General features: G+C 45.1%; 6 protein-coding genes across 7 annotated transcripts in view; 5 read left to right on the top strand and 1 right to left on the bottom strand.

Moving 5' to 3' along the window:
• The first annotated feature begins 27,643 nt into the window (after window positions 1-27,643).
• LOC147985902 (uncharacterized) lies at window positions 27,644-28,597 on the top strand. Its single transcript, XM_087541786.1, has 2 exons — window positions 27,644-28,047; window positions 28,264-28,597. Exons 1-2 carry the CDS (start codon window positions 27,644-27,646, stop codon window positions 28,595-28,597), a joined length of 738 nt encoding a protein of 245 aa, XP_087397912.1.
• An 18-nt stretch (window positions 28,598-28,615) lies between these two features.
• Window positions 28,616-29,461, top strand: LOC147985901 (uncharacterized). Its single transcript, XM_087541785.1, has one exon. The coding sequence runs from the start codon at window positions 28,616-28,618 to the stop codon at window positions 29,459-29,461; it is 846 nt and encodes a 281-aa protein (XP_087397911.1).
• A 4,212-nt stretch (window positions 29,462-33,673) lies between these two features.
• Window positions 33,674-45,053, top strand: LOC147985900 (uncharacterized). 2 transcript variants are annotated; one of them, XM_087544367.1, is made up of 3 exons: window positions 33,674-35,359; window positions 35,454-39,653; window positions 41,051-45,053. In XM_087544367.1, the coding sequence occupies exon 3, from the start codon at window positions 41,074-41,076 to the stop codon at window positions 43,138-43,140; it is 2,067 nt and encodes a 688-aa protein (XP_087400493.1). In that variant the 5' UTR covers window positions 33,674-35,359; window positions 35,454-39,653; window positions 41,051-41,073; the 3' UTR covers window positions 43,141-45,053. The 2 variants fall into 2 exon arrangements, with proteins under 2 accessions (XP_087400493.1, XP_087400492.1); XM_087544366.1 differs by having other exon boundaries at window positions 35,454-45,053.
• Window positions 45,054-65,074: 20,021 nt separating this feature from the next.
• LOC125528473 (peptide methionine sulfoxide reductase A2-1) lies at window positions 65,075-66,654 on the top strand. Its single transcript, XM_048692941.2, has 2 exons — window positions 65,075-65,558; window positions 66,230-66,654. Exons 1-2 carry the CDS (start codon window positions 65,250-65,252, stop codon window positions 66,464-66,466), a joined length of 546 nt encoding a protein of 181 aa, XP_048548898.1. The 5' UTR covers window positions 65,075-65,249; the 3' UTR covers window positions 66,467-66,654.
• Window positions 66,655-66,804: 150 nt separating this feature from the next.
• Window positions 66,805-68,556, top strand: LOC125538742 (putative long-chain-alcohol O-fatty-acyltransferase 5). The gene has a single exon (XM_048702018.2). It carries the CDS (start codon window positions 67,368-67,370, stop codon window positions 68,400-68,402), a length of 1,035 nt encoding a protein of 344 aa, XP_048557975.1. The 5' UTR covers window positions 66,805-67,367; the 3' UTR covers window positions 68,403-68,556.
• Window positions 68,557-68,800: 244 nt separating this feature from the next.
• LOC125538741 (cyclin-T1-3) overlaps window positions 68,801-71,248 on the bottom strand; it is a 7,303-nt gene continuing 4,855 nt past the window's right edge. Inside the window, exons 5-7 of the mRNA XM_048702017.2 lie at window positions 71,187-71,248; window positions 70,953-71,104; window positions 68,801-69,828 (exon numbers count right to left, since the gene is read on the bottom strand). The exon at window positions 71,187-71,248 is cut by the window's right edge and continues 114 nt beyond it. Coding sequence (XP_048557974.2) covers window positions 69,149-69,828; window positions 70,953-71,104; window positions 71,187-71,248 — 894 coding nt within the window. The 3' untranslated portion in view covers window positions 68,801-69,148. The remainder of the gene's footprint in view (window positions 69,829-70,952; window positions 71,105-71,186) is intronic.

Raw genomic sequence — 71,248 nt, 5'->3', positions numbered from 1 at the left:
ATCAAAATAACATAGCCAAAGAAAGCTTATCCCTACAAAATCATATAGTTTGGCCATGCTTCATTTTCGTCACACAAAATGCTCCCATCATGCACAACCCCGATGACAAGCCAAGCAATTGTTTCATACTTTAGCCTTTTCAAACTCTTTCAACTTTCACGTAATATATGAGCGCGAGCCATGGATATAGCACTATGGGTGGAATAGAATATGATGATGGAGATTGTGTGAGAAGCAAAAAGGGAGAAAGTCTCACATTGACGCGGCTAATCAACGGGCTATGGAGATGCCCATCAATTGATGTCAATGCAAGGAGTAGGGATTGCCATGCAACGGATGCACTAGAGCTATAAATATATGAAATCTCAACAAAAGAAACTAAGTGGATGTGCATCCAACTTGCTTGCTCACGAAGACCTAGGGCATTTTGAGGGAGCCCATGATTGGAATATACAAGACAAGTTCTATGATGAAAAATTCCCACTAGTATATGAAAGTGACAACATAAGAGACTCTCTATCATGAAGATCATGGTGCTACTTTGAAGCACAAGTGTGGAAAAAGGATAGTAACATTGCCCCTTCTCTCTTTTTATCTCGTTTTTTTTCTTTGGTCTCTCCTTTTTTATGGCCTTTCTCTTTTTTCGAAGAACTTTCCTCACATGGGACAATGCTCTAATAATGAAAATCATCACACTTTTATTTACTTACAACTCAAGAATTACAAGTCGATACTTAGAACAAAATATGACTCTATGTGAATACCTCCGGCGGTGTACCGGGATATGCAATGAATCAAGAGTGACATGTATGGAAGAATTATGAAGGTGGCTTTGCCCCAAATACGATGCCAACTACATGATCATGCAAGGCAATATGACAATGATAAAGCGTGTCATAATAAACGAAACGGTGGAAATTTGCATGGCAATATATCTCAGAATGGCTATGGAAATGTCATAATAGACAGGTATGGTGGCTGTTTTGAGGAAGATATAAGGAGGCTTATGTGTGATAGAGCATATCATATCACAGGGTTTGGATGCACCGGCGAAGTTTGCACCAACTCTCGAGGTGAGAAAGGGCAATGCACGGTACCAAAGAGGCTAGCAATGATGAAAAGGTGAGAGTGCGTATAATCCATGGACTCAACATTAGTCATAAAGAACTCACATACTTATTGCAAAAATCTACAAGTCATCAAAACCAAGCACTACGCGCATGCTCCTAGGGGGATAGATTGGTAGGAAAAGACCATTGCTCGTCCCCGACGGCCACTCATAAGGAAAGAAATCAAAGAACACCTCATGCTTCAAATTTGTCACACAACTTTTACCATACGTGCATGCTACGGGACTTGACAACTTCAACACAAGTATTTCTCAATTCCACAATTACTCAACTAGCACAACTCTAGTATTACCATCTTTATATCTCAAAACAACTATCAAGTATCAATCTTCTCATAACATTTAATGCACTCTATATGAAAGTTTTTATTATACCCATCTTGGATACCTATCATATTAGGACTAATTTCATAACCAAAGCAAATTACCATGCTATTATAAAAGACTCTCAAAATAATATAAGTTAAGCATGAGATATCAATAATTTTTATAAAATAAAACCACCACCGTGCTCTAAAAAGTTATAAGTGAAGCACTAGAGCAAAATTATCTAGCTCAAAAGATATAAGTGAAGCACATAGAGTATTCTAATAAATTACTATTCATGTGTGTCTCTCCCAAAAGGTGTGTATAGCAGGGATGATTGTGGTAAACTAAAAACAAAGACTCAAATCATACAAGACGCTCCAAGCAAAACACATATCATGTGGTGAATAAAAATATAGCCTAGAGTAAAGTTACCGATAGATGAAGACGAAAGAGGGGATGCCTTCCAGGGCATCCCCAAGATTAGGCTTTTGGTTGTCCTTGAATTTTACCTTGGGGTGCCTTGGGCATCCCCAATCTTAGTCTCTTGCCACTCCTTTTTCCGAAATCCATCAAATCTTTATCCAAAAACTTGAAAACTTCACAACACAGAACTCAACAGAAAATCTCATGAGTTCCGTTAGTATAGGAAAACTAATCACCACCTTAAGGAACTGTAATAAACTCATTCTTTATTTATTATTTTGGTGTTAAACCTACTGTATTCCAACTTCTCTATGGTTCATACCCCCTGATAGTAGCCATAGATTTATCAAAATAAGCAAACAACACACAAAAAACAGAATCTGTCAAAAACAGAACTGTCTGTAGTAATCTGTAGGTTTCAAATACTTCTGTAACTCGAAAAATCCTGAGAAATTAGGACGTCCTAAATAAATTGTATAATGATCTACCGCAGTTGAAGTCAATATTTTATCGCTCTCTGGTTAAAAATGAAAATTATTCTTGTGAGAGCAAACTTTCTGGTTTTTTCAGCAAGATCAAATAACAATCATCCAAGAAGATCCTAAAGGCTTTACTCGGCACAAACACTAATTAAAACATAAAAAACACAATCATAACAGAGGATAGATGGTTTATTTATTACTAAACAGGAACAAAAAGCAAGGAACAAAAATAAAATTGGGTTTATTTTATTTTTGTTCCTTGCTTTTTGTTCCTGTTTCGTAATAAATAAACCATCTAGGAACAAATAGATGGTTTATTTACTTGGCATTTTTAGATCTTCATCATTATTATCATGAAAACTAGAAGAACATGCCTTCACAAAGCAATCTTTTTAGCACGCATCCTAGCGGTTCTTTCTTTGCACTCATCAATGGAAATTCTCATGGCTTTGAGAGACTCATTGATATCATGCTTAGGTGGAATAGATCTAAGTTTCAAAGAATCAACATCAAGAGAAATTCTATCCACGTTCCTAGCCAACTCATCAATCTTAAGCAATTTTTCTTCTAGCAAAGCATTGAAATTCTTTTGTGAATTCATAAATTCTTTAACACTAGTCTCAAAATCAGAGGGCATCTTATTAAAATTTCCATAAGAGTTGTTGTAGGAATTACCATAATTATTAGAGGAATTACTAGGAAATGGCCTAGAATTAAAATTTCCTCTATACGCGTTGTTGCCAAAATTGTTCATACCAACAAAATTCACATCCATAGATTCATTATTATTCTCAATCAAAGTGGACAAAGGCCTATCATTAGGATCAGAAGAAGCACTCTTATTAGCAAACAATTTCATAAGTTCATCCATCTTTCCACTCAAAACATTAATCTCTTCAATCGCATGAACTTTTTTATTAGTAGATCTTTCGGTGTGCCATTGAGAATAATTAACCATAATATTATCTATGAGTTTAGTAGCTTCTCCTAAAGTAATTTCCATAAAAGTGCCTCCCGCGACCGAATCTAAAAGATTTCTAGAAGCAAAATTCAATCCAGCATAAATTTTTATATAATCATCCATAAATTCAAACCATGTGTAGGGCAATTACGTATCATTAATTTCATCCTCTCCCAAGCTTGTGCAACATGCTCATGATCAAGTTGCTTAAAGTTCATAATATCGTTTCTAAGAGAGATGATCTTAGCGGCAGGAAAATACTTAGAGATAAAAGCATCTTTGCACTTATTCCATGAATCAATACTATTTTTAGGCAAAGAAGAGAACCAAGTTTTAGTACGATCTCTAAGTGAAAATGGAAATAGCTTCAATTTTAAAATATCATTATCCACATATTTCTTGTTTTGCATATCACATAAATCAACAAAGTTGTTTAGATGGGTAGCGGCATCTTCACTAGGAAGGCCAGCAAATTGATGTTTCATGACAAGATTCAGCAAAGCAGTATTAATTTCACAAGATTCAGCATCGGTAAGAGGAGCAATCAGAGTGCTAATAAAATCATTATTGTTGGTATTGGAAAGGTCACATAATTTAGTATTATCTTGAGCCATTGTGACAAACAATCAATCCAACAAACAATCACACAAGAGGCAAGCGAAAGAAGGCAAACGGAAAAAGGGCGAACAGAAAAGAGGCGAATAAAACGGCAAGGGTGAAGTGGGGGAGAGGAAAATGATAGGCAAATGGCAAATAATGTAATGCGGGGGATAAGAGTTTGTGATCGGTACTTGGTATGTCTTGACTTAGCGTAGATCTCCTCGGCAAAGGCGCCAGAAATTGCTGGTTGAAGGGATATCAAATCTTGACTTGACTTGGTGCAAATCTCCCCGGCAACGGCGCCAGAAATCCTTCTTGCTACCTCTTGAGCATGCGTTGGTTTTCCCTTGAAGAGGAAAGGGTGATGCGGCAAAGTAGCGTAAGTATTTCCCTTAGTTTTTGAGAACCAATGTATCAATCCAGTAGGAGACTACATGCAAGTCGCCAAGTACCTGCACAAACAAACAAGAATCTCGCAACCAACGCGATGAAGGGGTTGTCAATCCCTTCACGGTCACTTACGAAAGTGAGATCTGATAGAGATAATAAGATAAATATGTTTGGTATTTTTGTTGCATAGATTGAAAATTAAAGATTGAAAAATAAATAGTAACAGAAATAGCTAGTTAACGGTAAAATAATATGATGTAAGGTAGACCCGGGGGCCATAGGTTTCACTAGTGGCTTCTCTTAAGATAACATATATTACGGTGGGTGAACAAATTACTGCCGAGCAATTGATAGAAAAGCACATAGTTATGATGATATCTAGACATGATCATGAACATAGGCATCACGCCCGTGTCAAGTAGACCGAAACGATTCTGATCTACTACTATTACTCCACACATAGACCGTTATCCAGCATGCATCTAGAGTATTAAGTTCAGAAGAACAGAGTAACGCATTAGGCAAGATGACATGATGTAGAGGGATAAACTCAAGCAATATGATATAAACCCCATCTTTTTATCCTCGATGGCAACAATACAATACGTGCCTTACTGCCCCTGCTGTCACTGGGAAAGAACACCGCAAGATTGAACCCAAAGTTAAGCACTTCTCTCATGGCAAGAAAGATCAATCTAATAGGCCAAACCAAACTGATAATTCAAAGAGACTTGCAAAGATATCAAATCATGCATATAAGAATTCAGAGAAGAATCAAATATTGTTCATAGATAATCTTAATCATAAACCCACAATTCATCGGATCTCAGCAAACACACAGCAAAAAGAATTACATCGAATAGATCTCCAAGAACATCGAGGAGAACTTTATATTGAGATCCAAAGAGAGAGAAGAGGCCATCTAGCTAATAACTATGGACCCGAAGGTCTGTGGTAAACTACTCACACATCACCGGAGAGGCTATGGTGTTCATGTAGAAGCCCTCCGTGATCGAATCCCCCTCCCGCAGATCGCCAGAAAAGGTCCCCAGATGGGATCTCACAGGTACAGAAGGTTGCGGTGGTGGAAAAGTGGTTTCGTGGCTACCCTGGATGTTTTCAGGATATAAGAGTATATATAGGCGAAAGAAGTAGGTCGGTGGAGCTGCGAGGGGCCCACGTGGGTGGGGGCGTGCCTGGCCCCCCTGGGCGCGTCGCCCTACCTCGTGGCCGCGTCGCTGCTTCCTTGGCGTCCACTCCAAGTCTCCTGGATTGCGTTTGTTCCAAAAAAATATCCCCGCGAAGGTTTCATTCCGTTTGATATTCCTTTTCTACGAAACACTGAAATAGGCAAAAAAAACAACAATTTGCACTGGGCCTTCGGTTAATAGGTTAGTCCCAAAAATAATATTAAAGTGCATAATAAAGCCCATTAAACATCCAAATAGATAATATAATAGCATGGAACAATCAAAAATTATATATACGTTGGAGACGTATCACCCCCCTCTCCTGGCGCGCCCAGGTGGGCTGTACCCACCTGGTGGCCCCGTTGACGACCCCCTGATACTATAAATTCACATTATTCAAGAAAAAATCAGGGATAAAGAATTATTGCGATCCACGATACTGAGCCGCCACCAGGCCTTGTTCTTCCTCGGGAGGACAAATCTGGAGTCCGTTTGGGGCTCCGGAGAGGGGGATCTTCGTTCTTCGTCATCACCAACCCTTCTCCATCGCCAATTCCATGATGCTCCCCATCAGGAGTGAGTAATTCCTTCGTAGGATCGCTGGTCGGTGAGGAGTTGGATGAGATTCATCATGTAATCGAGTTAGTTTTGTTAGGGCCTGATCCCTAGTATCCACTATGTTCTTAGATTGATGTTGCTATGACTTTGCTATGCTTAATGCTTGTCACTTTGGGCCCGGGTGCCATGATTTCAGATCTGAACCGTTTATGAATTCATCATTATATCCATGTTTTAGATCTGATCTTGCAAGTTATAGTCACCTACTACGGTTATGATCCGGCAAGCCCGGAGTGACAACAACCAGGCCCACTCCCGGTGATGACCGTAGTTTGAGGAGTTCATGTATTCACTATGTGTTAATGCTTTGTTTCGGTTCTCTATTAAAATGAGGCCTTAATATCCCTTAGTTTTCAATATGGACCCCGCTGCCACAGGAGGGTAGGACAAAAGATGTCATGCAAGTTCTTTTAATAAAGCACTTATGACTATTTACGGAATACATGCCTATATTATATCGATGAATTGGAGCTAGTGCCGTATCGCCCTAGGTGATAACTATCACATGATGAATATCATCCAACAAGTCACCGATCCAATGCCTACGAATTTATCCATATTGTTTCTGCTAAGTTACTATTGCTATCATCACCGTTACACTTGCTACAAATTACTGTTGTCACTACTATCAAAACTATCAAACTACTTTGATACTGATCATATTGCGGTAGATAATTAATCTCCAAGTGCGGTTGAATTGACAACTCAGCTGCTAATACCTTCAAATATTCTTTGGCTCCCCTTGTGTCGAATCTATAAATTTGGGTTGAATACTCTACCCTCGAAAACTGTTGTGATCTCCTATACTTGTGGGTTATCAATATTGCACACACCTTGATCTGGCTGACCATTTCTTTTGTGTTGCCTAATCACAAGCAGTTCATCTGAGTCAATCGTATGTTGTATATCGCACACACCTCCACCTAGATGCTCGTTTCTTTTGTTCCTCCTCATCGCAAATAGTTAATTGAACTGAACCGTATGGCATGCATCGCACATGCAACTAAAATCCGAACCGTGTTTGATGCATCCGTCATCGCAAACATTTTGCACCTTTTTGACGGTTTTTTACACCACCGTTTGCGATTATTGCAACGCACACAGTTTCGTCGAAGAGTCTCTGATCGTAGTGTCGCCTTAGCAGCAACCTGCTGTAGTGTTGTCTAGTGAACTTAGAAAAATTAAGTTCATGAGATACGTCGCCAAACCTAATCTTAACTTTCTCTTTAACACAATCAAATTTCAGCATTAACAATATTCAAGTTGTGATCTAAGTACTAGAAAATCAGTAGGGTATTTAATATTGCCACACAAGACTTCAACATCTCTAACAATACCAAGCGGTGAAATGGTATCCCTATTTGCAAGCTTAATAGTAACATCAATCTATTCTATCTCAGCAGGTGAAATATCATGCATGCCATCTTGATAGAGGGAAAACGGAATAGCACTTATACTAGCACCCATACCATATAAACCATGATAACAATGATCTCCAATCTTAATAGAAACAACATGCATTCCAACAACTTTCTTATTCTTATCTAACTTATCATGTTCATTTATAACGGGTTTAGCAATTCTAGCAGCTTCACCATAGAAATAAATAACATGCCCATCAATATTATAAACCAAGAGATTGTTAACCATTGCAATAGGAGGTTCTATTTTAATTTTTTTCAAAGGGTTTAGGTGCTTTAATATTACTTTTATGAACCACAATTGTAGCCTTAGCATGTCCTTGATCCTAACAGGGAAAGGAGGTTTATCGATATAAGTAGTAGGCACAACAAGATTTGTAAGTATTAGCAATAATTGGTTCTTCACAAATATATTTGATGGGTGGATGAAATTTAAACCAGTTCTCTTTAGGAAGATCAACATGAGCAGCAAAAGATTCACAAAATGTAGCTACTATCTCAGAATAAAGTCCATATTTTGCACTAAGTCTATGAAAAAGATATGTTTCTACAAAAGACTTAACACATTCATATTCAATATTTATACCTGAGTCGTTACCTTTGTTGACCTCCCAATCTTCGGAGTTGCATTTAGTTCTTTCAATAAGATCCCATTTGAATTCAATACATTTTTTTAGAAAGAACCAACATAAGAAGAATCAAGCATTGTTCTATCATTATGAGAAAATCGAGCATAAAAAATCTCTCGAGAGCTCATGATTGGGGCATTTGAGCATCATGTCTTTAAGGCTCCCCTAAGCTTGACCAATACTTTCTCCTTCACGAGGCCAAAAATTATAAATATAATTCCTGTCATGATGAACCAAGTGCATAGGATATTTTTTGATGGAATTCTAGTTTCAGTTGGTTCCAGCCCCTTGTTTCAGGATCATTCAATAGCCTATACCATGCCAATGCTTTTTCCCTCCAACGATAAAGGGAATAATTTCTTCTTAACTCCATCCCTCAACAAACCTGCAAGCTTGAACAACCCACAAAGTTCATCCATATAGATTAAGTGGATATCAGGATGTATTGCTCCATCTCGTACTAGGGATTAGCATGCATTTTTCCAATATACCAAAAGGAGTTTCGTAATAAATATTTTCAGTGGGTGGAGGATCAACTCTTACCACTTTCGCTCGAGGTAGAGATAACCTGAACAATCCTCTCAAAGGATTAACTTCCATAGTAACAACTGAAGATAAAAATCAGCATGTATTATAAATGTTTCCTTACCAAGAGCACTTCACTCCCCGGCAATGGCGCCAGAAAAAAATCTTGATGGACCACAAGTATAGGGGTTGAATCATAGTACTTTCGATAAGTAAGATTGTCGAACCCAACGAGGAGCAGAAGGAATCAATAAGCGGTTTTCAACAAGGTATTCTCTACAAGTGATGTATGGTGATTGTAATAGATAGTTTGATAGTAGGATAATTGGTAACAAGTAAGAAGTAAGAAAAGTAACAAGGTGCAGCAAGGTGGCCCAATCTTTTTATTGCAAAGGACAAACCGCAATTACTTCTTACAGTGATTAAAGCGTTCTCGAGGACACGCCGGAATTTTGTCTAGTTACTTTCTTCACGATTCATTGACTCTTGTTCGCTGCTTTGATAAGTTGTTATGTGGATGGACTGGAGATAAGGTGATATTCTTACTTGAAAAAACAACCTACTTATGATTACCCCCTCTCGCAAGGATCCGCAAATACAAGAGAAGAATTAATATAAATCTAACCGTAGCATGAAACATATGGATCCAAAATGGCCCCTTACAAAACAACTCATAAACTGGGGTTTAGGCTTGTCACTCCCACAACCCATCATCTACAAATAATCTACAAACTAATCCCACAATGCCTTCCCCTAGGCCCAAACATGGTAATGTGTAATGTAGTCGGCGTTCACACGACACCAATAGAGGAAGAACAACATAACGCATCATCAAAACATTGAACGAAAACCAACTTCACATGATTACATATAACAAGACTTCTCTCATGTCCTTAATAACAAACATAACTACTCAAAAATCATATTCATGTTCATGGTCAAAGGAGATAAATAAGTGATTAACAATCTGAACATATAATCTTCCACCAAGTAAACCAACTAGCATCAACTACAAGATGTAATCAACACTACTAGCAACCCACAGGTACCAATCTAAGGTTTGAGACAAAGATTGGATACAAGAGATGAACTAGGGTTTGGAGATGAGATGGTGCTGGTGAAGATGTTGATGGAGATGTGTCCTCCCACGATGAGAGGAGCGTTGGTGATGATGATGGCTTCGATTCCCTCTCCCGGAGGGAAGTATCCCCGACGGAATCGCTCCGCTAGAGAGCAAAAGTGCTCCTGCCCAGGTCCCGCCTTGAGACGGCAGCGCTTCATCCTGAAATCCTTCTTCTGGGTTTTTTCTAGGGCAAATGGCTTCATATAGCAGAATATGGGCTTCGGAGGGCCTCTGTGGGCTCCACAAGTTCACATTGCGCGCCCGAGGGGCACCACCTGAGCTTGTGGGCCCATGGAGGGTCCTCTCTGGTATATTTCTTCTAGTATTTTTTACATATTCTAAAATAAATCTATGTAAGTTTTCAGGTCATTGGACCTCCGGAGAATAGCTATCTCTGTTGTAGCTCTTTTCAGGTCTAGAATTCTAGCTACCGGCAATCTCCCTCTTGTGATGTAACTTACAATCTAATAGAGAAAAGGCATTAAAATTGCATCAAGATGTGAAATATAACTTTAAAACAATAAAAAATAACATTAGGATAACATGATGCAAAATGGATGTATCATTGGCCCATTAGCAATTTATGAAATCTCAAATCCCATGTGTAAAATAGCAAGTCGTGGCTCTAAACTTTAGTCCCACCCCAGAAGTTGAGGAGGTGTGAGACCTCTTTATATTGTGGGTTCCGTTGGGGATATTGCCCACGTGGTTTTGTCACGATAGGCTCCCTCCAACACTCTAAGTGATGTGTGGAGGAGAAAAATAGGAGACCATAAGCGCGCGCTCACCTTGCCTGGCCTGGCCGGGCTCGGGGCGCGCACGCAACATGCGCATGAATGGTCTACCGAAAAGCCGGTATGTTGCCTTGCAGGGGCGCAGTTTCCTTTTGTCGATTTATTTTTTGATATCTTTATAGACAAGTTAATTATTTCTTGTCCAATAAGTATATGACTTAGAATCCAAGTCGATTTGAGATCGTGATCGCGACACAATATTGTCTCTGGTCCTATTATATATACTCCTGTCGTCCGCGGCCAAAGACACATCAAAAACACTTAGGGTTTGCCTCATCTCGCGACTTACGCCACCATCGTTGTCTACTCTATCCCGACGCCAGTGTGCATCGGCGTGCAGGAGAGCGGGTCTCCGAAACCGTTCGTCCTTGTGATCTTGCACCGGGAGAGGATGAATTAGGTTTTTAGGAAGCGCTTTGCACGACTGCTCATGTTCTTCATCACGAGTCGTCTTCCGTCTAAGTCGAGCGGTGCTACTCATCATCGTCTCCCTCGCTGTCAGCAACAGATCGTCGCCAACATCGTCATCAACAACGTAGCTCCAGCAGCAGCTAACGAACAATACATCCATTGTGATTTGTTCGTGTCTTTGTATGTAGTTACTGTTACACGTGCAATGTTGTTGTGCATGTTTTCCTGTTCATCTAATATGCTAGATTGTTGCATGCTATTTTCTTTTCTAGTCATGAATTATCTACTAGAATTAATCATGAATTACTCGTGAAGTCTCGATGAGAAAGTTTTCCCTAGCCGCCTATGCTCAGGGAAGGAAGGACACTAGGAAGTTTTTAAAGGCTTGCCAGTTTATGAGTGTTTTGTTGATCGATTCATCACAAATGTTATGTACACCCTGGTATTCTGGATCCGACTAACCACCAATGCAATGTTAGGGCATCTCCAACGCAGACCCTCAAACCGCCCACATGCGTTTGAATCACGCGGTCCGAATCATGGAAGCCATCCAACGCAGACCTGTATCGGTCTGCCGAGTTGTCCAGACGCACTTTTTCCCGCAAAACAGAGACAGGGGGGTTGCGGGCATCCGAACCGCTGCCACGCCCGCTCCTAACTACCCTGGCCCACCAAATACCCTTATCCCACGCCCGCGTGCATTCCTGCCCGGCGCCGTACGCCCGCATTCATGCTGCTGTAGAGTTGCTGCTCTACATTGATGCCGGTCCACAGCGGACGCAACCGCTCACTAGCGCTGACATTGAAGCAGCGCGCCGGCCAAGAGTGTCGTGTCCCCGGTGTCCGCGCATGTTCAATGTCCGATAGACATATGTTGTACGGGACAGGATGGATATCTACCATGCCCGTTCAATGGTCATTTGCATGCTGCCATTAAGCAGGCTCGCTGATTGAGGAACCAACTCTGACGCCATGCATTGACGCATCTGGAGCTTGGCCTCACCGGAATCTGCCATTTAAAGGCAACCACACCCAGCTAGACTCCACACCACAACACATCCTCCTGCCTTGCACCACATCCACCATGATCGCGAGCGGGAATGCTCTGTGGGAGAGCATGTCGACGGGGATGAAGCACGAGGTGGCCGCCTTTGCAGCTGCCTAGCATTCCGTCGTGCCAAGCCGATCGAGCAAGGCATGCAGGCCAGCTCGCCTGAGGTCTCCGACGACGACACAATATTGAACCCTGCGCCGATGCATGCCAGACTGACCATGGGACAGGCGCAGGTGCACTACGACGCCACCATGGCGGAGGAGCAGCAACCTGCGTCGGCTCCTATGTTGGCATTCCGGTAGGTGCAGGAGGAGTAGAAGTACAACCGGTTCCTCCTCGAGCAGCACCGGTTGGTGGAGGGCCAAATCTACGGCGAGCGCGCAAGTGAGGCAGCCGTGGCCGCGGTGAACCCAAACTTCGTTGTGGAGCAACACACACTCTCTGAGGCCACGTGCGCCGCTCAAAACAAAGTTCCGGCGCATCCGGACAGACACGGCCGCCAGCGCGTCCTATGCGCCACCATCCAACTTTTGAGGCGCGTGCGGCAGGTGGACAGTGACAGACCATCCACGTCCATCATCGACCTGACGTCCACCGGCGTCGGTGACAGACAGGTCGCAGACTCCTCCGAGGATGAGACGTGCATGGGAGGTGGCATGGCGTTGTGTTCCATATGGGCCGATCCATCTCTCATGTTCTACTCTTCCTCGCCGGAATCCACACCTCCACTTCACGGGTCTTGAACCCCACCGCCATTCATGGAGACGGTAGATGGAGGACATGGTCGCGGATGCGGAATACAAAGGAAGTGGATGACGACCGTCGGCATAGGATAGGCTTAGGGTCGAAATGTTTTTGGTTCTAAATGTTCAAAATGTAATAAAAATCCGTGTTTGCATGAATGTCGTCCGATTTATATGAAATATGCTGAGTTTGCATGAATTTCTTCTGGTTAGTTCAAATAGTTGTTGAAATGTATGTGAGCAGTGTTGGATGGCGGCCTCCGGCATTAGTGTCTGCAGACTGGTCTCCCTGTCTGCGGACGGGTGCCGGAGCAAATTTGCGGGTCGACGTTGAAGATGCCCTTATGTGGTTTTCAAACATCGTATGCATCACTATGTACTGGTATTTTTTTTTTAAATAGTTAAAGCATTGTACTTGATAGCAACTTTCTCGACCAAGCCAACTTAGGAAGTTTAGATGGTTATGTTCTTTGTGGTGAAACCAATCCACCAGAATCAAGTTCTGAACTTGGCAAGTTGGCAATGGTGCTCGTACTTTCTGAATTTATTATAGGCGTTCCTGTGATGTGTGCTTAATAGAAGGAGACGTTTTATCGACTACGAGAGCATCTATTGCAACTTCGTAAATCTTAAGATGATACACCGGCTCAGTCTTTCGGAGATGCTCGTAGAAACAGGTGTGCGTGGTATGAGCGTCTATATTTGTACTTCCTCCATCCGGGTTTATTGGCCGGGAGACCTTCTCTTAGACCAAGGCACATGATAATTTGCTCACATAAATTATTTCATCCCACTTCCAATGCACTCTCTCACATTTTAGCTCCCACGTGCAGCAAATGAAAAGAATGCATGCAACATATTTATTATTCAACCATGAAACTAGCAACAATGCCTCTCACTACAGCCAATAAAATAGCTGCATGGATGTAGGTTTGTAAAGCAAGGCCTTATAAAACCGACATGCTCGTGATGCTTTTAGGCCTGATAAATCCAGGCGGGAGGGAGTACTGTGTTAAAAAAAAAACTTTTCCCGGCAAAGAAAACTCGATAGCTAGCCCATAGCGTTGGTGGTACAGATCGATAGGCGTGGTAGGATATCAGTCTCTATCGATACCACGATAAGCGAATCAAATCACAAGATCACATGGCGGAGAACCGGAGTACTACGGACGAAGATAATGAAGCCACCCACCACCCGGAGGGACCCACGCCCGCCATTGTCGCGCCCGAACGTCGACCGGCCGGGCACAAGAAGAAGTGGCGTCATGAGCGCGAGCGCCGAGGCCCGGAGCACGCACCCTCAGTGGCGGAAGCAATACGAGCCGTCCTGGTCGCGGCGCCTAACACGAGAGATGGAGACGGCGCGCAAGTTGCACCGGTCGCCGTCCGATCGATCCGGGCGGACGATTGGTGCGTCGCCGGCCTCGAAGCCGACGGCCTCTTCAGGCGTTCGGAGCACCGTCCACGTCGCTTTCGGGGGCTTTTGGATCTCGGCGCGACGAAGAGGACAGGGTGGTATCGCCGGGACCGTGCGTTCGTGCAGTGATGATTTTCTTCTGCCTATTTCTACGGGCCGGGTCTGTTCATTTGTGCGGAGTGCGTACAGATCACAGATCTGTGCTGTGCTCTTTTGACTTGTCTTGAGCTTCACGAGAGAGAGCGCCGGATGTCGACGAAATGGCCGTACTATAGCGTAGGCCACTGTTGGTCGTCACATGGTGGTGCAGGTGCGTGCGTGGCCCGGGCGGGACTCGGGGAGGCAGGCGTGCGTGGGCCCAGATGGTACGGGAGGCAGTTGGCCTCGAGGAGCTAGCTATAGGTGTGCAACATATATAATCGTCGCCATGTTACTGGAACTGGACTCCAGCTGGAGCAATGGTTTCCATGCAGCATAAGCATATGCCCCATCTCTCTCCGCTCACTGTTTATGTACATTGCCTATCTTGTGGGGAAAAGTCAGCTATATCTGGCAAGCCTCACAGGTCTGGGGCGTCAACATATGATCTACGTACAGCGAAAGTTACGCCTGAAACCAACCCCGTAACTGCAAAGCAGAACCCCTAAAAAAAACTGCAAAGCAGAACGACGCTTACCGTAGAAAAGGACGTTTAATCTTGCAGTCCGGTATGTTTGGCGATTGCACGCATGGGCCAGGAGGTGAGCAAAAAGAGCAGTGTGGCACCATCCTTTCCGTGTGGTCCGGTCCGTGGACGGCAGATCCACTGCTGGCCGTGCGCCCTCTACTCAGTGGGGTCGGGTCGGGGCACGCTGAATGATTGGACGGAACGTGCATGTTCGCTTGGACGCATGGACGGCCCCTGCCACGCTCATCACATGGGAGTAAACTAGCAGAAATACTACAGCCTTTTGTCGTCTCGTGTGATGTGAAGTGAAACACACGGCTGGTTGTTTTTCCGTTTCAAAATTACACGTGATTGGGTTGGGTGGGTCGCCCAACTGAAAGCGTTGCGCGCACGAGGTGTTAAAAACTATTTTTACGAGTCCATTTTTGATAATATTTCCTCCATTTTTAAATATAAGTTTTTTTATAGATTTCAACAAGGACTACAGACGGATATATATAAATATATTTTAAAGTGTAGATTCACTCATTTTACTCCGTATGTAGTCCGTATTGAAATTTTTAAAAAGACTTATATTTAGGAACGGAGGGAGTATATTAGAACGGAGGGAGTATAATTCATGAAGCACAAAATAACAAAAAAGCATGAAAAAGTACATCACTTAAAACATAAACAAAGATTTTTCATCCTTTTTTGGGAATATAAAATTTCCATGATGTAAAATATATGAAAATTGCCATGTCCACATGCTAAACCCACCACACAAAAGAAGAACCTGCATGACATTGCATTGCGCACTACAATAGAAAATACCTAGATGGACAATTTGAATGGTAAATATTAAAAAAAGTATAAACATACAGGAAATTGCAACGGTCCAATAAAATAACGTTGGAAACTGGAATCTGGCCATGGTCCATTGCAAATGGTAAGGGGAAAATTATGTAAAAAAACATGATAAATTTTGGGAAATGGTTGTGCTGGTCACATGACAAATTTAGAGAAATTATGTTTTGTGAAAAAGGCATGGCAAATTTGCATGGTCCAATACGAAAAAAAAGAAATTACCTACATGCAAAATACCTACAAATGTAAATTAAGTTGTCATGGCAATTTAACTTAAGTTACCATGGCAAACAATCAACATCTAGTTGCCAACCACCTTACAATGTTCCTCGATAAACAAAACTTAAATTAAGTGAGAAACACAAAAATTGCCAGCACTGAGAAAAGCCATATTAAGACTGGTAGATTTACTACCACTTGAAATGAGTGGTTAGCTATTTAAAAAAAATCAACAAAAAGAAGAAATGGTAGATTTACCATGATGTAATGCAATTTTTTGCCATGCTAATTATATAAAAAATTCCATGTAAAAACTACTAGATTCATCATGATGAGAAAAAACTAGATGACATGCCAAAAAAATTGCCAAGCTATGGATAATGAAACTACCATGATGTAAATATTATAATTGCCATGAAAAGAATGCATACATTTTGTAGGGGGCGAAGAAAAAACGCTAACTGAAACAAAAAACTATTGAAACAGAAAAAAAAATAGAATGACAAAACTTATACTACATGATGGAAACTATCCGGATGTAAAATGGCAATTAAGTATGATGATAATGTTGCCATGTAAAAAATATCTTGGTTAAAAAGTACTCAAAATATAAAATCATAGCAACTTAAATTCCAAAAAAACATGGCAAAATTGATAAATGTGTTGGTGACAATTGCCATAGGAAAAAAATGTAAAAACTGATAAAATCATGGGAAAGGTTTTAAGATTTTTGCCATGGTAAAAGTTGCAAGTTGTTTTGACATGCCAAAAGTTGCCATGCTATATCTAATAAAAATGGCATGCCATGAATAGTAAATACCACCATGGCAAATGTAGTGTATGTTATTAGTTTTTGTGGCAATTAATTTTCTGTTAGCTATAGTTATCATGAAAATCCTTCCCACACCCCTCGTGCTTTTGAAAAGTGCCCATTTTACTTGGGTGCTACCTCAAATGGCAACTTTAAGAGAAAAATGTTATGCAAGTCATGAAATTTTTGGGAAAATGTGAAGTGTTCACATGGAAAATTAAGAAGGAAAAAGTTTTCTCCAAAACCTTATGAAATTGAAGTCAACAGATATTTATTTCTATGCCAAAACTAGGTTTTAAATTCTTTTTTGTACGATGACTATTATTTAAACAAGTTGCCATGACAAAAATAAAGCTACCATGGTATAATTAATAAAATGCCATGATGTTAATAATGAAAGTCCATGCTACCTACAATGAAACCATTGTGGTCTGAATAATAAAGCCATGGTGTAAACAATAAAATTCCCATGCTACCTACAATAAAACTACCATGATCTGATCATTAAATTCGCCATGGTTTAATTAATAAAAATGCCATGATGTTTAACTAATAAAATTACCATAGTGTAAATTATGAATTTGCCATGTGAATTGTCACATCTAGAATTGCCATGAGACAAGTTTCAATCCAGAAATGTCACAAATAGAATTGCCATGTGCAATGAGACAAAAACATGAAAAATAATTGTTTTGGTTGATTTAAAGTTGACAACATCTATAATTTGCCACGTGACTATTACAAAACAATTTCAAAAATTGTCATGTCTTATACACCAAAAAAGCAAAAAAAATGCCATTTTAAACATGTTTTATCTGGCAGATGGACATTACGAAATTGTATAAATTTTCCATGTGACAATTTATAAAATTACGAGTGCCATATATTGCTTATAGCGAGCAGTATTTTGTAGCTCGCTAACAGTGATCGCTGAGCGGGTTGGCGCATTAATGAAGAGGATTTGCCCTGAGCGAGCGGTTTTCAAAAGGTTCTTGTGAGCATCCAATCAGGTTTTGGGAAGCTTCTAGGCTGGTGGTTTTTAAATTTCATGAACTTTTAAAAAATCATAACATTCTTTGAATGTGTGAACAGATTTTCTACTTCACGGACATATTTTGGAATTCTCGAACATATCTGTCGGATTTCGGGTTCCGGCAGACCCTTAAGGTTCGAACACTGGGGTGCGCGCGGAGATTACGCCTTCTACCTTCCCGTCCCACAAAGATTTAAACTACTAAAAGAACAGCACAAGGAACACAAGATTTATACTGGTTCGGGCCACCGTTGTGGTGTAATACCCTACTCCAGTATGTGGTTGATGGATTGCCTCCTGGGGCTGATGATGATGAACAATACAAGGAAGAACAGCCTCGCGAGTGTCTGTTCTTGGCTGGGGCGATGAACTGCTAGGAGGAGTTCAGTCACCCTTCTCTCTCTCTCTCTCTCTCTCTCTCTCTCTCTCTCTCTCTCTCTCTTTCGCTCCCCCCGACCCTTTGCTCTGTGGGCGGCTGGTCCTATTTATAGAGGCCCTGGTCCTCTTCCCAAATATCGAGCGGGAAGGGAGCCAACAATGGCGGGCTAATTTGAAGGGGGACAGCAAGCATCAACTATCCTGACAAAAGCAGTCTTCGCCTGCGCAAAGCTCTGGTGATGACGCTATCCTGGGCTCCATGGTGACCTCCGTCTCGTAGTCCTCTTGGTCTTGGTCTTGTTGCACCGAAATGGCAACCTTTGCCTGATGCCTCGTTACTCCGCGGCTGCGCTTGCCCCCTTTGCACCAAAGAGGAAAGAAGGACACTGCGCGCGCTGGCGCCCGCCTGGCGCCCTGAGTCGTCATGGCTTGCGTCACGGGCACCTCGCGAGGTACCCCGCCTTGATCTCTCCGCCTCCTCGCGAGCCAGCCTGACGAGGCCGTGCCTGAGGAAGCTCCGTGTCGTCCGCCTCGCGAGGCTTGGCCCCTCGCGAGGGTCTTGAGTCTTGTGCTGATGAAGATGGGCCATGCTGGGCCTCCTTTGAGCCACGCCGCAGGCCGCAGGCAGGCAAGTCTGGGACCCCCGTTCCCAGAACGCCGACAGTGGCCCCCGGGCCCAAGGCGCGCCCGGACTTGGCCGTGCCGAGAGGCGAAAGGGCAGGGCAAAGCGCCGCGGGCCCTAACAGCCTGTGGCCTTGGGCGCCGCGTGGTGGTCGATGGGACGTGGGCGGCACTGTTCCCCCCACGCCCCCTTATTATGCGCCCTGCTAGGCGGACTTGTAGTTGCACACAGCCGCTTCCCTTCCCGTTGCTCGAGCGTCCCTTGTTCTTCCTTCCTTCGAACGCCCGCTCCCGCCTTCAATCCAATCTTGAATCTTCCCCCTCTTTCCCATCGCCATGACTCCGACGAGGAAGGAGAGGGGGGAGAAACCCATGCCTCCATCTCGTGCGCCGCCATCGGTGGCCCCCGCCGTCGGCCAGTCGACCGTACTCAATCAAGAGTGCCTGGGCAGGGACAACTTGGCTCTGGCCACCGTCTTCAATGAGTGCGGGAGGACGATGGCCTGGCCCGCGTCTCACTTCTCCATCGATAGGATAGCAACCGAGGTCCCATGTTTTACCGACGCCTTGTGGGCGGGTCTGGTTCCCCCCTTCTCTGATTTCTTCAATGCCGTGCTCTCCCATTATCAGATCCACTTGATGCATCTAAGTCCTGAGTCCATCACCCTCCTTTCGGTCTTCGCCTTCGTTTGCGAAGCCATGGTGGGCATCCCTCCTTCGGTTGCTTTGCTGCGCCACTTCTTCTCGCTGCGTCTTGTCGACCCCTCCCAACGCTGGGCGTGCGCGAGCTTTGCTGCCGAGCCTGAGACCGAGGCCTCTGGGATTGACTTCAAACTCCCCCAGCCCGCGGTTGGGTTCCGCGAGCGGTGGTTGTACGTGGATGCAGGGGTGCCCAGCCCCCTGCTATCGGAGCCGACCTCGCCTGCTATCCCCAATTCGGGTTGGGGCCAGGAGACGCTCAAGAACCCCCGGCTCGTCTTCGTCTGGACCCGCTTCACGCTCCTGAGGAAGCTCGGCGTGACAGTGCCCAAAGTGGTGAAGGAGTTTCTGTTGTGCCGTGTCGCTCCCCTGCAGCGCCACTCTCGCCGGATGTGGGCCTTCCGTGGGCGCGAGGATAACATGAGGCTCCAGGAAGAAGACCTGGCTCCTGCGGCGCTGAAGTCGACGCTCTTGACCTTGGCCGGGGACCCCAACCCCGGCAACGTTCGGCAGGGAGGGGCCTTGCTGTATCTCTGCCAGAGCAGGGCCGACTTCGTGAAGCAGATGCCCGTCTTTGATGAGTGGGGGCTGCGCCCCGCCGGCCTCCAGGGACCTCGCGGGAACCCAATGGTGGTGACTGCCCTTCCAATCGGCGAAGGCGACTCCTCCTCAAGTGGCGGAGCAGGGAGGCAGGGGGCGCCGGAGGCTGAGGGGGCCCCTGATGAGGTGGCAGCGCCGGGTGATGCTCGCGAGGGGACAACTCCTGGGACCCGTGCCGCTATGGCTGAAGGTGGCAAGCAGCCGCTCCCAGCGCCCGGGGCCGAGGCCTCGGAGGCCCCAGCCGCGTCTTCTGGCGAGGTGGTGGACGGCGCGCCAGGCAGGTGTCCCTGACGTAGATCGCTCTGATGCTCCGCCCTCGACGCAGGTTGATCCTTGCGCCCTTCTCTTGGGCCGCTTCCGCGTGGACTTTGAGGCCCTCCGGAGGAAAAGGGAGGCCCTGGGTGACGACTTCCCTTGTCGCGTGCTGAAGCGCAGGAAGTACTTCGCCACTGACGAGTAAGTCTTTTTCCTCTCTGGCTCCTGACCCTCTTGTTGCTCTCACTGATCCTTGCTCCGCAGGCCCCTCCCGGCCGAGCTCGCGGAAGTAGCAGAGGTGCCGCCTCCTCTGGCTTCGCCCCCTCTACCGTCCTCAAATGTCCCGAGCAGTTTTGCCCTTGTGGTGAGGGCGTTTGATGGGGCGGACCATCTCGAGGTGCACCGCAGCCCTTCATTCCCCGCGATTTTCCTTCGTGGGCCCTCTCAGGGACTAGCCAGTCTGCCGTGGGCTTCCCGTCTGGTCGGGGACTGCGACTGGTTGAGGCGCCTCCTACGCCCCTTATCCGGAGACGGGCTGGCCCTAGGCCGGGCTTCTGATGCGGCGCGCCCGGCCGTCGCGAGGGCGCCAGCCCCCAGCCCCCTGCCCGGAGGAGGGACGATGATTCGCGGGCCCCGACGCTTGCTTGGGGCGGATGATGGTGTGGAAGACGTACTTAAGCACGCCCGGGAGCGCCGCGCTCGCCGCCAAGGGTTCCTTCAACGAGCGACCGACGCGGTGGACTTGCTTGGGGAGGAGCTTGCTGACGAAGACGCTCGCCTGGAGGCCAAGGGCCTGCGCCTGGCTGCAGGGAGGCACGAGCTGGAGGCCGCCATCGCCCTCGCGCGTCGTCAGTGTGACCTCGATGATGAAGAGGCGAAGGCGTCGCTGGAGGCCTCTCGAGTGGCCCATTTCCAGGCCACCGAGGAGGCCCGGAGAGCTGACCGGTGGCGAGAGGCGGCGGAGGAGCGGGCTCGCGAGCTCCTGGCCCAGTGCCACTCACTGGAGGAGCAAGTGGAGCTGCGCGAGCTGGCCCTTGCGTCGATGTGGGTGGCCTCCGGCAATCCAGCCGAGCTCCAGAGGCGTGAAGAAGCGTTGACGCTGGAAGCCGCCGAACGCACTCGCGAGTACGAGCGGCTGGAGACGAGGGAGCGCTTGGTGACGCAGGCGGAAGATGATGTCGCCGCACGGGAGGCTTGTGTCCTGGAGGAGGTCGGTCGTCAGGTGGCGATGGCGCACCAAGACCTCGAGCGCGAGTTTGAGAAGAGGCTGGAGTTGATCCGGGTCGAAGCTGAAGGGAGGACCGCATCCTTGAGGGTCAAGCGGGAGGAGGCGACGCGGCTGGCCGACGCCTCCCGGGCCGCCCTTGAGGTAGCGCAAGGGGAGTTGGCCACCTCCCAGGCCGAGGTGCTCCGTCTTCATCAGCGGGTGGAGGAGGCCGAGGGCGTCGCGCGCCGGAACACGGACGAGATACGTCAGCGGCAGGTCCTGGAGCACGTGCACCGTCCCATGCTCGCCACGCTCTGGGAGAGAGCTAGCGCGGCCTTGGGCAACGTCTGTGAGGCGGCTGTTGGCGAGCCGCACACAGCCAATTATGCTGGCAACCTTCAGTTCTTCACTGCCGTGGTGACACAGCTGGAGGCGCGTTCGGCGAGGGCCGATAGGTTGGTGGAAGAGAGGAGCCGCGCGCTGCTCGGGCGCGCCTTCTCCCATGTCTTCAGCCATCTCCTGAACATGGATTCCCGCTTCGATTTCGACGCTGTCATCGCCCCAGTTTCCCAGGCCGTCCGAGATGACCTGACGCACTGGGTGGAAGACAACGTGGACGCCCTTGTCAGGGCCTTCGCTTCGGACGACGAATACGTGATCGTGGGTGCTGACGAGGGCGGCGCGGCGAGCGGTCCTGACGCTGCTGGCGGCGGCACAGACGACGATGGCGTATTCGGCGACCCCAGCGAAGGCTCGGGAGGTGCTTCTGGGGACGCATTTGGGGATTGGTCCGACTGAGTGTGTATCGCTCCTATCTTTTTGTTTATCCTCATGAATAGAACTCAGGTTTTTGACCTGATGGTCGTGAGAGCATTTTGGGAGGGGAAGCCCCTCATGTAGAAACTGTGTTTGTTGTGTCAGTAGTTGTCATATAGCACGAGCGCCCGCGCCGGGCGGTTGGCAGGTTTACCTTTGTTTCGCGCAAGCCCCGAAGCAGCCTGTGGGAGGGCGTGACGCCCTTGGTGTTTGTTAGTTGAATCCGTTGGGTACGAGAGTGTCGCTGGCGGGGGGCTTCACAAGCGTTGGCCTTCTTCACAGGCTCTGGGCCTTTTCCTGAACGCAAGAGCTTCACAGGCGCTCGCCTTGCTTCACAGGCTTCGGGCCTTTCCTTGAACGCGAGAGCTTCACAGGCACTCGCCTTGCTTCACAGGCTCCGGGCCTTTTCCTGAGCGCGAGAGCTTCACAGGCACTCGCCTTACTTCACAGACTCCGGGCCTTTTCCTGAGCGCGAGAGCTTCACAGGCACTCGCCTTGCTTCACAGGCTCCGGGCCTTTTCCTGAGCGCGAGAGCTTCACAGGCACTCGCCTTGCTTCACAGGCTCTGGGCCTTTTCCTGAGCGCGAGAGCTTCACAGGCACTCGCCTTGCTTCACAGGCTCTGGGCCTTTTCCTGAGCGCGAGAGCTTCACAGGCACTCGCCTTGCTTCACAGGATCCAGGCCTTTTCCAAACAGGGCAACCTCCGCAGGCACCCGAAGATCCTCCCGGGAGGGAGTAACAGCAGCAATTTGGGTTGCGCACGAGCCAGGCCTGACCGGACTCGCGAGGGGCTCGCGAGGGGAGGCAGCTGTGGCGAAGCGGTAACCAGAACGCGAGAAATGGCTCGAGCGAGAATAAGCACCCCTTCCCCGAACACACGCAAATCTCAAATTCGAATCCAGCTTAAATCCAGCGAGGGAAAAGCTACAGCTGAAGGGAAAGGCAACGAAAAGTAGACAAAAAGTCGCGTCCGGCACCTAATCTAGTCTTGGACGTCTTCTCACCAGCGCGGAGCTAAGTGCTGTCCACTGGGCGTGGGAGGGAGCCCCAGGGCCTGAGGCCGGCACCCCTGAGACTCTGGGGCGTGTACAACCCCACTCATTATTACGTGAGAGTGTCACGGGGCGGCGAGTTTCACAGGCACTGGGCCTTCTTCATAGGTACTGGCCTTGCTTCATATCGCCAGACGAGGGCCCCGCCTTGCGCCACACTCTAGTGCCATCAGCAACGACTAGAACCCAGGACGCCGCCCGATGGGGTAGAGCGGTTGCCAGCGGTTCCCCCGACGACCACGGGTCCTCTGCCAGGGGCAGGCCCTGAGGCACCTCCCCAGCAGAGAGCCTATCTCCTGAGAACGCCTTGCTCCGAACGCCGCGGTGGTGATGTCGGATCTCGGCCCCTCTCCTGCAGCCCCCTGCGCCCTCCTCCCGAGGGATAGGAGACTGTAGGAGCGGGGCAGCTGCTTGCCGCGGCGACCTGCACCTCCCGCGATCCATGGTTAGTGTATACCTGCTCCTGAAGAGTTAGCGGTGCCCGATAATCGTTGCCTCCAGTGCGGCCAGCGGGTCCGTCCCGGGGCTCCTGGAAAGGCTCAGCTTCCATTGCCTCGTCCCCCCAGCTTGGGCCGAGGAGCGAGCCTTGTCCGTCCTCGTGAGGGTGTCCCTGGTCCATCATGAGGGGCACGTACTCCTCCGTCGCCGTCATCCCGAGTACCACGCCGTGATGCCCCGCATGCCACACGGTCCCACCTGTCATGCCTACCGCGGGGTGGCAACGTGGCCGCCCACCGGGGCCGCGGGTCGCGTTGAGTCCTTCTTCTTCGCGGGCCGGGGGCGGGGGCAGCGCCTCCGCCGGTCCGGTGCTGACAGTTTCGCTGGCGTCGGAGTAGTCTTGGAGTCCGCGGGCGCGTGCGGAACCCCCGCGCGGGTCGCCCTGGGCTTGAGATGGGAGCTGGGTGGAGAAGGGGTGAGCCCCCGAGGCGGCGAAGCCCAGGAGCTCCGCCACTCGCTCCAGCAGCACGTCGTGGCCGCCCTCCAGCAGTCTGCACCGCAGCAGCTCTCGGGCCACCGTGAGCGCGGCCCTCGAGTTCGCCTGCTCCGGGCGGGTGTAGGGTGTCGTGGTCGCGGCGTGATTGGAGGCCCTTGCTGCCGACCGTGCCTGACGCGGCGTAAGAGTTGCCGAAGTCTGTCCGCGTCGCCCGCGGCCCGCAGCGCCCTGCGGACCGCGAGCTGCCTGGGGCGCGGGGTCGCCCAAGGCGAGCGGTTCCGCGCAGTTGGGCCATGCAGCCCATGGGTCGGGGTTGCCCTCCTGGTCGCCGGGCATGGATGACGACGCGACGGGGCGCGGAGTGGTGGAAGACGAATTCCGGCGCACCCCTACCTGGCGCGCCAAATGTCGGATTTCGGGTTCCGGCAGACCCTTAAGGTTCGAACACTGGGGTGCGCGCGGAGATTACGCCTTCTACCTCCCCGTCCCGCAAAGATCTAAACTACTAAAAGAACAGCACAAGGAACACAAGATTTATACTGGTTCAGGCCACCGTTGTGGTGTAATACCCTACTCCAGTGTGTGGTTGATGGATTGCCTCCTGGGGCTGATGATGATGAACAATACAAGGAAGAACAGCCTCGCGAGGGTCTGTTCTTGGCTGGGGTGATGAACTGCTAGGAGGAGTTCAGTCACCCTTCTCTCTCTCTCTCTCTTTTTTGCTCCCCCCCCGACCCTTTGCTCTGTGGGCGGCTGGTCCTATTTATAGAGGCCCTGGTCCTCTTCCCAAATATCGAGCAGGAAGGGAGCCAACAATGGCGGGCTAATTTGAAGGGGGACAACAAGCATCAACTACCCTGACAAAAGCAGTCTTCGCCTGCGCAAAGCTCTGGTGATGACGCCGTCCTGGGCTCCATGGTGACCTCCGTCTCGTAGTCCTCCTGGTCTTGGTCTTGTTGCACCGAAATGGCAACCTTTGCCTGATGCCTCGGTACTCCGCGGCTGCGCTTGCCCCCTTTGCACCAAAGAGGAAAGAAGGACGCTGCGCGCGCTGGCTCCCGCCTGGCGCCCTGAGTCGTCATGGCTTGCGTCACGGGCACCTCGCGAGGTACCCCGCCTTGATCTCTCCGCCTCCTCGCGAGCCAGCCTGACGAGGCCGTGCCTAAGGAAACTCCGTGTCGTCCGCCTCGCGAGGCTTGGCCCCTCGCGAGGGTCTTGAGTCTTGTGCTGATGAAGATGGGCCATGTTGGCCCTCCTTTGAGCCACGCCGCAGGCAGGCAAGTCCGGGGACCCCCGTTCCCAGAACGCTGACAATATCCTCAAAATCAATGAACATTTTTTTGAATATGCGACCTTTTAATAAAAAAATTACGAACATGTTTTGTATCCGCTAACATTTCATGATTTTCCGACCATTTTTTAAAATAATGAACATTTTTAATTCACAAAAATTGTATGATTTTCAAACTTTTTTCTCTCAAAATTTGCAATTGTTTGTGAAAATTGTTTTTTATTTAATCCTGAAATATAAAAAAACAAAAAATGGTGCACATTTCTTCCCTAGTCGGTGCCTATGTCTATGAATAGAAGCTCCGATATCACTGCCCGCGGTAGTTACTGAATCATGTTGTCGGTATCAAATGCCACGTACAAAAGGATGTTGGGCTTGCTAGACTGCATGTAGTTTGCTGGTGGTTAGTCCGGTGGCTTCTGGCCCACAAGCGCATATCCATCTGAACTTTGTGCTCTCAAAAAGAAAAAAAGAAAACCTCAACCTTGAAGCGTAAAAACTTTGGCAATCTTCATGTAAAAAAGAACTCTTGGAATCTATTTCCTGAGTAACTGGAACATCACCTCTCAAGGAGAGAAAAATGAAGTAGGTATAGATTTTTACAAAGCGTGCATGGAATGGGTTGCACCCACCCTCATAAAAAATGCAGCACTCGTAAAAGGGGGTAGCATTTGCTGTGTAAAAAGTTCGAACTTTGTTTGGCCAATGTAGGGCACGGCTTGAGATAAGTAGTGGATTAGTGCTTAGTTTGTACATTAGCCATGCTAACTTAGTTTGTTACTGCTCTTGTTGAGTTAATTTGCAAGCTTTAGTCAACTAAACTTATTCTGTTAACTGAATTCAGTTGCAAGTTGCAGTTAACTGAAAAAATTCAGTTAACTCAGTTTCTGAAGATAGCTGAACTTATTCAGTTTAGTTAAAGATGCAGTTGACCTGAAGATGCAGTTAAATGTATTTATCCAGTTATCTTTATTGATGCTTGTGCTTACATTCTTCACTTTGTGGCTGTAGTTTGTGATTCAGCAATGGGACTCAGTGTGGACACCCCTTTCTTCACATTAGAACTGGAGCATGGTGGACTATTCTGTGGACCAATAAATAACATGGAGTACTATAATCCTCCAGTGGAGGTGCTTGACTATGTTGATGCTGGCACATTCTCATATGCAGTCATTGAATAGCACCTTCTATGGTTGGGATATCCTGTCAATGAGCACATCATTTATTGGTGCATGCCTGACAAAACACTTTCAGATGCTATGCTCAGAATCAGAGGTGATGAGGATGTGAAGCAAATGATAACAGCCAGTGCTTAGCATAAGGTTCTTGCAATCATGGTTGATCATTCAGATTTCATCAATAATTTCAGGCAAGATTTGATATGTACAATGGGAGTAGTAGAAAATCATGTCAGAGTGGTAAACCCGAATGTTGTTGCAGCCAGTGCAACTAGTTCTCACAGCACCATTTCAGTCAATGTTGAAGATCCAATTTCAGAGTTTGCAGCACTTGAGACAGAAGCAGACAACTTGCTGGCTAATGTTGCAGAAGAAGAGCATTTGCTGACTGATGTTGCACAAGGAGAGCACTTGCTGACTGATGTTGCACAAGGAGAGCACTTGCTGACTGATGTTGCACAAGGAGAGAACTTGCTATTTGATGTTGCAGTAGAAGAGAATTTGCTGACTGATTTTGCTGACGAAGATCACTTGCTGACTGATGTTGCAGAAGATATAGTGCTTTCAGATTCAGATTTCAGTGACAATGATTATGACATAGATGATGGATATGATGATCTTTATGAAGAGAACATTGACTTTGATGTTGATTAAGAAGTTGAGCAAGAGGAGAAAGAGGTGGAACCTGACTATGCACTTGATGATGAAGATTTGGATCTATCAAGAGAAGAAGAAGAAGAAGAAGAGCAACTATTGTACCAGTTCAAAGCTTTCAATTCCAAGATGGACATGAAAAACCCTGTATTTAAAGTAGGGATGGTCTTTGCTGATGTGGTTGAGCTCAGGAAAGGTGTTACTGCATATTCAATAAGGAAGAGAGTGCAGATCAAAACGTTGAAAAATGACAAGATCAGATTTCATGCAGTTTGTCAGAGTGATTGCCCGTGGCTGCTTATGGCTGGCAATGACAACAGGACTGGAGGATTTGTCATCAAGGCCTACTATGGAGATCATATGTGTCAGAAGAAGTGGAGGTTGAAGGACATGACAGCTAAATTCCTTTGCAACTATATCATAGATGAGTTCAGAGATGACCAGAAGATGTCACTTGGAACATTTTCAAGGAAAATAACAAAGGAGTTTAATTGCACCCCTAATAGATGGAAGCTAGCTAGGGCTAGGACAGCAGCACTGAAGGAGATCCATGGTGATGAAGAAGAGTAATTCAGTAGACTGTGGGATTATGGACATGAATTAATACAGAAGAACCCTGGCTCAACTTTTTTGCTGACAACTGGACTAGTCAGAGATACAAAATTTCCATTGGGCAGAAAATATTTGAAAACACTGTATTGGTTATATGATGCATGTAAGAGAGGGTGGCTTAAGGGTTGCAGGCCTATTATCTTCATAGATGGTTGTCATATGAAAAATAGGTTCAAAGGTGTGCTGCTTAGTGCAGTTGGCATTGATCCTAACGACAGCATTTTCCCCATTGCTATGGGATGGGTGGAAGTAGAATGCACAAGGTTTTGGAAGAGGTTTCTCACAGCTTTGAAAGATGATCTGAACATCACCAACAGTGCTCCTTTCACACTTATGAGTGACAAGCAGAAAAATCTGATAAATGATGTCTACAAAGTTTGGCCAGATGCAGAGCACAGGTTTTGTGTGAGGCATATTTACCAAAATTTCAATGGGAAGCACAAAGGAGAGGTACTGAAGCAAGACCTGTGGGCCATTGCCAGATCACCAAACAAGTTGAAGTGAAGAGAGAACTGTGAAAAAATGGATGGTCACAGCTCAGCTGCTTTCCACTGGACTGAAAGACTAGAGTGGAAAACTTGGTGCAAAGCATTTTTCAGTGAATTTCCAAAATGTGACATCCTGCTGAACAATAGCTCTGAAGTTTTTAACAGTTATGTCCTTGGGGGTAGAGAAATGCCAGTGCTAAGCATGCTTGAGTATATTTTTTACAAGATAATGCACAAGATGGTGAGTAAGCAAAGAGAAGCCATAGAAAAGTGGGCAGGGCAGAGAATATGCCCAAAGATCATGAAGAAATTGGACAAGAACACTAAATTTGCTGCTAATTGCCATGTATCAGAAGCTGGCCAACAGATGTTCAGAGTTCAGTCAGGTAACAATAGCTACATAGTTGATCTTAGTTTGCACACATGTGATTGCAGGAGATGGCAGTTGTCTGAAGTACCATGTGGGCATTCTATAGATTGTTGCAGGGAGGAGAGGATTGACCTAGAGACAATGGTACATAAGCGCTACACTGTTAGGACATATCTGAAAGCATATGGATACACTCTTGTCCCTCTAGGAGACCCAAATGTCTGGGAGGTACAGAATGCTTATAAGGTGTATCCACCTGTGTTTACAAAACAGTTGGGAAGGCCTAAGAAAAACAGGAAGAAGACTCCCAAGGAGAAGATGAAGAATGGTGTTAGGGTTTTGAACAAGAAAGGTGTTACAATGCACTACTCAATTTGTGGTAGAGCTGATCACAACACGAAGGGGCATTATAGATGGCAGGAAGCTCTCATTGAAGAAGGGGTAGAGCTAGTTGATGAAAATTATGATGACCCCACATTTATTCAGGTTACTAAATTTGCTGCATTTTAATTTACTGAATTTACTGTAGCTATCTGAATTTACTGTAGTTCTCTAAATTTTGCTATACATGACTGAATTGCTCAATGTCGTTGTGCAGAACATATTCCCTAGTCAGCCTAATCCTATACTGGATCCAATGCAGTTACCGACCAGTATGGTCTACAACATGGCTCAAAGAGAAATGTTAAGAAGAGCTCCACAAAGAGTTCATGGCCCACTACCAGAGCAGTTTTCATTTGTACTTGCTGCTGGTGCTGCAATACCTCAGCCAAGAGTCACTACAGAAATGAATGCAGGTAGGCAAATAAGGGCACAAGCACAGTACTTGAGAGAGGAGAAGGCTCTCAAGCTTCTGGTAGGGGAAGGGGAGGAAAAGACAAAGGAATCTAGATGCAGGTTGAGGAAGAGGGGCAACTGCAGCTTCAGGCAGAGGAAGAGGGGCAACTGCAGCTTCAAGTAGAGGAAGAGGGGCAAGTGCACCTGCAGATGGAGGAAGAGGGTCAAATGTAGCTGCAGGTGGAGGGAGAGGAGCAACTCAAAATGCAGGCAGGGGAAGAGGGTCAAATGTAGCTGCAGGTGGAGGGAGAGGAGCAACTCAAGATGCAGGTAGAGGAAGAGGGACAGGAAATTTACATGCTTGGAGAGGAAGAGGAGGAAGAGCAGGAGGGGGAGGAGGTATGCCAGGTGATAGGGCATATTGGCTACTGTTTGGAGAGGAAAGGAGAGTGAAAATTCCTGACCTGAATGCTCCTCCTGAAGAATTTGTGGCTCTTGATCCCTGACTTTGTGGGGCATTACAGTTCCATCTTTTTGCAAAGGCTAAAGTGATGTAAGACAATGAATGGCCTGACAGTGGCTTAATTTGCCACTTTTTTGATGGCAAATTTTTTGCTTAATTTCCACTTTTGATGGAAAATATTGGCATTAATTGCCTTTTTGTAACTAAATATTATGATGCAAAACTAGGGGATAACTGAGTGTTGGATGTCAAATAAATGTTGGTTGTGAAAGGAGCAAGTTTGTAGTCTGAAAATGTGCTAGTTTGAGTTCTTAATCTTCAGTTAACTGCAAATTTAGTTAACTTAATCTTCAGTCAACTGCAAATTCAGTTAACTTAATCTTCAGTTAACTAAATTTGCAATTAACTGAATCTTCAGTGAACTAGAACTTTAGTTAACTGAAGTTTAAGTTAACTGAATCTTCAGTAACATAAAGATACAGTTTCACTGTATTTTAGGGTTAACTTTATCTGTAAATTCATTTTCTGTACTGTACTGCATTTTCTATAAATGTTATGGTTTATATTGTTTTAGTTAAATAAGTTTGTGCAAATAACCAACTTTCTGCGAATGAAAAAGATCAGATCAAAAACATAAAAAATGTGCAGGCCTGGACTCGAACCCAAGACTTGTGGATAGGAAACGTAACTGCATTGCCAGTGTGATAGTAGTACTGCTCTGTTTAGCTAGTAGCACGCACTATACTTAAGCACACCCACCGTTCCACTAGCTCGGTCGGTCCGCCGATTTGGTTTCCTAGCGTTGAAAGCCAACCACCTCGCTCAACTCCACTCAACTCCACCTCGCTCCCCAGTCCACCCACATCGCACCGCCTCGGTCTCCCCGCTACCCCGCTCCACAGTCCACCAAGAAAACCCTCGCCGCCGAGCTCCATGCCGCCGCCGACGACATGGACGACACCCCCGCATGGCAGAGGGCCATCGAGGATCTGGACGGCGACGATGAGGCGCTCCGCACGGACCTGAAGGATATAGAGCGGTGGTTCCCGTCTGGTGACATGCTCGGCCACCACGCGTGTGGCCTCCTCAAGGTCATGACTCCTGACGAGAAGCGTCGCGCCATGCCCGCACCCGGCAGAGCTCCGGCCCTGGTCTTGCGCTTCGCAATGGCCGAGACGCGGTCAGACGATCCGAGGCAGCGCGCGTGTTGGTGGATGTACCGCTCCGCCACCACGCCATCGCCGCACACGGATCCGTTCCGCGTTGCCTCCAGGATGCAGCGCATCAAAGATGTCTTCCTCGCCCTCCCTGTGCCGGTCAACACCGCCTACTGGGATCGCTTCAAGCCCGAGCTGCTCGCCCACGATGACATCTTCGATGCCAAATCCTCCTACGACGAGGAATCCTCCTCCGATGACTACAACTCCGACTCTGACTCTGGCTATGAGCCAGGTAGCGGGTATTTAGGCGAGGAGGTGATAGAGGTGGTGGTCCTATCTGACGACGACCCGACGAGGTCGTGATGCTGGCGCCCGTCGCCGCCGCCAACGAGGGCGACAGGGACCTCCCCATTGATGTGGAGCTGCTGCCAGAGGTGCCTGACATTTTCAAGCAAGAGGTGGTGGAGGAGGTGGTGGAGGGGCAAGCACAGGATGGCTCAAAGAAGAGGAAGAAGCCCATGAAGAATCAAGTTGCAGGGGAGGTGCGCCTCTCCCAGCGTCTGAAGCAACTCAAGAACTGAAGAGAAGAATGCAGACTGAACTTGAAGTAGTTAGGTATGCTGAGTAGCATCAAGTTTCATCATATAAGTTAGTAGTTAGGTGTGCTTCATATATGTTGAGCACATAAGTTATTTGTAGTTTCCAATGTCATGGTTTGAACTGCTTTTGGTAAGTGTTGAACTGCTGCTGCAACTGCCTATGTGTTGAACTGCTGTTGTTGATGGTTATATGTATGTTGCCATGTTGCTTTGATTTTTTGTTGTTGCTGTTGTTATTAGGATATGCTGCTACAGAAGTGCTATGTGTGGTACAACATACTTACTTCTTACTACAAATGGCATGTGTGCTTCTAACCTAAAATAGCAAATTCAATCATGCACTACAATGAAGCAAATTCTGTTAAATTAAGTTTTACTTAGTAACTAAAAACAAATTCAGCAAATTCTGTTAATAGTAGGCTTAAGTCATTTAGCTTGAATTAGCTAGCAACAATGAAACAAATTCAGTTAAAGTTAGTTAACTGAATACAAAATCAGCAAATCTAAGCCACGTTGGGCATTAACTTGAATTAGCTAGAAAAAATGCATCAAATTCAGTTAAACTTAGTTAACTGAATTCAAATTCAGCAAATCAAGGCCACATTGGGCATTAACTGCAAGTTAGCTAGAAACAATGAATCAAATTCAGTTAAACTTAGTTAACTGAATACAAATTCAGCAAATCAAGGCCAAATTGGGCATTAACTTAAATTAGCTGGCAACAATGAATCAAATTCAGTTAACTAAATACAAATTTAGCAAATCAAAGCCAAATTGGGCCTAATATTAGCCTATAATAATGGGCTGGTTTTTACTATACATGACTAATATTAGCCTGTAATGATGGGCTGGTATTTTACTTTTCTGCCTAATATTAGCCTATAATAATGGGCTGGTTTTTAATTTCCTACCTAATATTAGCCAGAAATAATGGGCTGCCATCCACCCACCACCCAGATTAACTTCTGCCTACCTACCACCCACCATTACTTCTATATAAATCACACCCCATTGGCACAAACAGCAATCAAACCCAAATCCCTCCCTTCTCCTCCCCCAGCCGCCAGAGAAAACCCTAGGAGACATGGATCCTGGAGAGGTAGTAGATGAACAAGAAGAGGTACCCAGGGGAGCAAGCCGTAGAGAGGCAAGAAGGAGGCAGAGAAGGCAACTGGCAGAGAGGATCCTTGCAGCATGCAACCGCAAGGATATAGAGCAGTTCCTGGAGGCATTCCCCCTTGCCTCAAACCCTAGTGATGATGAGATCATCTAATGGGCAACGAGGAGGGCAAATTTCCATCCTTTTCAGGTCACTAGGATGAGGTGGAGTAGGATTCTCTACCCAGATGAATAAGCTCTTAGGGCAAATTTCTCTACCCGGCTTAATATTCTCTACCCTAAGAGCTTATTCATCTGGGTAGAGAATCCTACCCCACCTCATCCTAGTGACCTGAAAAGGTTGAAAATTTTCCCTCCTCCTTGCCCAGTAGATGATATCATCATCACTAGGGCTTGAGCCAAGGGGGAATGCCTCCAGGAACTTCTCTATATCCTTGCGGTTGCGTGCTGCAAGGATCCTCTCTGCTAGTTGCCTTTTGTGCCTCCTTCTTGCCTCTCTGCGCCTAGCTCCCCTGGGTGCCTCTTCTTCTTCATCTACTACCTCTCCAGGATCCATGTCTCCTAGGGTTTTCTCTGGCAGCTGGGGAGAAGGGAGGGATTTGGGTTTGACTGCTATTTGTGCCAATGGGGTGTGATTTATATAGAAATAATGGTGGGTGGTAGGTAGGCAGAAGTTAATCTGGATGGTGGGTGGCTGGTAGCCCATTATTTCTGGCTAATATTAGGTAGGAAATTAAAAAGTAGTCCATTATTATAGGCTAATATTAGGCAGAAAATAAAAAATCAGCCCATTATTACAGGCTGATATTAGTCATGTACAGTAAAAACCAGCCCATTATTATAGGCTAATATTAGGCCCAATTTGGCCTTGATTTGCTGAATTCGTATTCAGTTAATTGAATTTGACTGAATTTGATTCATTGTTGCCAGCTAATTCAAGTTAATGCCCAATTTGACCTTGATTTGCTGAATTTGTATTCAGTTAACTAAGTTTAACTGAATTTGATTCATTGTTTCCAGCTAAATTGCAGTTAATGCCCAATGTGGCCTTGATTTGCTGAATTTGAATTCAGTTAACTAAGTTTAACTAAATTTAACTAAATTTGATGCATTGTTTCCAGCTAATTCAAGTTAATGCCCAATGTGGCTTAGATTTGCTGATTTTGTATTCAGTTAACTAACTTTAACTGAATTTGCTTCATTGTTGCCAGCTAATTCAAGTTAACTGACTTAAGCCTACTATTAACAGAATTTGCTGAATCTATTTTTAGTTACTAAGTCTAACTGAATTTAACAGAATTTGCTTCATTGTAGTGCATGATTGAATTTGCTATTTCAGGTCAGAAGCACACATGCTATTTGTAGTAAGAAGTATGTTGTACCACACGTAGCACTTCTGTAGCAACATATCCTAATAACAATAGCAGCAACAACAAATCATGGCAACATACATATAACCATCAACAGCAGCAGTTCAACACATAGGTAGTTGCAGCAGCAGTTCAACACTTACCAAAAGCAGTTAAAACCATGACATTCGAAACTACAAATAACTTATGTGATCAACATATATGAAGCACACCTAACTACTAACTTATATGCTAACTTATGTGCTAACTTATATGCTGAAACTTGATGCTACTCAGCATACCTAACTACTTCAAGTTCAGTCTGCATTCTGCATATCTTTAGTTCTTGAGCTGCTTCAGACGCTGGGAGCGGCGCACCTCCACTGCAACTTGATTCTTCATGGGCTTCTTCCTCTTCTTCAAGCCATCCTATGCTTGCCCCTCCACCACCTTCTCCAGCACCTCCTCCACCACCTCCTGCTTGACAATGTCAGGCACCTCTGGCAGCAGCTCCACGTCAATGGGGAGGTCCCTGTCGCCCTCGTTGGCGGTGACAACGAGCGCTGGCATCACGACCTCGTCCGGTTCATCGTCAGAGAGGACCACCACCTCTATCTCCTCCTTGCCTGAAGACTCGCTACCCGGGTCGTAGCCAAAGTCAGAGTCGGAGGAGGATTCCTCGTCGGAGGAGGATTCGGCGTCGGAGACGTCGTCGTGGACGAGCAGCTCGGGCTTGAAGCAGTCCTAGTAGGCAGTGTTGACCGGCATGGGGAGGGCGAGGACAATGTCGTTGACGTGATGCATCCTAGTGGCAACGCGGAACGGATCCGGGTGCAGCGACGGCGTGGTGGCAGAGCGGTACATCCACCACCGCGCGCGCTGCCTCGGATCGTCTCACCATGTCTCGGCCAAGCGCAAGACCAGGGCCGGAGCTCTACCGAGTATGTGAAAGTGCAACTATCCCTAGGTGGTTTTGGTAATTCATAACAACATATAGCTCATTGAGCTAATGCTATTCCAAGATGATCATTTCAGGAAAGCTCAATGATTGGCATGGCATGGATGGTGAAAGTGGAACCCTCAAAATGCTAAGGACAAAGGATTGGCTCTAGCTCATATGCTCAAGACTCTTCATTTTACATTTTAGTGATCCAAGATCACATTGAGTCCATAGGAAAAGCCAATACTATCAAGGAGGGATGAGGTGTTGCTTAATGAGCCTCTTGCTTCATGTGCTTAATGATATGCTCCAAAATCCTCAGCTACTTTCCCATATCCACATTTGACCTAAACCCAAAGCCAAACTCGGCCCTACCGATTCTTTCAACCCGGCGCCACCGAGTTTCACTTGTCATAGCCATTGCCAAACCCTAAGCAAATCGGTTCTACCGATAGGGATCTCGGTCTCACCGAGATGGGATTGCAATTTCTCTGTTTCCTTTTCGTAACTTTTCGGTCTCACCGAAAGAGCGGATCGGTCCCACCGAGATTGCAATGTAAACTCACTGTTTCCTTTTCGTAACATTTCGGTCTCATCGAGAAGAGCGAATCGGTCCCACCGAGTTTGCCTGACCAACCCTCTGGTTAGCTTATTACCAAATCGGTATCACCGAGTTTGTGTAATCGGTCTCACCGAGATTACGTTATGCCCTAACCCTAACCATATCGGTCCTACCGAGTTGCATGTCAGTCCCACCGAAAATCTCTAACGGTCACTAGGTTTACTATTTCGGTCCGACCGAGTTTGTTGATTCGGTCCCACCGAGATTTGTAAATTGTGTGTAACGATTGGATTTTGTGTGGAGGCTATATATACCCCTCCACCTCCTCTTCACTCGTAGAGAGAGCCATCAGAACACATCTACACTTCCAACTCATATGTTCTGAGAGAGAACCACCTACTCATGTGTTGAGGCCAAGATATTCCATTCCTACCATATGAATCTTGATCTCTAGCCTTCCCCAAGTTGCTTTCCACTCAAATCTTCTTTCCACCAAATCCAAATCCTGTGAGAGAGAGTTGAGTGTTGGGGAGACTATCATTTGAAGCACAAGAGCAAGGAGTTCATCATCAACACACCATTTGTTACTTCTTGGAGAGTGGTGTCTCCTAGATTGGCTAGGTGTCACTTGGGAGCCTCCGACAAGATTGTGGAGTTGAACCAAGGAGTTTGTAAGGGCAAGGAGATCGCCTACTTCGTGAAGATCTACCGCTAGTGAGGCAAGTCCTTCGTGGGCGATGGCCATGGTGGGATAGACAAGGTTGCTTCTTCGTGGACCCTTCGTGGGTGGAGCCCTCCGTGGACTCGCGCAACCGTTACCCTTCGTGGGTTGAAGTCTCCATCAACGTGGATGTAGGATAGCACCACCTATCCGAACCACGGGAAAAACATCCGTGTCTCCAATTGCGTTTGAATTCTCCAAACCCTTCCCTTTACATTCTTGCAAGTTGCATGCTTTACTTTCCGCTGCCAATATACTCTTTGCATGCTTGCTTGAATTGTGTGATTATTGCTTGACTTGTCCTAAAATAGCTAAAATATGCCAAGAACTAAAATTGGGAAAAGGTTGAGTTTTTATTTGGTCAAGTAGTCTAATCACCCCCCCCCCCTCTAGACATACTTTCGATCCTACAAGTGGTATCAGAGCTTTGGTCTCCATTTGCTTTGATTTCCATAGCTTTTGGTGGTCATAGCCTTGGTTTCACAACCTAGGAGAGTATGGCGTCTAGCGAGGGAAATTATCACCGTAGAGGTCCTTACTTTGATGGTACTAATTTTGCTAGTTGGAAGCATAAAATGAAAATGCATATTCTTGGACATAACCCCGCCGTTTGGGCTATTGTGTGTGTTGGTTTGCAAGGTGACTTCTTTGATGAGAGAGAACCAAACCGTGAAGCTACGCGGATGAGTTGAAGATGTTGCAATACAATGCTCAAGCTTGTGATATTCTCTTCAACGGATTGTGCCCCGAAGAATTCAACAAAATCAGCCGTCTTGAGAATGCAAAGGAAATTTGGGACACTTTGATTGATATGCACGAAGGTACCGACTCCGTCAAGGAATCCAAATTGGATGTGCTTCAAAGTCAACTTGACAAGTTCAAAATGAAGGATGGTGAAGGTGTCACTGAAATGTACTCTAGATTTGCTCTCATCACAAATGAGATTGTTGGCTTAGGAAGTGAAGAGATGACCGATAGATTCATCATCAAGAAGATTCTAAGAGCCTTGGATGGAAAATATGATACCGTGTGCACATTGATCCAAATGATGCCCAATTACAAAGATCTCAAGCCAACAGAGGTAATTGGAAGAATTGTTGCTCATGAGATGTCACTTAAGGATAAAGAGGAACTTCACAACAAATCAAGTGGTGCCTACAAAGCCTCATGTGAAGCCCCTACATCATCAAGTGTGAAACAAAACTTCAATGAAGAATTGAGCTTAATGGTGAAAAACTTCAAGAAGTTCTACAAGAGTAGAAGCAAAGATAGAAGCTCCAAGTCAAGGTCCTACAATGACAAAAGATCTTCTAGTCGAGAGCGAAACTGCTACAATTGTGGAAGACCCGGACACTATTCCAATGAGTGTACGGATCCCTACAAGAGAAGAGAAGACTCTCCAAAAAGAAGAAGCAAAAGAGAAGAATCACCACCAAGAGAGAGAAGGAGTAGAGATGATCGTTATGAACGAAGACACTCATGGAGAAGCAAGGATTCGGAAAGGAAGGAAAAATCATCAAGGAGCTACACAAAATGAAGACATCAAGCTCATGTTGGTGAATGGGTATCCGGCTTCGACTCCGACAACCACTCCGAGAGAAGTTATCACTCTGATTCCGAATATACTCAAGATGAAGGTGTTGCCGGTCTAGCACTTGTGTCAACCAACTCCTACGATATATTTGACTCACCAAATGAAGGAATTGGAAGATGCTTCATGGCCAAAGGTCCTAAGGTAACACACCCCGAGTATGTTGATTTTAATAGTGATGAAGATGACTTGTTAGGTGATGATGATTTACTTGTTGACAACTCTAGTGATGAATACTATGATGAAACGTCAATTAATCATGCTAATCAAGATAAAACGAATGACAATGATAAGGAGAAGATTGAGGCTCTAACTAAAGAACTAAACACTCTTAAGTTAGCTCATGAAACTATCTTCGAAGATTATCGAGAACTTTTAAGAGCTCATGAGAAGTTACGCTTTGAAAAGCTCAATCTTGAGCAAGAGCATGAGTTTTTAAAGGCAATCAATGATGATCTCCGCAAGAAAAGTTCTTCTTACATTGCCAAGCGTTTACTCTTATCCACTTACATGCCTCAAGTCAAGTCTAGTAACAAGAACAAGAAAGATTCTTCCTCTAGTAGTAACAATGATCATGCTAAATCCAATATTGTTGCTTCTAGTAGTTCTCTTGATTCCACTAATGATTCTCTTAGCCAAGTTACACTTGAGCAAGAAAATAGCTTATTGAAGGGAATTATAGAGAAAGGAGTGTACAAAAGCCTTGCCGGGAGTAAGCAATTTGAGGCAATTGTGCGCAAGCAAGGAAGGCACCGGAAGAATCAAGGTGTTGGTTTTGAACGAAAGTTCAATGCCAATGGAGTTGAGTGGGAAGAAGATCAATACCCAAAGACAAAGTTTGTTCCTCAACAAGAGAAGTATGATACTTCCTTCAAGGGGACACAAGCTCAAGATGATCTTCCACCACAAGACTACAAGCAAAAAGGCAAGGACAAGCTTCAAGAGGAAATTGATGCATTTGAAGAAGCTCCTAAGACCTTAGTCAAGTGGATTCCCAAGACCACTTCAAGTTCCACTTCATCAAGTACGACTACAACTCCAGGGATTCCCATCAAGATGGTGTGGATCCAAAAGAAGAAGAACTAGAGAGTTCTTGAGGGTGACTCCACCAACATACTTCACTCTTATCACTTTGGCAAGAACAAGTGCAATAAACTTCCACATCTTGCACTAGTTCAAGGAGTCACAAACCCTCTTGTTGGTAAGACAAGGGACAAGGTAACCTAAAAGTTTTCATGGACATCATCTTGTGTGTGCATCACTCTATGTCTATGGATATCCTTGTTTGTTCCTTGTGGGACTAATCCATGTAGGTATTGAAAGTGCAATTCACTCAAATGGATAGCTCCAAGTGATCTACATCAACATTGAGCATCCACATCTTCAACATCTACATGAAGTCATCATCGACAAAACCCAAGGTTGGTTCATCCCTCTTAGGGGGGATATCACATCTAGGGGGAGCTTTACTCTAAGACATGAGCTAAAGCAACTCTAAAGATGTGAACACAACAATGCTTTATGTAAAAGTGGTAACCCCACTTGAGCTTAAACGATGAGTATGACCTATGATCAAGTGTTCTCACTTGACTCCTAAGTCAATATACTCATATATAGATGACCTAGTCATCGCCAATTGCTTGATAGATGCTAGAATTGGTTGTGCATGCTTTGTCACATATTTCAATTGCCATTTTATTGTGTGAGCATGTTGGTTGCATATTTTACTCATTCGAGGACATCCACTTGTTGTTTTGATTGTTTGGTTTTATTTCCTTTTGCCAAGTGGATGGACAAGAATGCCTAAGAACCTTCTCTAGCTATCTATGCTTTTCTCACCTTAAACTCTATTCATGCTACATCACAAAATTTGATCAAGTCAGATTCGAACCACTCTGTGTGAGGAGCACTCGGAGTCCCCGATTCGTCATAGACTTAAACTTCCAAAACCTCTTTGTGATTCTCGGTCTGACCGATATCCTACTTTTGGTCCTACCGAGATCATTAAGTTGATCTGAATTTTCGATCTCGGTGCAACTGATTTGAACCATTCGGTCACACCGAGTTGCAATAACTGTATACAGTTTTGCATCTCGGTGCCACCGAGTTGTTCCACTCGGTCACACCGACAGGGTCGGGCTATATATAGTCACGGGCAAAAATTTGGAAATTTCTCCGAACCCCTTCGCCCGCACAATAGCTCGCTCTGCCAACGTGGTCTCCGGATCGTCTCCTCGCCGCCAGCCGCCTCCAGTCGCTGGTCTCCATCGCCGTCAACGGAATTCAACCCCGCCGTTGCCGCCGTAGCGAGTCTCCGCCGAACTAGGGTATGGACTCGATCTTTGTGCTATCCCCAATCTGATTCCTAGCACATTGTGATCTTATTGTTTCTAGCCATGATTGAAACACTCCTATCCAATCAATGCGTTCGTAGAATAGGATTGATTCGAAAATTTTAGGGTTAGGTTTCCGCCGGAACCATCTCGGACCCACCGAGTTGAAAAACTCGGTCCCACCGATTTGGCTCATGCCATTGCACAAGTGAGACTCGGTCTGACCGAGAATTACTAATCGGTGTGACCAATTTTGGAACTTTGTGAAACCCTAGCAGTCTCGGTGCCACCGAACTGTGACTCGGTCTGACCGAGTTCACTAGTTTAGGTTCCAAAACTGCTTCGGTATCACCGAGTTTAAAAATTGGTAGATCCAAAATGATTTCTGTGGGAAACTAAAACTAAGATTTTGAATCATTCTTTTGCAAAAATCTCTGCATTTTGTGATGCTCATCCACTCTACCTCATCTATAAACTGTTCACAGGGTTAGCAGTTAGCTTTTTCATCATGTCTGATCAGAGTGACAGCCAGAACATGTCAGAAGAGCAGGTGCACATGAGTGAGGGCACTAGTCCCTCTAGCTCTTCAGATGAAGGCAGCAGGAGCACCCCAAGCAATCTGCCAAAAGCTGCCACCAGACAAAGGAAGAAGAGAACCTCAGACTCAGAGGATGAAGACTATGTGGCAGAGGAAGAGGAAGCCACTTCCAAGAAAGTAGTGCTCAAGAAAGAGTATGGCTCAGCACAAAGCACAAAGACAGGATTGAAAATTAAAAGGCCAGCAGGTAGACAGCCTATGCCAAAGGCCAGAGCTTCAACTCAGATTCCTGAAAAGCCTGAACCCAAAGAGGCTGCTGCAGAAGGGAAGAAGAGGAAGGAGAGGATCAAAAAGACCACTGCTAGAGTGCTTGGGAGATCCTCAATCATGAGAGATTCTGAAGAGGAAGAGGAAGAAGAGGTTGCTGCACCAGCACCTAAGGCACCTAAGCTTATGGGTGATGCTATCAGGACAGGGGCTGCTGCATCAAAGCCCAAAGAAGCACCCAAAGCTGCCTCCAAGCCCAAGTCAGCACCAAAGAGGAATACAAGGAGCATACCTGCAACTGAGAAGAACAAGGCCCCAGTGCCTGAAGCTGCTAAAGATGATGATGACGGACAAGTTCTGAGAAAACTCAAGCCCAAGATTCCAAACCACAATGATGCTCATCCTGTGGATGAGAACATGAAAATCAGGAGAGATTCAGGGCTCAGGAAGTGGAGAGAAGCAGATCCATATGCCTCAAGGAGAAGAACTACTGTTGACTACAGGTTCCACACAAAGGAACAGCAGGATTTCTATGAGACAGTTTTGCTTGATAAGAAGACTATCGTTTGTGACATGAGATGGGTTGATTGGGAGTACATCAAGGACAATGAAGAGCACTATCCTGGAGTGCAAGATAGCTTCAAAGCTTGTGGAGTAGCAGACTTTGTTGGGCAGAAGCTCACAAAGTGGAATGAAGAGCTGATCATGCAGTTCTACTCCACAGCACACTTCTATCCAGATGGAAGGATCACATGGATGTCTGAAGGTACGAGGTACCAATCAACTGTTGAGGAATGGGCAAAGTTGATCAATGCCCCAGAGGAAAATGAAGATGACTTGGATGTCTATGCCAAGAAAAAGATGGATCATAACTCAATGGCAAATATGTACAAGGAAATTCCTGAAGATGATCTTGACACTCACCAGCTTGGGTCCGTAAAACACTGGTTGTCAGGACTGCCAACGATCAACTGGATTCTTAGGCACACACTCTTGCCCAAGTCTGGAGATCACAGAATGATCAGAGGCCATGCAATTAACTTGCTACACATATTTGATGTGCCTCAGAAATTCAAGGTCATGAGCCTCATAGTAGAGACCATCAAAAGAACTGCAGCAGATCAGAAGAGGAGCTGTGGTTATGCCCCTCAGATCCAGGAGTTGATTAACTCAAAGATGGGCACATGCACATACCTATTGGACAAGGAACATTTGCCTATTCATCCAGATTTTGAGGACAATCAAGTTGTGATGAGTGAGAATGAACCATCATCAGTTCAAGCACAAGCAAAGAAGGAGAAGGCAAGGAAGGAGAAAGCTGCCAAGATGCCAACTCAAGAGGAGGCATCTGAGTATTTCTTGAAAACCAAACAAGAGCAGCTTGGTTACTTGATTACATCCACACTGAGGATTGAGAAAGGACTGTCCACCCTCACTCAGAATCAGAAGAACTTAGAGAGGATCATAGAACAAAAGTTCTATGACATGGATGTCAAAGTAACAGAGATTCAGTCTGCAGTGGAGCAACTTCAAGATGACATGCAGGAGAGGAGAGGGAAGACTACAACTGATGCATTTGCCAGAGTGCCACGAGCTCAGAGGTCGATTGCAGTGCCAGTTCCTGACACCAGAGCCACCACCTCAGCTCCAGCCACAGCACCAGCCCAACCAGCTCCAGCATCTACTTCAGCTCCAACTCCAACCACGTCTACAGAAGGCTTCGTCCTTGGAGTGATCCAGACTCCACCACCACCAGAAGATCAAGCCTGAGAGTCGATCTAGCACTATGCATTTTCTAGGAACTTTTTGGTAACTTGTTGCCAAAGGGGGAGAAAAATGTATAGATCATAGGCTTCGAGAGAGAGAGTGTTGCTTTTATTCTCTCTTGCTTTATTTGGTGGTTTTTCAAACTTTGTCTGCTTTTGGTTGAGATACTTTGATATGCTTGTGAGACATTTATGATCATGTGTTTGATCATAAGCTACACTTATGCATGCTTGATATATCTTATCTATCTTATGTGATCATTCACTTTCTTTGGTGATGAGTGCATGTATTTCATTCTTATCTTTTTGAGCGCTCCACCAAGATGTATGTGACATGGAAGAGTAACCCATGACTCTAACTCTTTGTGCATTTGCAGTCCAAAGCAAATTTTAAATATGCACAAATTTAGGGGGAGCTCTTACTTATCACATACTTCTCAAAGCAGCGATATATTTCACTCTTATTATTATTTGTCGAAGCTTTGATCTATATGTTGTCATCAATTACCAAAAAGGGGGAGATTGAAAGTGCAACTATCCCTAGGTGGTTTTGGTAATTCATAACAACATATAGCTCATTGAGCTAATGCTATTCCAAGATGATCATTTCAGGAAAGCTCAATGATTGGCATGGCATGGATGGTGAAAGTGGAACCCTCAAAATGCTAAGGACAAAGGATTGGCTCTAGCTCATATGCTCAAGACTCTTCATTTTACATTTTAGTGATCCAAGATCACATTGAGTCCATAGGAAAAGCCAATACTATCAAGGAGGGATGAGGTGTTGCTTAATGAGCCTCTTGCTTCATGTGCTTAATGATATGCTCCAAAATCCTCAGCTACTTTCCCATATCCACATTTGACCTAAACCCAAAGCCAAACTCGGCCCTACCGATTCTTTCAACCCGGCGCCACCGAGTTTCACTTGTCATAGCCATTGCCAAACCCTAAGCAAATCGGTTCTACCGATAGGGATCTCGGTCTCACCGAGATGGAATTGCAATTTCTCTGTTTCCTTTTCGTAACTTTTCGGTCTCACCGAAAGAGCGGATCGGTCTCACCGAGATTGCAATGTAAACTCACTATTTCCTTTTCGTAACATTTCGGTCTCACCGAGAAGAGTGAATCGGTCCCACCGAGTTTGCCTGACCAACCCTCTGGTTAGCTTATTACCAAATCGGTCTCACCGAGTTTGTGTAATCGGTCTCACCGAGATTACGTTATGCCCTAACCCTAACCATATCGGTCCTACCAAGTTGCATGTCAGTCCCACCGAAAATCTCTAACGGTCACTAGGTTTACTATTTCGGTCCGACCGAGTTTGTTGATTCGGTCCCACCGAGATTTGTAAATTGTGTGTAACGATTGGATTTTGTGTGGAGGCTATATATACCCCTCCACCTCTTCTTCACTCGTGGAGAGAGCCATCAGAACACATCTACACTTCCAACTCATATGTTCTAAGAGAGAACCACCTACTCATGTGTTGAGGCCAAGATATTCCATTCCTACCATATGAATCTTGATCTCTAGCCTTCCCCAAGTTGCTTTCCACTCAAATCTTCTTTCCACCAAATCCAAATCCTGTGAGAGAGAGTTGAGTGTTGGGGAGACTATCATTTGAAGCACAAGAGCAAGGAGTTCATCATCAACACACCATTTGTTACTTCTTGGAGAGTGGTGTCTCCTAGATTGTCTAGGTGTCACTTGGGAGCCTCCGACAAGATTGTGGAGTTGAACCAAGGAGTTTGTAAGGGCAAGGAGATCGCCTACTTCGTGAAGATATACCGCTAGTGAGGCAAGTCCTTCGTGGGCGATGGCCATGGTGGGATAGACAAGGTTGCTTCTTCGTGGACCCTTCGTGGGTGGAGCCCTCCGTGGACTCGCGCAACCGTTACCCTTCGTGTGTTGAAGTCTCCATCAACGTGGATGTAGGATAGCACCACCTATCCGAACCACGGGAAAAACATCCGTGTCTCCAATTGCGTTTGAATTCTCCAAACCCTTCCCTTTACATTCTTGCAAGTTGCATGCTTTACTTTTCGCTGCCAATATACTCTTTGCATGCTTGCTTGAATTGTGTGATGATTGCTTGACTTGTCCTAAAATAGCTAAAATCTGCCAAGAACTAAAATTGGGAAAAGGTTGAGTTTTTATTTGGTCAAGTAGTCTAATCACCCCCCCCCTTCTAGACATACTTTCGATCCTACAGTATGGGCATAGCGCGGCGCTTCTCGTCAGGAGTCATGACCATGACGAGGCCACACGCGTGGTGGACGAGCATGTCGCCGGACGGGAACCACCGCACTATCTCCTTCAGGTCCGCGCGGAGCGCCTCGTCGTCGCCGGCCAGATCCTCGATGGCCCTCTGCCATGCGGGGGAGTCGTCCATGTCGTCGGCGGCGGCGTGGAGCTCGGCAACGAGGGTTTTCTTGGTGGACTGTGGAGCGGGGTAGCGGGGAGACCGAGGCGGTGCGACGTGGGTGGATTGGGGAACGAGGTGGATTTGAGTAGACTTGAGCGAGGTGGTTGGCTTTAAAGGCTAGGAAACTGAATTGGCGGACCAACCGAGCTAGTGGAACGGTGGGTGTGCTTAAGTATAGTGTGTGCTACTAGCTAAACAGATCACTACTACTATCACATTGACAATGCAGTTACGTTTTCTATCCACAGGTCCTAGGTTCGAGTCCAGGCCTGCACATTTTTTTATGTTTTTTGATCTGATCTTTTTCATTCGCAGAAAGTTGGTTATTTGCACAAACTTATTTAACTAAAACAAATATAAACCATAGCATTTACAGAAAATGTAGTATGGTACAGAAAATGAATTTACAGATAAAGTTAACCCTAAAATACAGTGAAACTGCATCTTTACGTTACTGAAGATTCAGTTAACTGAAATTCCAGTTCACTGAAGATTCAGTTAATTACAAATTCAGTTAACTGAAGATTAAGTTAACTGAATTTGCAGTTAACTAAAGATTAAGTTAACTTAATTTGTAGTTAACTAAAGATTAAGTTAACTGAATTTGCAGTTAACTGAAGATTAAGAACTCAAACTAGCACATTTTCACACTACAAGCTTGCTCCTTTCACAACCAACATTCATTTGCCATCCAACATTCAGTTATCACCTAGTTTTGCATCATAATATTTAGTTACAAAAAAGGCAATTAATGCCAATATTTGCCATCAAAAAGTGGCAAATTCAGCAAATGTTTTGCCATAAAAAAAGTGGCAAATTAAACCAGTGTTAGCCCATTCGTTGTCTTACATCACTTTAGGCTTTTGCAAAAAGATGGAACTATAATGTCCCACCAAGTGAGGGATCAGGAGCCACAAATTATTCAGGAGGAGCATTCAGGTCAGGAATTTTCACTCTCCTTTCCTCCCCAAACAGTAGCCAGTATGCCCTATCACCTGGCATACCTCCTCTTCCTCTCCAAGCATGTAAATTTCCTGTCCCTCTTCCTCTGCCTGCATCTTGAGTTGCTCCTCTCCCTCCACCTGCAGCTACATTTGACCCTCTTCCTCTGCTTGCATTTTGAGTTGCTCCTCTCCCTCCACCTGCAGCTACATTTGGCCCTCTTCCTCCATCTGCAGGTGCACTTGCCCCTCTTCCTCTGCTTGAAGCTGCAGTTGCCCCTCTTCCTCTGCCTGAAGCTGCAGTTGCCCCTCTTCCTTCACCTGCATCTGGATTCCTTTGTCTTTTCCTCCCCCTTCCCCTACCAGAAGCTTGAGAGCCTTCTCCTCTCTCAAGTACTGTGCTTGACCTTGTTTGCCTACCTGCATTCATTTCTGTAGTGACTCTTGGCTGAGGTATTGCAGCACTAGAAGCAAGTACAAATGAAGACTGCTCTGGTGGTGGGCCATGAACTCTTTGTGGAGCTCTTCTTAACATTTCTCTTTGAGCCATGTTGTAGACCATACTGGTTGGTGACTGTATTGGATCCAGTATAGGATTAGGCTGACTAGGGAATATGTTCTGCACATCAACATTGAGCAATTCAGTCATGTATAGCAAAATTCGGAGAACTAGGGAATATGTTCTGCACATCAACATTGGATCCAGTAAAATGCAGCAATTTTAACAACCTGAATAAATGTGGGGTCATCATAGTTTTCATCAATTAGCTCTACCCTTTCTTCAATGAGAGCTTCCTGCCATATGTAATGCCCCTCCTGTTGTGATCGGCTCTACCACAAATTGAGCAGTGCATTGTAACACCTTTCTTATTCAAAACCCTAACACCAATATTCATCTTCTCCTCAGGAGTCTTCTTCCTGTTTTCTTGGGCCTTCCCAACTGTTTTGTAAACATAGGTAGATACACCTTATAAGCATTATGTACCTCCCACACATTTGGGTCTCCTAGAGGGACAAGAGTGTATCCATATGCTTTCAGATATGTCCTAATAGTGTAGCACTCATGTACCATTGTCTCTGGGTCAATCCTTTCCTCCTTGCAACAAGCTATAGAATGCCCACATGGTACTCTAGACAACTGCCATCTCCTACAATCACATGTGTGCAAACCAAGATCAACTATGTAGCTATTGTTACCTGACTGGACTCTGAACATCTGTTGGCCAGCTTCTGATACATGGCAATTAGCAACAAATTCAATATTCTTGTCCAATTTCTTCCTGATCTTTGGGCATATTCTCTGCCCTGCCCACTTTTCTATGGCTTATCTTTGCTTACTCACCATCATGTGCATTATCTTGTAAAAAATATACTCAAGCATGCTTAGCACTGGCATTTCTCTACCCTCAAGGACATAACTGTTAAAAACTTCAGAGTTATTGTTTAGCAGGATGTCAAATTTTGGAAATTCACTGAAAAATGCTTGGCACCAAGTTTTCCACTCTAGTCTTTCAGTCCAGTGGAAAGCAGTTGAGCCGTGACCATCCATTTTTTCACAGTTCTCTCTCCACTTCAACTTGTTTGGTGATCTGGCAATGGCCCGTCTTGCTTCAGTGCCTCTCCTTTGTGCTTCTCATTGAAATTTTGGTAAATATGCCTCACACAAAACCTGTGCTCCGCATCTCGCCAAACTTTGTGGATAGCATTTATCAGACATTTCTGCTTGTCACTCATAAGTGTGAAAGGAGCACTGTTGGTGATGTTCAGATCATCTTTCAAAGTTGTGAGAAACCACTCCCAATAACTTGTGCATTCTAATTCCACCCGGCCCATAGAAATGAGGAAAATGCAATCATTAGGATCAATGCCAACCGCACTAAGCAGCACACCTTTGAACCTATTTTTATATGAAAACCATCTATGAAGATAATAGGCTTGTAGCTCTTAAGCCACCCTCTCTTACATGCATCATATGACCAATACATTGTTTTCAAACATTTTCTGCCCAATGGAAATTTTGTATCTCTGACCAGTCCAGTTGTCAGCAAAAAAGTTGAGCCAGGGTTCTTCTGTCTTAATTCATGTCCATAATCCCATAGTCTACTGAATTACTCTTCTTCATCACCATGGATCTCCTTCAGTGCTACTGTCCTAGCCCTAGCTAGCTTTCATCTATTAGGGGTGCAATTAAACTCCTTTGTTATTTTCCTTGAAAATGTTCCAAGTGACATCTTGTGGTCATCTCTGAACTCATCTATGAAATAGTTGCAAAGGAATTTAGCTGTCATGTCCTTCAACCTCCACTTCTTCTGACACATATGATCTCCATAGTAGGCCTTGATGACAAATCCTCCAGCCATGTTGTCATTGTCAGCCTTAAGCAGCCATGGGCAATCACTTCGACAAATTGCATGAAATCTGATCTTGTCATTTTTCAACTTTTTGATCTGCACTCTGTTCCTTATTGAATATGCAGTAACAACTTTCCTGAGCTCAACCACATCAGCAAAGACCATCCCTACTTTAAAAACAAGGTTTTTCATGCCCACCTTAGAATTGAAAGCTTTGAACTTGTACAACAGTTGCTCTTCTTCTTCTCTTGACAGATTCAAATCTTCATCATCAAGTGCATAGTCAGGTTCCACCTCTTCCTCCTCTTGCTCAACTTCTTCATCAACATCAAAGTCAATGTTCTCTTCATAAAGATCATCATATCCATCATCTATGTCATAATCATTGTCACTGAAATCTGAATCTGAAAGCACTACATCTTCTGCAACATCAGTCAGCAGGTGATCTTCTTCAACAAAATCAGTCAGCAAATTCTCTTCTACTGCAACATCAAACAGCAAGTGCTCTCCTTGTGCAACATCAGTTAGCAAGTGCTCTCCTTATGCAACATCAGTCAGCAAGTGCTCTCCTTGTGCAACATCAGTCAGCAAATGCTCTTCTTCTGCAACATTAGCCAGCAAGTTGTCCGCTTCTTTCTCAAGTGCTGCAAACTCTGAAATTGGATCTTCAACATTGACTGAAATGATGTTGTGAGAACTAGTTGCACTAGCTGCAACAACATTTGGGTTTACCACTCTGACATGATTCTCTACTGCTCCCACTGTACATATCAAATCTTGCTTGAAATTATTGATGAAATCTGAATGATCAACCATGATTGCAAGAACCTTATGCTGAGCACTGGCTGTTATCATTTGCTTCACATCCTCATCACCTCTGATTCTAAGCATACCACCTGAAATTGTTTTGTCAGGCATGTACCAATAAATGATGTGCTCATTGACAGGATATCCCAACCGTAGCAGGTGCTCTTCAATGACTCCATATGAGAATGTGCCAGCATCAACATAGTCAAGCACCTCCACTGGAGGATTATAGTACTCCATGTTATTTATTGGTCCACAGAATAGTCCACCATGCTCTAGTTCTAATGTGAAGAAAGGGGTGTCCACACTGAGTCCCATTGCTGAATCACAAACTACAACCACAAAGTGAAGAATGTAAGCATAAGCATCAATAAAGATAACTGGATAAATACATTTAACTACATCTTCAGGTCAACTGCATCTTTAACTAAACTGAATAAGTTCAGCTATCTTCAGAAACTGAGTTAACTGAATTTTTTCCAGTTAACTTCAACTTGCAACTGAATTCAGTTAACAGAATAAGTTCAGTTGACTAAAGCTTGCAAATTAACTCAACAAGAGCAGTAACAAACTAAGTTAGCATGGCTAATGTACAAACTAAGTACTAATCCACTACTTATCTCAAGTCGTGCCCTACATTGGCCAAACAAAGTTCAGACTTTTTACACAGCAAATGCTGCCCCCTACGCACAAACCCTAGGCTAAATTGGCACGTATTTGAAAAACAGTATGTACGTACTAGCCATGAACCTAAAGTCTGTCAGGAAAACATTCAAAACAAGAACCCTAGGTTCTTGCCTAAAATCCCCAACTTCACCCAAAACCCTAGACTACAATCGACTATCCAATAACCAGTCTGACGTCACGGGGAGCACTACAACCACGAACTACCAACCAATGTGCCTGAAACGAGCTCAAAAATGGGCGATCCAACGGGGAGGAGAACACCGACAGAGAGGGTTGACATCGAGCAGAGAGGATGGATGACTGACCATAATTTGGGGGGTTGACACCGAACGGCCGAACGTGGTGCGCGGTAGGCGACGGGAGCACATCGCCGGTGAAGTCCAGCGACGACGTCATGGCTCACGCGAGTGCAGCCAGCACGGCCTGTTGGCCGGTCACGGGCAAGGGGGAGAGGGAGACAAATGATTGGTCGAGGGGAGGGAGACCCAATAAATTCAGGTGAAAAGTGCGGTGTAGTGTGGGTTGATTATTGCTAAGTCTAGGGGGGTAATTGCAAAGTGTGCTGCGCTGACCGGCTGTGCTGACTAGGCTCCACTTGTTGTCGTCTGATTGGCTAGGACTAGATTTGCACATTGGCTGCAAGTTCTGGGATGCAATAGTTCACTTTTGCAAGTTTTGGACTAGATCATCACATCCAGGACAAGTTCCAGGGCTGCTGGTTCTATTACCTCTATATACATTCATTCATTCATGTTTGGCGACTGCACGCATGGGCCAGGAGGTGACAGCAAAAAGAGCAGTGTAGCACCACCCTTTCCCTGTGGTCCGGTCTGTGGATGGCAGATCACCGCTGGTCGTGCGCCCTCTACTCGGTGGGGTCGGGCCGGGGCACGCCAAATGATTTGATGGAACGTGCCTATTCGGACGCATGGACCCTGCCACGCTCATCACATGGGAGTAAAATAGCAGAAATACTACAACCTTTCTTGTCTCGTGTGATGTGAAACACACAGCTGGTTGTTTTCCCGTTTCAAAATTGCACGTGGTTGGGTTGGGTGGGTCACCCGACTGAAAGCGTTGCGCGCACGAGATGTTAAACTATTTTTATGAGTCCAATTTTTATAGTAATACTTTAGACCCCGAGTCGTAGGAGTAGGAATTGGAACACATGCCTATGTACCCGTCTGCCGGAACTGGATCACTACTCAACCAGCTCGGCGGACTCCGGGCCATTGAAATGCTGGAGTACGGAAGCAATTCCCAAAACAAACAAAACACTTGCAATGCCCCTTCTCCCATGGGGTATGGAAGACGGGGGTGATCTTTTTTTTGAGAATCTGGCGGGGTGCTTTATAGGGCGCCTTCAGCGCCGGCTAGAGGGACTGGCGCCCACGCGCCCGCGAACTGGGCTGGCCCAAATTTCCTCGTTCGCTCGTCCCACACCACCTGTGTAACACCCTCGATGCGACTATAGCTCCCACGTGTCGAGGCACGACTTAGAGACATAATCGCATTGAAGGCATATGTCGCAAGTCAGGCAATCTTCACAACATCCCATGTAATATAGATAATAAAAGGGGGAGACAACATAGTTGGCTTACACTCGCCACGTCAAACAAGTACATAAATAACATTACATCATCCAAACACTCATGGCCCGACTACGGCGCCAAAATAAAAGACAACCCAACAAGCGACACGGTCCCGATCACCCCCAACTGGGCACCACTACTGATCATTAGGAAAAGAAACATAGTATCGTTGAGAGTCCTCGTCGAACTCCCACTTGAGCTCGAGCGCGTCACCTGGAGCGGAATCATCAGGCCCTGCATCTGGTGTAATAGTAATCTGTGAGCCACAGGGACTCAGCAATCTCGCACCCTCGCGATCAAGACTATTTAAGCTTATAGGTAAGGCAAGGTAAATATGGTGGAGCTGCAGCAAGCGACTAGCATATATAGTGGCTATCCTGTTCGCAAAAGAGAGCGAGAAGAGAAGGCAAAGCACGAACGCATAACTAAAGAGGGCAAACCTGCGGCAAGCATTACTCCAACACCGTGTCCACTTCCCGGACTCCACCAAGAAGAGGCCATCACGGTTACTCACACGGTTGATTCATTTTAATTAAGTTAAGGTTCAAGTTATCTACAACCGAACATTAACAAATTCCCATCTGCCCATAATCGCGGGCACGGCTTTCGAAAGTTCAAATACCTGCAGGGGAGTCCCAACTTAGCCCATGACAATCTCTCACGGTCAACGAAGGAATAGACCTCCTCCCGAGACGTTCCGATCAGACTCGGTATCTCGGTTCTTCAAGACACTTCGACAGGTTAAAACAAGACCAGCAACACCGCCCGAATGTGCCGACAAATCCCGATAGGAGCTGCACATATCTCGTTCTTAGGGCACACTCAGATGAGCTCTCCATACAAATAAAACCAAACCTCGAGTTTCCCCGAGGGGGCGCTGCACAGGACTCTAGTTTGGACCAACACTCAGAGGAGCACTGGCCTAGGGGGGGCTAAAATAAGATGACCCTCGGGCTCCGGAAACCCAAGGGAAAAAAAGGCTAGGTGGCAAATGGTAAAACCAAGGTTGGGCATTGCTGGAAAAGCTTTAATCAAGGCAAACTATCAAGGGGTTCCCATTATAACCCAACCGTGTAAGGAACGCAAAATCCGGGAACATAACACCGATATGACGGAAACTAGGGCGGCAAGAGTGGAACAAAACACTAGGCGAGAGGCCGAGCCTTCCACCCTTTACCAAGTGTATAGATGCATTAAGATAACATGGCAATATAATGATATCCCAACAAGTAAATAATGTTCCAAACAAGGAACGGCCTCCAATCTTCACCTGCAACTAGCAACGCTATAAGAGGGGCTGAGCAAAGCGGTAACATAGCCAATCAACGGTTTTCTAGGACATGGTGGGTTAGAGGTTTGACGTGGCAATTTGGGAGGCTTGAAAGCAAGTGGTAGGCATAGTAGCATTGGCATAGCAAAAGAGCGAGCATCTAGCAAAGCAAAGATAGTAGTTATTTCGAGGGTATGATCATCTTGCCTGCAAAGTTGTCAGAGTTGACTGGATCCTCGAAAGCAAACTCAACGGGCTCCTCGTTAGCGAACTCGTCTCCCGGCTCTACCCAAACAATACAAACAAGCAAATGGAACACAATCAACCAAGTGCAAGGATCAAACAATATGATGCAAACATGTTATGCTATGCGGGATGCGATGCGGGATGCATATGCAAGATTTGACAAGGGATGCATGAACCTGGCCTCAACTTGGAAATCCAAGTGTGCCACTGGAAAGATGAGATGAAATCGCTTGAAAACGATATAAAGAACGCCGGAATCGGAGCTACGGTTTGGAAATGGCAAGCAATTCAAATATGACCACGGTCTGCGATATACAGCAAGTAGCCATCTAAATGCAACAAGATGAACATGCTACAGCACTCAAACATGGCATAAAAATACATGGCAGGGATGCATTCAAGATGCTTAACAAAAGTCTAGCACTGAGCTACGGCCAATTCATCCATTAACAGGTTCAAACAAGCATGGCAAAAATGCATATGGTAAACAGATTTCAGACTTAGTGAAATTAACACTTGTCTGGAATTTCAGATCGGGTAGCACTCTTTGGAGCAACAAAACTACATGCTACAGGACCTGAACATGGCAAAGTAAAGCATGGCATGGAGCTACTCAAAGAGCTTAACAAAAGTCCCTTAGTGACCTTGAGCCAAAAGGGATCAGAAAATACAATTGCAAGCATGTGAACATGGCAAAAACATAATCAGTTTTCAGACTTTGTGAAAACTGGAACATGCTGAAAACAGATATCAAGTAGGCATGTTTACGAGCTCGATGCACTCACTACGGAGCAAGTCATGACCAACTAAGCATACATCCATCAAGAATGCACAAAATGCAAGCTAGACATGGCAAGAACAATACCATAGCATGCACGGATCAACTACAACATCCTCGGCAAAATCGCTAACAAGTAGACAATCTGCCCAGATTCACGAAATAGCAAAAGTAGAGCTCGATTGACTCAAGCTAGGGTGCTCCATAATTGCAAACAAAGACATGGATGGATAGAGCACTACAAGATTAACAAATCATCCTTACTGATCATCCTCAAAAGAGGCACGGATCACTAGGAAACAACATGAACATATGGCCATATGAGATAAACAGCTCAAGGACTTGGTGGAAATGCTAAGTCCCTGAAATCAGCATTACCAAGAGCCTCACTTTGCAAGCTTGTGCTAGTCACCACACACATCACAAAAATACATGGGTTGCACCTCTGGAAAGATGGAAAAACCCTTAACAAAACATATGTAGAGCTCATGGGCATATCATGCACACGATAATCATGGCAAAAATGACAAATATCTAAATGGAGCAGCAGATCTGACAATTAACTCAAGTAGCACTCTCCTAACAGCATTTCGGGCATCAAGATGAACTCAAATGAAAATGATGCAATGAGATGAAATGATGTACTCTCTGAGACGAACATTTTGATATGCTATATGCCCAAAACGGAGGTACAGATGCAAAGTTACGATGCAATGAACAGGAGCATATGAGCTAGGGTTTCGGGGCAAAAGTCAACCCAAACGGGATCTCAGATCCAGATCTGGCGCGGATGTCGAGGATGGCCGGCCAGAGCTGAAGAACTCGCCGAAACAGTGTCGTGTCTCACCGGAGTTGTCGCGGGGCACCGGAGTGGAGGGGCTCGCCGGCCGGAGGGAGCACCGGGGCGGTTGCCGGCTTCGGGCGGCGAGGTGGAGCGGCGAGGCGGCGGAGGAAGCAGACGCCGGCGTGGGGTGGCACTCTCCGGGGAAGGGCGGCGCGGCTCGGGCAAAACGACGGCAAGGGTCGGGCGCGGTCGCGGGGATGGCGCGGCAGGCGATGCGCGGTGCGGGCCGCGGGGGCCCCGCCTGGGCTCGGCGGGCCGGCGGCGGAGGGAGGCGGCCGGGCGTATGGGGAGGTGCCACATGGCGGCGGCGGGTGCAGCGGACACGTCCGGCGTCGGCGGACGTTGTCCGGCGCACGGAGGAAGAAGAGGGCTAGGGTTTCGGGGAAGAGATCCGAATTTTCGGAGGAGGGCCTATTTATAGGCATAGAGGGAGCTAGGAGAGTCCAAATGAGGTGCGGTTTTCGGCCACGCGATCGTGATCGAACGCTCTAGATGATGGAGAGGGTTTTGGTGGGTTTTGGGCCAAACTTGGAGGAGTGTTGGGCTGCAACACACACGAGGCCTTTTCGGTCCCTCGATTAACCGTTGGAGCATCAAACAAAGTCCAAATGGTACGAAACTTGACAGGCGGTCTACCGGTAGTAAACCAAGGCCGCTTGACAAGTTTCGGTTCAATCCGGAAATGTTTAATCCCCACACACGAAAGAAAGGTAGAAATGACCACCGGAGGAGAACGAAGCGCCGGAATGCAAAACGGACAACGGGGAAAATGCTCGAATGCATGAGATGAACACGTATGCAAATGCAATGCACATGATGACATGATATGAGATGCATGACAACGATAACAACACACGGAGACAAAGACCCGAACCCGAGAAAATAAGATAACTTAAGGTCGGAAACGGCAAGAGTTGGAGTACATATTGGGAAAGTCATATCCGGGGTGTTACAACCTGGTTTGCTCAACCGCGCTTAACTAGTCGATAGTTGACAGGTTGACGGGTCAACCTTTGAAATTTGGAAAAAATAAACATAAAAAAGTCATGAATTCAGAAGTGTTCATGAATTTTGAAAGAGAGTTCACAAACTTCGAAAAAGCTCATCAATTTGAAATAAAGTTTATCAATTTAAAAAAAACATGGAATTTGAAAAAGCTCATTGATTTTGAAAAGTTCATCGATTTCTAAAAAAAGTTCATTGATTTTTTTAAAGTTCCCAAATTGGGAAAAAGTCACCGGTTTTAAGAAAAAGTTCAAGAATTTGCAAGAAAAGTTCATCAAATTTGAAAAAAATATCACAAATTCAAAAAAAAGTTCACCCACTTAGCAAAAAAGAAAGAAAGAAACCCGAACAAAACTTTTTCCAAGAAAAAAAATGATGAAAAAGCTCTATGTAAACACTAACAGGTGATTTGGCCGAGTGGTTAGAGCGAGATCACCGGTTCGAATTGCGCCCTCGCTAGCAGTTTTTTGCGTTTTAAAATAGAAAAAAAAATGTGAATGGGACTGCCCAATGCAGAGGAGAGGGTATGCGCCCGATTGCGCAAACACCTAAAACAGGCATTTAAGGCGCCATTTAGGAATTTACCAGAAAACGGTGAACTTGAGGCTGAGCCTCCACCCCGATCGCTGCCATATCCTGCTTGGAGCTTCGACCAATGGTGGGACGATCTCCTCGCTTGCGTCCCCCTAAATGAAGATTCACAATCTCAGGGCCAACTAACCTACACTATCTGGCACATTTGGAAGGAAATGAACCGATGCATTTTCATGCTTTAGGGAAAACCTATAGGGAGGTCCTGGATCAGGCATTTGTGGTCTTTGCGGCTACTAGGCAGACTAGCTCATCTACATTCGTACTACTTCTGAAAGCAGTCCGCATGCCCTTTTACGAGTGCTGCATTTTTTATGAGGGTGGGTGCAACCCATTCTATGCACGCTTTGTAAAAAATCTATACCTACTTCATTTTAGTCTCGTTGAGAGGTGATGTTCCAGTTACTCAGGAAATAGATTCCAAGAGTTCTTTTTTTACATGAAGATTGCCAGAGTTTTTATGCTTCAAGGTTGAGGTTTTCTTTTTTTCTTTTCGAGAGCACAAAGTTCAGATGGATATGCACTTGTGGGCCAGAAGCCATCGGACTAACTGCCAGCAAACTACATGCAGTCTAGCAAGGCAAACATCCTTTTGTACGTGGCATTTGATATCGACAACATGATTCAGTAACTACCACGGACAGTGATATCGGAGCTCCTATTCAGAGACATAGGCACCGACTAGGGAAGAAATGTGCACCATTTTTTGTTTTTTATATTTCAGGATTAAATAAAAAACAATTTTCACAAACAATTGCAAATTTTGAGAGAAAAATGTTTGAGAAATCATACAATTTTTGTGAATTAAAAATTTTCATTATTTTAAAAAATTGTGGGGAAATCATGAAATGTTAGCGGATACAAAAAATGTTCGTAATTTTTTTATTAAAAGGTCGCATATTCAAAAAAAATGTTCATTGATTTTGAGTATATGTTGGAGAATTCCAAAATATGTTCGCGAAGTAGAAAAATTGTTCACGCATTCAAAGAATGTTATGATTTTTTAAAAAATAATGAAATTTAAAAAATATGCAATTTTCAATTCTCTAAATTTCAAAAAAAAAATCAAAAAATAAATTGTTGACTCAAAAAATGTTTGCTGAAACAAAAAAATGTTCATGAAATTCAAACATTGTTCCCAAATTTCAGAAAAGGGTTCGCCGATCTAAAAAAATGTTCACACGTTTTTAAGAAATGTTAGCAATTTTAAAATATGTTTGTGAATTTAAAAAATCACGGTTTCAGGAAAAATGTTTGAAATGTGAAAATAGTTCACTATTTCGGAAAAAAATGTTCACAAAATGAAAAGAAGAATGTAAAAATAAGGGAAGAATAAAATAAAGGAAAATGAAAAGAAAAGTTGAAGATGAAAAAAATGAAAATGTATAAAAAGGGAAAAGGAGAACCATGAAAAAAAATATTCAAGGAAGTTAAAATACCATCCCAAACCGTTGGGAAAAAAAATCCAGAATCGGGGGAGGGCATACAGAGGTCGTGGCGCACGGGATGGTGCGCACAAGTCCCTATAGAATGGCCTACCTGCCAAATAAAAGCCGCACAATGATTATTTCTTTTAGTGGAAGCCACAGAATGATATGTAGGAGCAACTAGTTAACGAGCATTCCTTCGGGAGCCTCGCAATGATTAGCGTCACTTGGCACGCTTTCAGTCATTCGCCACGTGTCGCATTCTGGACGCTTTCTTCGGATTTCATTTTTTTTATTTTTCCGCACGCGTTTTCGGTTTTTTAAATGGTTTTTTCAGGGTTTTTCGATGTTTTGGTTTTCCTCCGGTCTTTCTTAGATTTTCGATAAAAAAATTGCGCGAAAAAAACGCCTTTTCTTTTCTTTTGCGAAAGTCACGGTTTTTTTCCGCGAGAGGCATGGTTGTGCTTTAGCGAGAGTCACGACCGTGCCTTTCGAAAACAAACAAAATGCGTTTTCTGTTTTTTTTCTTTCGCGGGTCACAGTTTTGCTTCCAGGAGAGGCACGGTTGTGCTTTCGCGATCGTGCCTCTGGGAAAGGGAAAACAAAACGCGTTTTCTGTTTACTTTTGTTTCGCGAGAGTCGCGATTTTGCTTCCGCGAGAGGTACGGTTGTGCTTTCGCGAGAGTCATGGCCGTGCCTCTAAGAAAGGGAAAATAATACGCGTTTTTTGTTTTTTTCGCAAGAATCACGGTTTTGCTTCTGCGAGAGGCACGGTTGTGCTTTCGCGAGAGTCACGGACGTGTCTTTCGAAAACGGAAAAAAAAACGTGTTTTCTGTTTTTTTCCTTCCATGAGAGTCACGGTTTTGCTTCCACAAGAGGCACGGGTGTGATTTTGCGAGAGGTACGGGCGTGCCTCTTTCGGAAAGTGAAAAAAACATACTCCCGGTTTGATTTTTCGTCTATCTTTTTCAAAAAAAAAATTCATCAAAACCTATCAACATACGTTCTAATTTTGAAGATCTCGACGCGAGTAATTCAATGGTGAAAACGGTTTGAGATTTGGATGCATGATTTAAAAGATAAAACATTTTGAATAAATGGATTTATGAAAAAAAGAAACTCCCAGGTTACAAAAAGTGGCGGGTTGTATGTGCGTCACTTGTCGCAACCTAGAAAAATGAAGTATTCTTTGCAACGAGTACTCTTAATTAGTGATTTCAATGATATGTGTTACTTCAAGCGATAGCCTGCGCCCGCATCGCACGTGGAAAACGAACGCAGGACTCTACATGGGCCAATGGGCCAGTGGTGAATAGCGCACGGGTCTGTTCGTAATGTTTCCAGATAGGGTTTTTCATTGGGTTCCCGTTTACAAACCGGATTTTTTTTAGGTAACTTAAAATTCAACAAAAAAATAAATATACGGAAAACATTCTTTAAAACAATGTTCAAAAAGTTCATAAAATACAAAAACTCTTCCTGCATTTAAAAAATGTTCACAAAATTTAAAACAATCATGAATTAAAAAAAATTCATGAAACTAAAAAATATTCATGAATTCTCAAAAATGTGTATGAGTTCAAAAAAATCCAAAAAGTTACGAAAAAATCATAAATTAGAAAAGACACGTGTTTGAAATATGTTCGTGAATTCAAAAACAATCACGAGTTGGAACTCAAAAAATATTCATGAAACATGAATTCAACAAATATCCATGATTCATAAATTCAAAAAATATTCATGGATTTTAAAAAATGTTCTTCAATTCATGGTAAATTTCTCTACGAGTTCATAAATGTTTGTAGATTAGAAAAAATGTTCATGAATTAAATAAAATTTAGTAGTTTAAAATTGCCCACGAATATGAAAAATGTTCTTGAATTATAAAATATTCGCAAATCAAAACACAAAAGTTTAAAAATTATGAATTAAAAGAAGAAAATGATGTATGAAAAAACTGATCAATAAACCAAAAAATCTGGTTGTGATAATAAGAAAACGAATGTCTTGGAAGATTCTCAAAACAACCAGCCTAGAAGCTTCCCAAAACCTGATTGGATGCTCACAAGAACCTTTTGAAAAACGCTCGCTCAGGGCGCATCCTCTTCATTAATGCGCCAACTCGCTCAGCGATCACTGTTAGCGAGCTACAAAATATTGCTCGCTATAAGCAATATATGGCACTCGTAATTTTATAAATTGTCACATCGAAAATTTATACAATTTCGTAATGTCCATCTGCCAGATAAAACATGTTTCAAATGGATTTTTTTTTGCTTTTTTGGTGTATAAGACATGACAATTTTTGAAATTGTTTTTTAAGAGTCACGTGGCAAATTATAGATGTTGTCAAGTTTAAATCAACTAAAACAATTGTTTTTCATGTTTTTGTCTCATTGCACATGGCAATTCTATTTGTGACATTTCTGGATTGAAACTTGTCTCATGGCAATTCTAGATGTGACAATTCACATGGCAAATTCATAATTTACACTATAGTAATTTTATTAGTTAAACATAATGGCATTTTTATTAATTAAACCATGGAGAATTTAATGACCAGATCATGCTAGTTTTATTGTAGGTAGCATGGGAATTTTATTGTTTACACCATGGCTTTATTATTCAGACAACAATGGTTTCATTGTAGGTAGCATGGACTTTCATTATTAACATCATGGCATTTTATTAATTATACCATGGTAGCTTTATTTTTGTCATGGCAACTTGTTTGAATAATAGTCATCGTACAAAACGGAATTTAAAACCTAGTTTTGGCATAGAAATAAATATCTACTGACTTCAATTTCATAAGGTTTTGGAGAAAACTTTTTCCTTCTTAATTTTCCATGTGAACACTTCACATTTTCCCAAAAATTTCATGACTTGCATAACATTTTTCTCTTAAAGTTGCCATTTGAGGTAGCACCCAAGTAAAATGGGCACTTTTCAAAAGCACGAGGGGTGTGGGAAGGATTTTCATGATAAACATAGCTAACAGAAAATTAATTGCCACAAAAACTAATAATATACACTACATTTGCCATGATGGTATTTACTATTCATGGCATGCCAATTTTATTAGATATAGCATGTCAACTTTTGGCATGTCAAAACAACTTGCAACTTTTACCATGGCAAAAATCTTAAAAGCTTTCTCATGATTTTATCAGTTTTTACATTTTTTGCCATGGCAATTGTCACCAACACATTTATCAATTTTGCCATGATTTTTTTTGGAATTTAAGTTGCTATGATTTTATCTTTTTGAGTACTTTTTAACCAAGATATTTTTTACATGGCAACATTATCATCATACTTAATTGCCATTTTACATCCGGACAGTTTCCATCATGTAGTATAAGTTTATTTTTTTGTTTCAATAGTTTTTTGTTTCAGTTGGCATTTTTTCTTCGCCCCGTACAAAATTTATGCATTCTTTTCATGGCAATTGTACTATTTACATCATGGTAGTTTCATTATCCATAGCTTGGCAATTTTTTTGGCATGTCATCTATTTTTTTTTCTCATCATGATGAATCTAGTAGTTTTTACATGGAATTTTTTATATAATCAGCATGGCAAAATATTGCATTACATCATGGTAAATCTACCATTTCTTTTTTTGTTGATTGTTTTTGAAATAGCTAACCACTCATTTCAAGTGGTAGTAAATCTATCAGTCTTAATATGGCTTTTCTCAGTGCTGGCAATTTTTGTGTTTCTCACTTAATTTAAGTTTTGTTTATCAAGGAACATCGTAAGGGGGTTGGCAACTAGATGTTGATTGTTTGCCATGGTAACTTAAATTAAATTGCCATGACAACTTAATTTACATTTGTAGATATTTTTCATGTAGGTAATTTCTTTTTTTCATATTGGACCATGCAAATTTGCCATGCCTTTTTTACAAAACATAATTTCTCTAGATTTGCCATGAGACCAGCACAACCATTTCCCAAAATTTATCATGTTTTTTACATAATTTTTCCCTTACCATTTGCAATGGACTATGGCCAAATTCCAGTTTCCAATGTTATTTTATTGGACCGTTGCAATTTCCTGTATGTTTATACTTTTTTTTTTAAATTTACCATTCAAATTGTCCATCTAGGTATTTTCTATTGTAGTGCGCAGTGGCAATGCCATGCAGGTTCTTCTTTTGTGTGGTGGGTTTAGCATGTGGAACATGGCAATTTTCATATATTTTACATCATGGCAATTTTATATTCCCAAAAAAGGATGAAAAATCTTTGTTTATTGTTTAAGTGATGTACTTTTTCATGCTTTTTTGTTATTTTGTGCTTCATGAATTGTGCACATATTTTCTCTTCCCTTTTTCTGATGGTAACTTTTATGTTTTTTGAGTTAAAATTTTTGTTTTATTAAGGGCAACTTATAGCTGGCAAGGGCCATAAGTAAGCTTATAGTTGGGCTAGGCCGAAGACAAAAAAGGACCAGTAGAGAAGGGTGCAGATTGGCTCGTATGCAACCCGGTCATTTCGCGTTGAGACCTCCTCTTTGGCGCCCTCGGCGCCGCTTAGGCTAGTTGGCGCTCGAAGGCGAGCGGTAGTGGGCCGACCCAGCATCGCTAGCAGCCAACAACATGCTCAAAAACAAACGGAAAGAAATATATTCACCGTTATTATTCCGTGAGGCGTGGGATTAAAACCTGCATGCCAACGTCGATGGACTTGACGCAATAACCACAACACGGCGATTAATTTGATGTTTTCTATCCGAAAATAGTGATATTTGAGTCTTGTTTCAGTCCCAGTGTAAATTATTTGAAAATAGGAAACTTAATTTCGAAAAGGAATTCACAAATTTTAAAAAAGTTCATGGATTTTAAAAAAAGGTTCACAAAATATAAAAATATTCATCAATTTAAAAAAGTTCATGAATTTGAAAAAGTTCACCAGATATTTTAAAAAACATAAATATGACAAAAGGTCATCATTTTTGATAGAAAAAGTCCACAAATTTGAAAAAAGTTCATTGGATTTTGTAAGAAGGTTCACGGATTTGGTTTATCGATTTTTGTTGAAAAACTATTTTAATTTGAAAAAGGTTCATTGATTTTGAAAAAAAAAATCTCAGATTTTCAAAAAAAGTTCACAAATTTGTATAGAGTTCACCAGATTTTGAAAAAACAAATCATGGTATGAAAAAGTTTATTGATTTTGTTAAAAAAATGTTCACCCATTTTGAAAAAAGAAACAAGAAAAAATAGAAAGAAGAAAAGAGGGAAAAGGATGTAACAAATCACATCAGAAGAGTGTGTAGTGGCCACAGTAGCTAACACTAAATGAGGAGACCGCTGGTTTGAATCACACCTGCGCACAATTTTTTGCAGTTTAAACAGAAAAGGGATAAACGGGCCAGCCCAGCATGGAAGAGAGGGGGGTTGCCCCGTTTGCGTTTTTTACAGTTACATGCAAAAGGGTAAATGGGGTATGCCCCTGCCGAGGGGTGTGTGCATCCATTTGCGAAAGCTGAAGTAATGGGCGCTGAAGACGCCGAATAGGGTTTGCGGACCGCGCTCGGGGGCTGGGGGTATTTGTGTAGTAAACGTTTTCATTCTCTCAAGGGCCCCTTCAAATTTGATGTTTGATGCATATTGGGGTCCTTTTACTGATTATTAGGCAGATACATGTCCAATTGCATTGCATAGAAGGAATCAAATAATTAGGGATTACGTAAAGAACATGGGATGTGAGTCCATAGGTCTAGTGCCGCCCTCCCACATGTATGAACAGCTTCATCGGCACTTCTCCTAGCAAATGAAATTTTAATCCCTAAAATGATAAGGGACGCGATTTGATCTCTCTAACCACATGGAATCCCTAAAATGATGTAGCAGCATTTCTCATTCAATTGGAGTTTCTCCTCCTTATCTTCATTCCAGTCGAGCTGCAGCTGTATACATGTTCACGACCATGTAAACCTTAGTACTTCTTCCCTTTTTTTTACTCCGCATATAAAATCTGGTCAAAGTCAAACTGGACAAAGTTTGACTAAATTTATATAAAAAAATATGAACATCTACAATACTAAAACTATATAGTATGAATATATATCTCATGGTGCATCTGATAATATTGATTTCATCTTGTGAATGTTTATATATTTTTTTAAAAAGTATGTTTTTGGTCCCTCAAGTTCCCACAAAGTATAGACTTAATCTCTTAAGATTTTTGGGTATAAATTTGGTCCCTCAAGTCTCAAAACCGGATAAGTTTGGTCCTAAACCAGATTTTGAGCACGTTGACCGGGTTTGACAGCCACAAAACTGTCCGATGAACAGTAAATTAAAAAAAACTACAAAAAAATCTGAAATTTTTTGGGATCCAATATGCTTACATGCGCAAGGTGCGACCAACTTTTCATGCTCTTTTGACACTCGAGGAGCTCAAAAAGTTTCTGAATTCTTTTTTGATTTTTTTGAATTACTATTCATCAGGTATATATTTTTTGTTTTTCCCACGAGCTCCTCGAGAGCCAAAAGAGCACAAAATTTTGTTCGCATCTTGCGCATGTAAGCATATTCGACCCCAAAAAATTTCAGATTTTTTTGAATGTTTTTTTTTAATTTACTGTTCACCATGCGGTTTTGTGGCGGTCAAAACCGGTCAACGTGCTCAAAATCTGGTTTAGGACCAAACTTATCCGGTTTTGAGACTTGAGTGACCAAATGTATACCAAAAAATCTTGAAAGACCAAGTCTATATTTTGTGGGAAATTGAGGGACAAAAAACATACTTTTCTCTATTTTTTAATATAAAATTAGTCAAACTCTACAAAGCTTGACCAAACCTTATATATAGACTAAAAAACGGAGGGAGTACTGAATTGACCTGAAATTACGAAGCCAAGCCATTTAAATGTGTGAACAATGCGGTGGGAATCGTGGACTGCATTGAACCACGGATTCGCACCGTTCATTTCGCACGGCGCAAGTGGCCACACGCCCACGTCTCACCGCCCCCTGATAATCCCTCTCCTGAAAACAAAATTCAATTCGACAGGCCTTATTACAAAACCTGGACATCCAGAGTTCCAGACCCGATCGATCACCGCGCGCCCGTCTCCTCTAACAACAGATCAGCCGATCCTTGAAAAGTCCACCCTCCACCACGGGCAACAGGATGTCGAGCACCGGCGCGGCGGGCCCGGACGCCGACGCGGCGGCCGGCGAGGGGCTGGAGCTGGCGCAGTTCGGGGCGGGCTGCTTCTGGAGCGTGGAGCTGGCGTACCAGCGGCTCCCCGGCGTGGCGCGCACGGAGGTGGGCTACTCGCAGGGGCACTTGGACGGGCCGACCTACCGCGACGTCTGCGGCGGCGGCACCGGCCACTCCGAGGTGGTGCGCGTGCACTACGACCCCAAGGAGTGCCCCTACGCCGTGCTCCTCGACGTCTTCTGGGCCAAGCACAACCCCACCACGCTCAACAAACAGGTACGTGATGCGATGCCTCTGCCGCTGCTCTCGCCGTAAGTTGGAGTGCGTAGCATGCCGGCCAGGCCGGCGGCGGCCGATGGGGGCTTTCCGAGCCGATCTCGTCGCCGGCGTTGCAAGGTTCGATGAACCTGGCACGGGTTTGGGGGGCTGACTTAGTCTCAGTGATTGGTTTGGTACCTGTAGTTATCTGGCTTGTTAATACGGGGGTGCGAATATTCTCTCTCCTCCCCATTTAAGATAAAGTAGACGATTTCAATATCAAAAGGGGGATTCTTGTGGATCATTGTATTGCCTCTGCGATAGGAAAATTCGCTACGCACTTCATTATACACTTTCTAATGTGATCGATCCGTAGCCCTCGCCGAGATTTCCGGTGCACTGTCCACATTACTGTCTCCTTTCATAAACTGTACGCACGCTATGGGCAATTTCTGAGAGCTCCCTCAAGTTGTTGATCTGAGATAGTAGCTACAGAATTCTTCAGTATCTGAAAGTCGAGTCCATCTTCAAAATGTATGCAGGTACCGCGATCATGACATACTGTAAGTAAGGTGTTGTCACTTATAACTAGACTCACACCGCGGCGTCCTCCCCGTTTGCTATGGTTTTAGTACATATTGGCAGCATTTGGCCTCGTTTACAAGCTAATTTCTCTCGTTGCACGCCAGGGCAACGACGTCGGGACGCAGTACCGGTCGGGCATCTACTACTACACGGCGGAGCAGGAGCGGCAGGCCAGGGAGTCGCTGGCGGAGAAGCAGCGGGAGTGGAAGGAGAAGATCGTGACGGAGGTCCTCCCGGCGAGGAGGTTCTACCCCGCCGAGGACTACCACCAGCAGTACCTGGAGAAGGGCGGCCAGTCCGCCAAGAAGCGCTGCTCCGATCCCATCCGCTGCTACGGCTGAGCCTCAAGGTCAAGGAGCACTGCCCCAGTCTCCGCCCGCCATTGCAGCTAGCTAAGCATCGCCATTAGCATCATAAAGGACACACCATCTGCCTGACTGACTGTTTGGTGTTGTAGTAATAAATAAACCCATGCGTGCAGCGTGTAAAGGTGAACTTGGCGCTTTGTTTGCTCGATGATCTATGTTTATTTTGGTGTTTGCCGTGTACAAGTTCTGCAAGCGGACATAATCACTAGCTAGCGTTCAGGCTTCACTCCTCTGTATGGGCGTTTGAATTTGGGGGCGAATCAGCAATTCACCGTACAACCCGTGGGGCCCTGGCAATGAGATGCACTTGCGCTGTGTTTTTACCTTAACTAGAAATCCTCATTCCATTCATTCAAAAGGGCTAAAGCTTTGATCTCTCACCACATGACACATGTGGTGAGCAATCCAAACTATTCAAAACAAAGCTTTAATCTCTCTCTCTCTCAAGAAAACTCCATTGAGGGATAATGGCTCCAGGAGGAGTTGTTGATCGCCTCAACCATCTGCTTCAATCACGACGTTGGCCATGCCCCATTCTTGTTTCAATCCACTTGGGCTGTTGGGTGGGCTAGCATATTACCACTAGCATGTTTCCCTTTGGACGTTTGGTTCTGGCGACACCGCAACATTATAAAATGATGACAGCGTCACCTCAAAAAAAAATGATGACAGCGGCGGGGCAGCCAAAAGAAGAAAATAAAAATGAGCCAATTATCGTGCTTCCATCTCCCAACTGAGCTTACACCGTTGACTCGAAGAAGACCACCACGAAATTCCCGATCTCTCGCGCGCTCCTGGATCTTGTAAACCTCTACCAGAAGGCAGCGCGGGTAACCTCCGGTGGCCGTCGCATCTGGGCCGACGACGATCAAGAATGTCCGGCGGCGACCTGCGCAGCCTGGCGGCGGTCTCGGCCACGGTGACCGCGGCCATGTGCTACGTCCGTTTCGCGGCCGGGCGCCTCCGCCCGGGCCTGCCCCGCCTCGCCGCGTTCCTCCCGGTGCTCGCCGTCCTCCCGTTCCTCCCCTTCGCCTTCAGCGCCATCCACCCGCGCGCCATCTCTGGGTTCTTCCTCGCCTGGCTCGCCGAGTTCAAGCTCCTCCGCCTCGCCGCCGGCAAGGGGCCCCTCCACCCGTCCCTCCCGTTCCCCGCATTCGTCGCCGTCGCCTCCGGCCCGGTCAGGCTCCACGGCGACGGGCCCGACAAGGCTCAAGGCACGTCGTCGGGCCTGGACCTCGCCTCCTCCGCCGTCATGGCCGCGCTGCTCGCCGTCATCGTGTCGCTGTACCGGTACCAGGAGGCGATGAACCAGTACGTCCTGCTCACCCTCTACGCGTTCCACGTGTACCTGGCCCTGGAGCTGGTCCTGGCGTCGGCGGCCGCGGCGGCGCGCGCGCTGCTGGGCATGGATCTGGAGCCGCAGTTCGACCGGCCGTACCTGTCGGCGTCGCTGCGGGACTTCTGGGGCCGGCGCTGGAACCTCTCTGTCCCCGCCGTGCTCCGGCCGTGCGTGCACCGCCCCGTGCGCGCGCGCCTGGGCACCGCCGCGGGGGTGCTGGCGACGTTCCTGGTGTCCGGGCTGGCGCACGAGCTCATGTTCTACTACATCACGCTGCGGCCGCCCACCGGGGAGGCGACGGCCTTCTTCACGCTGCACGGCGCGTGCGCGGTGGCGGAGGCGTGGTGGGCGAGGCACGACGCGTGGTGGCGCCCGCCGCGGCTGGTGGCCACCCCGCTGACGCTGGCGTTCGTGCTCGTGACGGCCTTCTGGCTCTTCTTCCCGCCGATCACGAGGCCCGGGGCCGACAAGCTGGTGATCGCCGAGTGCGAGGCGGCCGTCGCGTTCGTGCGGGGCGCCGGGGCCTGGGCGGCTGGCTCCGTCCAGTCGGTCTGGACTGAGCGCTCGTAGTACGGAGACGGCGGGTGCGTCACGCCTGATGCGCCCGCGAAGAATGGCTCGTTGCTCAGGCGGCAATTTTTGTGTGTATTGCGCCTATGGCTGTCGAGTTGTTATGAAAATGTACCGAAACAAATCGATAGCTTGGTTACTCGTTTAATTTTTACTCCCTCCGTTCTAAAATAGATGACTCAATTTTGTACTAACTTTAGTACAAAGTTGAAATAGATGACTCAATTTTGTACTAACTTTAGTACAAAGTTGGGTCATCTATTTTGAAACAGAAGGAGTATATTTTTGCGGAATGGTTACTCGTTTATTACTTGCTTCTCACACCAATGAACTGACGATGGTTGACAGTACCAATGGCACACCCAAAATACGGAGCATCAGATCACAGCACCAGCATAGAAATGTGCCAATCAAATTTGTTTCAAATCCATATAAATGTCCCAATCCAAATTTGCTTCGAATCCATGTATTTAAAAAGTTATTTATATAGCCTTCGGGTGCAGGCCATGCAGCCTCTTTCCTATCGTTCCTCAACACCAAACTGCTGCCGAATGTTCCATAACCTGAACATGTACATACTCCTCATCTTTTCAAGTTACAGTACAGTACATTTCAAATCTCCCAACATAGGCAAACAAGCACCTGTATGTTCCCGCGATGCAAAAACTAGGTATCACGCACTGGCGCTCAAAACACCAGTTCTCAGTCCGTCACCGCTGATCACCCCCCACAATGAATACTTCATCTCATGGCCTCGGCCTCTTGATGTCTCTCTCGGCGCTGCGGTCATTGCTCCTGTGCTCGTGCGCGTCCTTCCTCTTCCGGTTGTCGGGGCCAGGAGAGCGGTATTCCTGGCCATCCAGGGACAGCTTGCCCTCTTCGGTGTTCTCCGCCTTGCGAGCCGTGTTCTGGTGATCCTCCCGGTGCGCGGGGTGGGGCCAGCTCTGCCTTCTGTCGTGTTTTTTCTCGTCCTCGGCAGCCAACTCCACGCCATGTTCCAGCTCCCTCTCAATCAGGTCATCATCATCCATGACGTCCACTTTCCTACCAGCATCGCCTTTCGACTTCCTCCGTTTCTCCAGCGCAGCTTTCACCTTATCCTTATCTATCTTTTTCATCGCATCCATCATTGATGAGGACATATTTGTGCCTTCATTGCTGTTGGTAGTGCCATCCCTTGCTTCACTCTTGGGTATCCTCTGGTTTGAGTTCTGCTTTTCAGGCTGAGGGTGGTCATGCCCATGACGGCCTGGTACGCTCGACTGTCTAGGTGCTTGATGAGTTTCATGGGCAGGAGGCTCCTCAGATTTCACAGGAGCACGCTGATTAACCACACTTGCAGAGCTGCCTTCGGTGTCATTCCCTTGTGAAGGTGGTGGTCCAACACGGTTCTGCTCGTAGAGCTCCAACATTTGGTTGCTAACCTCTGAAAACAAATGTCACAAAAAATATAAGAATGGTTCTTTGGTATGCATCTTACTTCACAACAAAGAGCATAAAAACCATCACCATGACAGAAATGGAGTAAAAGGAGCATCAGCTCTATAAAAATAGATATATATAATAACGGGCAATACTGCTCAGTACCGTTGCAAAATCACCAAGCTGAAAAATACAGTCTGCTGCTTAGTGTGGTCCCAGGTCCCACATGCCATCCACATGTTAGATGATAATTTCCAAACTATACCTCATTGTGATGCTACTAAGCAAATTTTCTGTATAACAGAAATGACAACAGGCAAGGGCTACCAGAAAAGTTGTCCTCCAAGTCAACACTCAACACCAACAAAAATACCTCAAGTCCCATAAATAAGGCTACCAAATACAAGTTCATAACAATGTGTTCGTGTCATGGCATTCCCTTGTGCATTCGTATCCCAGAACAATAATACTCCGTTTAGAAAAGGAGCACATCTTAACAACAAGTCAACAACTCGCATACCAAGGAGTTAAGGGGGGTTGTTTATTAGGCTTAATGTATTTGCTCATGGAACCTCTTGTGATATGTATATCAGTTTTGCCAAAGCACATCTAGATGTACCATAAGTATTGCACATCTAAGTCCTATCCCGTTGATCTTACGTGGAGATTCGTGTGATACGTGTAAGTATTGCACATCTAAGGCTTTGTTGTTGTTGTTGCTGTTGTTTTCTTTTTATGTTTGATTGAGTTACTTAGATGTTCAATAACTAGGGCACAATATAATCTTGCGTGCATTGGCTTGCTGCGCCTCGATTTCCTAATACGCGCTGTAATGTGAAAAGGAAGTAAAAAAAACTAAGACAAGCTTGCTCGAATTATGAAAAGGAGGGAGTACTCTGTGCACCTCACGAAACACCTTGTGTCTCTGACCTAACCAACCTAGTTCCAGTATCATTGCTGAACTAAGATTAAGATGGTGATGAAATTTTGGCCATCCAATCTCATAAGCGCCTAAAGCATGGGAACAATTGCTGCTTGCTTTCAAAGGCATTTAAACTACTATCCTTACAATAATGCATAGTAAAATTGTGCAAATATGCAATACTGACTATGTATCTAGGGACCAACCTTCCAACTGACGTGGAGTTACATCAAACTCTTGCCACCAGACCTTTTCCCCGTCTGCTGGAAGCTTGACTTTGAGGAACTTTGCAGCAAGGAAGATTGCGCCGGCAGCAATATGATGGGGCTTAAATTGCAGGCAAAGCGAAGTGCGTAGCCTGTACACCCCTTTTAAGGTATAGTAAATAGGCATAATGGGGGATTACTATTTTTGTAAGGATAAGGGTAATTTCAGCATACCCATCATTGACAAAATTCCAGGCAACTTGAGCAAGTGCATTTTGAGCAACCTTGAATTTTTT

Source organism: Triticum urartu, chromosome 2A (assembly GCF_056163025.1).
Source record: "Triticum urartu cultivar PI428250 chromosome 2A, HENAU_Tu73, whole genome shotgun sequence".
In the NCBI taxonomy this organism is placed as follows: Eukaryota; Viridiplantae; Streptophyta; class Magnoliopsida; order Poales; family Poaceae; genus Triticum; species Triticum urartu.
Note: the sequence above shows the minus strand (reverse complement) of the source record. Positions and strands in the feature narration are given on the sequence as shown.

Excerpts from the sequence above, each read along its gene's own strand:
- LOC147985902 (XM_087541786.1), top strand. The coding sequence starts at position 27,644 with ATGGTCTTTGCTGATGTGGTTGAGCTCAGGAAAGGTGTTACTGCATAT. Across the intron at positions 28,048-28,263 it reads ATCCATGGTGATGAAGAAGA|GTTCAAAGGTGTGCTGCTTA; the intron begins GTAATTCAGTAG and ends TATGAAAAATAG.
- LOC147985901 (XM_087541785.1), top strand. The coding sequence starts at position 28,616 with ATGGATGGTCACAGCTCAGCTGCTTTCCACTGGACTGAAAGACTAGAG.
- LOC147985900 (XM_087544367.1), top strand. The coding sequence starts at position 41,074 with ATGTCTGATCAGAGTGACAGCCAGAACATGTCAGAAGAGCAGGTGCAC.
- LOC125528473 (XM_048692941.2), top strand. The coding sequence starts at position 65,250 with ATGTCGAGCACCGGCGCGGCGGGCCCGGACGCCGACGCGGCGGCCGGC. Across the intron at positions 65,559-66,229 it reads CCACCACGCTCAACAAACAG|GGCAACGACGTCGGGACGCA; the intron begins GTACGTGATGCG and ends GTTGCACGCCAG.
- LOC125538742 (XM_048702018.2), top strand. The coding sequence starts at position 67,368 with ATGTCCGGCGGCGACCTGCGCAGCCTGGCGGCGGTCTCGGCCACGGTG.